This window comes from Oncorhynchus tshawytscha, linkage group LG09, assembly GCF_018296145.1.
Source record: "Oncorhynchus tshawytscha isolate Ot180627B linkage group LG09, Otsh_v2.0, whole genome shotgun sequence".
Lineage (NCBI taxonomy): Eukaryota > Metazoa > Chordata > Actinopteri > Salmoniformes > Salmonidae > Oncorhynchus > Oncorhynchus tshawytscha.
In genome coordinates, this window is record NC_056437.1 from 63,381,185 (window position 1) to 63,452,559 (window position 71,375).

Below are 71,375 nucleotides of genomic sequence, written 5' to 3' on the forward strand. Positions count from 1 at the left end.
AAATGAATATACAATCAGAAACGCCAGGCTTTTGAGCAGTTATTCAAACGACATAGGTTATTCACTGCAGTTTACAGCCCATACTAGAGTGTTGTACTCACTTGAAAACAATAACATTCATTACATTGTTGTTGTAGCCTAGGTGTAGGCTCCATTTCTTGTCCCTAAAAAACTGAAACAATAAGGTTGCTTTTCGAACTGGTACCCAGGGCTTGGTAGGGAGCGCACTCAGGGCAGCCTCAGGAGTGCACAGTGTAGGCTAACTATGATTTTGTTATCTGATAAACTTGTTTTCTTTCATTGTGTAAATTGACTGGAATATCCGCTGCAGTATTAAGCCTAATATTGACCTTATGAATTATGGGCTAATATGTATATGCTTCTAACTTAGGCTGTAGGCTACATCTCGAGCCTGACTGTCTTTGTTCCGTTGCGCAATAATGCACCTGGAGCCTCATTTATTAATCATGCTTAGGCACAAATCTGTACATAAACTAATTGTGAGATTTATCACTATGAACATTGGCTTGAGAGTGTGCATAAATTGACGCACAGCCATGACAATGCGTATGTACACTGCCAAGTGGTGGAATAAGGGAACTGCTTGTGAAGTGTAGAATGGGGAAAATACACAGAACAAAAAACATCAAGAACACCTGCTCTCTGCATGACAGACTGACTAGGTTAATCCAGGTGAACACTATGATCCTTTATTGATGTCAGTTAAATCCACTTCAATCAGTAGATAAAGGGTAGGAGACAGGTTTTTTAAGCCTTGAGACAATTGAGTCATGGATTGTGTATGTGTGCCATTCAGAGGGTGAATGGGCAAGACAAAAGATTTAAATGCCTTGGAACATGGTATGGTAGTAGGTGCCAGGCGCACCGGTTTGTGTCAGGAACCGCAACACTGCTGGAATTTTCATGCTCAACAGTTTCATCTATCGCCACCCAAAGGACATTCAGCCAATTTGACACAACTGTGGGAAGCATTAGAGTGAAAATAGGCCAGCATTCCCATGGAACACTTTCCACACCTTGTAGAATCCATGCCCCGAGGAATATTGGGAATACTCCGTATATGTTGAAAATATATGAAATTGTTGGAGTAATCATTTTTAAATTTCATTATCTCCATTGTGAATTCATGCAATTGACCACATTGGTGCATTTCTTACGATAACAATCCATATAAAGTATAGGTAATTTGTTAAATTTGAGGTAGGCCTAAGTGTGAAGGTGAAACCATTGTTGAAATACTATAAAAGCCTGAGATAATGGGAATGTTAATGAGTGATGGCTGATCTTGCTCTGTTGGAAGATTTGGCATGCGCTGCATTATACAGAGAGTGAGATTTTAGAGAAAGGTGGGACTTTGTCTGCAGAAAGTACAGATTGGCTCATCAGATAACATTTCCCAAAACCAATCGTATAGTATTTTTGTGAGGATTTAAGACCTAGTTTAAAAAGGCAAATGCATGCCATTACAGTGCACGTCTTAGTGCTATCCACTCTCAGGTTTTTGTCAATGGACACTTTTCAGCAGGAGCTTGCCGATCTGCATCTCACAGCACTTGATAAGACAATATTTTGGATGCAGTCATCAGCAAAATGAACAGTAACACAATTTCCATACACCATCACGCAACAGGTTGAACTTGAGGGGTTTTTCCTTTGCCATGATGCCATCAATTGGTTCCCAAATACGAACGGAGCAAAAGACAGCACCAACCACATTGCCATAAAATAACCATCCCAAAACGATTTCAACTATGTGAACAGAAAAGGCTTCACTCCATATGTGCAGGTGATACTGTAGTTTGTGATTTGTAAAATATGCTGCTGAATGTGGTTTCAAGGTGGCCTGGTGGAATGCAGAACAGCAATGTTGACCTATACAGGCCGGAGCTGTTGAGGATGAATGGCTTATTGGTCAGTGTTGTCTACTCATCTGTAGTATATTTTCCATTGCTAAAGCAATTTGAATTGTCCTAATGGTCCTCTCTTTGTAGCTATGTTTATTTTTTATTTTTACTGGGCAAGCCAAAACAGAGCGAGCCAAAAAAAATGTTTTGGTTGTACTCAATCTCTGACACTAGCACCTATTTCAGTTTCGGAAAAGTATTTTTTTTCGTAGCTTTTTTTGGTTGATCCGTTGTATTTTATGGTACGGCGTTATATATTCCCCACAGGTTAAAGGGATAATATATGGTTATTTAGGGGTGTTTCGAAATGCAAACAGCTAAGGTTGTGCACGAGCTCTGAGGCTGAGCACAATTGGTTGGATATTTATCAGTGGTTGTCTCCCAACGGGCACACAACGTCCTTTTGACGTCTTATTAAGCAATAAGGCCAGGGGAGGTGCGCAGAGTGCCTGGACACAGCCCTTAGCTGTGGTATATTGGCCATATATCACAAACCCCTGAGGAGCCTTATTGCTATTATAAACTGGTTACCAACAGGCCGGAGCCAACAGGCCGGAGACTGCATGTATTGTAGCTGGGGATTTTAACAAAGCTAACATGAGAACAAGACTTCCTAAATTCTATCAGCATATCGAATGCGTGACACGAGCTGGTAGCATTCTGAATCATTGCTACTCTAAGTTCCGTGATGCATACAAAGCCCTCCCCCGTCCTGCCTTTGGCAAATATGACCATGACTTAATTTTGTTGCTCCCAGCCTATAGACAGAAACTAAAACAGGAAACGCTCGTGCTCAGGTCTATCCAATGCTGATCTGACCAATCGGATTCCACGCTTCAAGATTGATTCGATCACGTAGACTGGGATATGTTCCGGATAGCCCCAGACAATAACATTGATGTATATGCTGACTTGGTGAGCGAGTTCATTAGCAAGTGCATCAGAGATGTCGTACCTGTGACTATTAAAACCTTTCCTAACCAGAAACTGTGGATTGATGGCAGCATTCGCACAAAACTGAAAGTGCGAACCACCGCTTTTAATCATGGCAAGGCGACTGGAAACATTACAGATTACAAACCGTGCAGCTATTCCCTCCACAAGGCAATCAAACAAGCAAAGCGTAAAAAGTAAAAGCCGGTTTTCGCTTTGTCATTATGGGGTATTGTGTGTAGATTGCTGAGGATTATTTTTTATGTAATCCATTTTAAAATAAGGCTGTGAAGTAACAAAATGTGACCCGATTCAGAAAAAATCTAGGCATATGTTGCAAGTCATGACTTACCAGCTAGTACAAGAGAGCCATTTGAACGTTAACTATTTTTAAAATTTTTATCAAAATGCGTTTTCTTTTTGGCAGAAATGCCTTCTCAATCATGTGAACTTTCATGTGCCTTAATATCAAATTTGTATGTCATCTGTAAATACGAATAAAATTGTTAAATTATGTTCCTAGTTGGTTTAGCCAGAGAAAAGGACAGCAACCTTCCCGCTAGCCATGATTGGCTAAGACAATGAGTGGGCTGGACATGCCTAGAAAAAAGTTTGGATTGGTCTGCCATATAGCACGCGTCTGTGTATTGGAGCTGGTCAGTATGTCGAATGCAGCTTTTTTATGTATCGTGTAGTCAAACTGCATAAACCTAATGTCAAGTTAAAGTGTACTGTTAGCTAGCTAACATTATGTGTATGCTCTCCACTTTCTGGAGAACTGAGTTTTTAAATCAGTGGAATTTGAGTATGATAGCTAAGGAGATGGAGAAAACACCTGTCTGGATTACATCTACAAACTAAGGGCAACCATGCATGGCATCCGACAGGAGACGTGTTCAATGTTGTATATGGGTAAGAGTCTAGCTAGCTATATTTTCAGATATTACACGTTTCTGATTTTGACAAAGTGGTTTCATTTCAAGTGTACTGTTAGCTGGCTGGGTTGAAAGCTAACGTAATGTGTATCATCTTAATCTTCATATCTCAGACACATTTATTTGACTAGTTATAGCCATTGAATCTGGTTGGCTAGCTACCTGCAGGGTAGTAACATCATGAGTTGGGATTATGGTCCATTTTTTAGCTAGCTAGCTATATGTCTTAACAAAAGAGTCCACTATGCAAGTGTAACCGATATGAAATGGCTAGCTAGTTAGCGGGGTGTGCTCTAATAGCGTTTCAATCGGTGACGTCACTCGCTCTGAGACCTTGAAGTAGTTGTTCACCTTGCAGAGGGCTGTGGCTTTGTGGCGCAATGGGTAACGATGCTTTGTGGTTGTTGATGTGTGCAGAGGGTCCCTGGCTCAAGCCCAGGTAGGGGTGAGGAGAGGGACATAAGCTACACAAGTATCCATTTCAATGGAATGTCACTGCAATTGTTGAGAAGTACTAGCAAGTAAATTCGCTCTGGCTATCTACTCCGATTTCAGACCACGGGTAAGATAGTGTAGCTAGCTACATATTCAGATATTACGTGTTTCTAATTTCAAGTTAGTGTACTGTGAGCGAGCTAGCTGGCTATGCGTTGGAATTCATTGTTTACCTAGCTAGCTATTTAGCTACATTTCTTAACAAGACTCATCTTAGTGTGCCAGAGCGCAGAATAACTGTTGAATTTTTAAACGTTCAACACCTGTTGAATACGTCCGGTGTCAGCAAATGTCAGCTACAAAGCGTAATTAAATTGTTGCCAGCAGCACAATTAGTCACCAACGCTCTGGATAACATGAACACAGCATGAACCAGCTCTGCTAGGGTGAGTAAAATGGTCAGAGTGGGGTGTTCCCTCATTTGTCTGGAAGTAGCTAGCCAATGTTAGCTTGGGTGCTTGACTGTCGTTGTGAGGTCAGAGCTTTCGGATCAACCCTTCTTATTGGCCAGAGCGTCCAGTGTGCGGACAATCAGACAGCACAGATGCAGTCAGCAACGCTCTGGATAACATAACAGCCTAACCAGCTCTGCTAGGGCGAGTAATGTTCAGTGTGCTGTTCTGTCTCTCAGATGTCTGGACGTAGCTGGCAAATTAGTACAGAACGCTCGGATCAACCATTAAAGAGATGGGTGGGGCTAAGGCTTAAGAGGGTGTGAACAATGTTGAATGGGTGTGGACTGAGAGCAAAATTGCAAGTTTGTTATAATACTTTTACTATCGAATAGAGGGTTCTTATAACTCTATTGTGTCTGTGTGAACTGAAAGTGGGCCTCTGTGAGAACACTGACAGGAGATTTACAATGTCTTTGGGGATACCGCATTCCAGAGCATGAATTAATGTTTCTGTTCTATATGGTACCAGGGAGAGATGACTCCAGGGCCAGACTCTGGTCTTTACACAATGAGATACTGTCCGCTGTGAATTATAAGTATCTTTCATACAAATCTTAACCTTGTGACCCATTCCATGCATCTGTTGGTTGTCATGAACATCCAGAAGGATGGACCTTGCTATAAAGTGCTGTGGCTCAAATCCGCTCGCTGAGTTCTCAGTGATCACCTCCAGGGGTGATTACCGACCAGCTCCATTACTGCAGTAATTAAATAATAAATTTTGATTGTTTTGAAGAAATCTAAAAGTCTCTCCTTTTTGATTACAATAATTCCACCAGAAGACAAAGGGCTCTCCAAAAGTTGTACCAAAAAATTGAAAGACTGTTTTCTCAGAAGTTTACAAGTTGATCAACTTTCAAAGAATAATTACTTTCCCATTGTTCTCTCAAACGCAGTGTATGATATACAATTTTGAAAAGTGTAGGGTAAAAACAAACTAAATGACCAGGCCTTACTTAATTTGGGAGCTCCCTTAACAGCTGGATCTGGGTACCTTTTTAGCTGCTCTCCCAAGGCACTTGGCTTAAAAAGCCTTTCAAAGGGAGAGATACATACATCATTGATAAACATGAAAAAAAACTTGGTAGCAGACATTCCATCAGTCGTATATAGAATTATACTTCAGACACATCAGATGATAGTGTCCCGTCAAGCTGAATAGGCACCTTCTAAAGTAAACAATCCCAGAGACCCTCTTGTAGTCATTGTCATTTTGACCTGTTGCATTGACATACAATTCTGAACAAACTGTCCGAGGGACATGAACTTCAAAATATAAAACCTGTTGTTGAGCAAATCTACTACGACCTTCAAAGTCAGTGCTGACTTATCAGCTCAATAATCGGTATTAAAAACATTTACTTGGATCTACTTCAATTCTGGACACAGTTCCATATAATGGAAACAGACTATTTTCGATGACATTACCTTCTTAATTAAATCCCTGGTGTTATCCAAAGTATGGAATTGAGTAATACATTAAGTCTTATTGAATTATTCATACTGTTATATAAATAATTCTAATATCGAGCACTACTAGCAGACCAACACTCTGGTTAAACCGGATGCCCTCAGATAACTCTGGGCCCAGTGTCCTCAGTCAAGTTTAGAGCCTACGTGCAATAACATGATTATCTGAAGGACACACAGCTGCCATCACGCAAATATACTCCCCTGTAAAACTACAAAGAGCAGCCTGCAACACTAACGAGCTTAGAAGTGCCAAGCTATCTCACTGACATTGAACCCTACATGCACTCCTGCATAAACAGGAAACACCTGAGCCTAAAGCAGACATTACCAATATCCACGGTTCCTGGACACACATACATCTCATGAAGCACTGTACACTCACACTCTACCCCCCCTACTGGTCGGGTGCCAAGAGCAAAGGACTTTACTGTGCACCAATGGGGCCCGCTCTGGCTAGAGCAAGGCCCGCCTCCAACTCTTCAGGACCAGTCAGAAGACCAACACGACGAGACTCCACCTACATTATTCTGTGTATACATTCTGCTGTAAACTCTGGCTGAGCAGCCTAATTATTCTGACTCCTCACAGAGTCACATTCCTTAGGTCCGTGCACGATAAACGGCAGGACAAGATAACTTTGACCAATAAACTGCCTTTTTGATACACCTGATTCCACTCTGTCCAGCGTCGTTGTTTTGCATTCCCTCTCCAGTATGAAACACCAACAATACCTCTGTCCCAAATTTCCCTACTGATTGAGTTCAGTGTGTACTGGCGTTTATCTATTGTTCCACAGGAAGCTTATCTATGACAAACACGAGAGCAGTGGACCAGGCATTGAAGAGCCTCTAATTTAACATTAATCTTCTTCCAATTACTAAGATATTGCATTATTTGAATGCTATGTGAAAGCCAATTACTATTCACTTGGTTAATTTCACTAGTCTCCATATCTGTTTCCTTCAACCGGGACTCCCTTCTTTCCAATAGCAAGACCTTCTCAATCTACCACTACTAATACACACGGATTACTCTCAAACCACATTCTGCTTTTCCCCCATTGCAAGGTGTAAAACAAAACAAATATGATAACTTTCTCCATATTGGAAGGCATTGTTTTCATTTTTGTATACCTTCAAAGGGTTAATCTATATTCATATTACCAATCTCTGTTGGATTCTCACTTTCTACTTCAATACTCATTAAATGTCTATTATCCTGCTTTGGAGGGATATATATGTATTCACTGGGCTGGCACTGTCCATCAGTCCCCTGTAGATGTCATGGTCCATAATAAGTCTATCTAGCAAGTTAACCTCTCTGCGCACGGAACCCGCTAGCGGGCTGAAATTCCACAACATACGGTGATCGCTACATAAATAGTCATATTAAACATTCATGAAAATACAAGTGTCTGACATGTATTGAAAGCCTAGAATCTTGCTAATCCAACTGCGTTGTCAGATTTAAAAAAGGATTTACTGCGAAAGAATACGATGCAATTACATAGAGAACATAGAGCCCCATAAAAATACATTTTTTATTTAACCAGCACAGGCGTAACATAATCACAAACTGCATTCAAATAAATCGTTTACCTTTGACGATCTTCGTCTGTTTGCAATTCCAATGCTCATTGTTACACAATGAATGATCTTTTGTTTGATAAAATCTGTTTTTATAGCCTAACACGAAACATTTTGTGAACCGCTTGTGTCGTGAATTCCGTCTCATTCCATTTTCGACGACACATTCCAGGTAAATAACCCACACAGAACGTGACTTTTCCAGTCATGTTTGGTTTCACTGCAATCAACTGGTTTGTTTGTAACACAATCAAACCTGATGGGCCATTACGCGGGACGTATTGACTGAAAGAAACCGATTTGAAGACAACAAGTTATGACATCATTGTGCACCAATGATTTGCCCGCCTTTTTGTTGATTGACTGTCTTTTAACCCAATGACCACTGATCGTCTTGAAATCTAGCTGGGTAGATAGCCAATGAGCTGAGGTAAACGGCAATACGCCATGTTTATGTGTTGCAAGACCAACCCATGTAGTAAGCTCCAGCGTAAAGTGAGTCATTCCTTATTGAAGTTTCATACCGGAAGGAGAAACACATATTACGCACTGCATTGTTTGGTAAACGCGCAGATTCCGCTGTTTATATATCAATCATTATGGCGACTAATTCAGGGAAAGCTAAATCTAAGTCTAGATATACAGATGTACACACAATTTTAGAATAAATTGATTGGGAAAGTGAGACAGAGATTGTTGTAGGACGATTCATTTAGCGATTGTGGAGGAATATTTTTTTGAACAGGAGAGGACATCGTTTTGGACCGGTAAGTTATCATGCTAATGCCCTTGTTTGAAATTAATAATATAAAATATTATTAGTGATTTTTGATTTTTTTTTAGAAGCAATATATAAACATGTAATGTCATGAAATGTGAGATGCGTGTGTCTGCCACCCCACCCCAACCCACATGAAATAGCCTATTTGAGGCTGTTGAGGAGAGGGCAGGACCACATCAATGGCCAAAGTGAAATGGAGACAGTAGATACAGCTGGTCTGTTGTAATATAATAAAGACAGTAGATCTAGCTGAAATGTCATAATATAAGAGACAGTAGATCTAGCAGAAAATAATAATATATTCAACCTAATATATTCAACCTTCAACTCTCTCTCTCTCTCTCTCTCTCTCTATATATATATATCTGTTTATTATACCTGTTGATCCAGGGCTCATATGTGAAACTATTCTAACTGAACATTTTCTTTCACAGTGACACTGACTCCGAATGGGAGTCTTATCCGGTGTCCTGTGAATTTAAGTATGCTCTCTCTAATTCTCTCTTTCTCTCTTTCTCGGAGGACCTGAGCTCTAGGACCATGCGTCAGGACTACCTGGCATGATGACTCCTTGCTGTCCCCAGTCCACCTGACCTTGCCGCTGTTCCAGTTTCAACTGTTCTGCCTGCGGCTATGGAACCCTAAACTGTTCATTTTTACTCTTGAGGTGCTGTCCTGTTGCACCCTCTACAACCACTGTGATCTCCACCCGGCACAGCCAGAAGAGGACTGGCCACCCCTCATAGCCTGATTCCTCTCTAGGTTATTGCCTTTCTAGGGAGTTTTTCCTAGCCACCGTGCTTCTACACCTGCTTTGCTTGCTGTTTGTGGTTTTAGGCTGGGGCTATATAAATTGATTTGATTTGAGAGAGGACTGAGGGTCTTCCAAATATTGAAAGTGTGTAAATAGTTACCCATGTTATTTTGTAAATGTATATACATATATTTTTTCATGTTTTTTAATCAATATTATTTTATTTTTTTGGGGGGGGGTGTGTTAGAATACCATTTTGGTATTTTGTATATAGTTATTTGTTTCAAAATGTATACCTTCACCAATTTGGCCACTTGGATACATTTGTGCTACTTGTGTGGGACACCTGGGTCACTTCATGATAAATGTCATGTAAGCACACTCATTTTGGAACTTTGCACAAGTACTGTTGCCCTCTTATATTTTTCACTGAAATTGTCCCCATCATCCTATCTGAATGTTTGTTTTATCTTGTTCATTTTAAGGATGATGATTACAAAAATAAAAAAATGTATGTTTTTTTTTCATTGTTTAATCTAAACCAGATCTATTGTGTTATATTCTCCTACATTCAATTCACATGTACACTAACTTCAGAGTGTTTTCTTTCAAATGGTACCAAGAATATGCATATCCTTGGTTCTGTGCCTGAGATACAGGCTGTTATATTTGGGTATGTATTCAGGCGGACATTGCACAAAGTAGGGTTGGAGCTGTAAGAGGTTAAACAGTTGAGTAGATGAATAAATAGAACCAATGATTTTCTTTATTCAACAGGGTATGGGGGTTATTTAATGTATTAACAGGGTGGAAGAAATCTCATAAGTGTTTTATTGTTTAGGGGTAAGTCAAGTCCCATACAATGCTTTAACCTTATCTTTTTCAAATTATCCATAAAGAGGACAACTCTGACCATTCCTCAGAATACTTTTTACACCATTTACATACATCTATGTGTGGGTGTGCAAGTTGTATATTATTATTTTTTAATTGTTACTTCATCAGATCATCATATTAACCCATTATAGTCAATATTATCTTTATCTTACTATCTCTAGTAACCCATTATACATTTGTGTTCAGCCCTTTCCCATCTCAGCTGTTATCCTCAATGGCTTCTCCTGTCAGTGCTCACTACCTGTAGATCGATGGGCGGCGGTGGACAGAAACCCTAGATAACGTTATAGATCTAAAAACTAAGCTCATAGAACTCGCTGGGGTATCAATTCTTTCACCCACTCAGTAATCCTCTTTCACACTGGAGCTAGTCTCCTGACAGCTCTCATTCACTCAGTAATTTATAGCTAAATTTCAATCTTATAACATTTTCAATCAACCATATTTCAATGTTATTCAAATTTCAATCAGATTAATATCCACATTTCAATCTTAATAGTACTAATTTCAATCCATTTATTGTCCAAATTTCAATCAGATTATTATCCATATTTCCATCTTGTTATCCAAATTTCAATCAGTTTAATATGTCATCTGACAATCACAACTTTCACATCCACATTCACTTAGATTACCAAGTGTGTTTGGGAATAGTACTAACATATTACCCATATGCATCTTCAACGATTCTCTTGTTACTTGCTATGCACCATATGTATCTCCTATACATATTTAATAACACCACATATTCAAAAACCCTTATTTGTAGTGGCTGCAGACCACGTAGACATTTCTTATGAATGCCTACAGACAGTGGTCAGCGGGGCTTTCCATGGTACCGTTACGCCCTCGCTCTAGTCTTCTCATAAAATTAGTGAATAGCCTTCTCTCTATAAGATTATGGGTACATATTTAGGCATTACTCACCTTGATTTAATTGATCATTTATTTTTTATTTTTTATACAGATTCAAACAAAATTGACTTACTGAAATCAGTTGCTGTCCCTCAATTGTTCGCGGATGATGTCTCCTTCTGGGCAGCTCACAGTAAGGGTCTGGTCTGGGTGGGTCTTGTCGTCTTTTGGTCAGACAGGAATTTGCCTCACGCTTCATAAAATGCGCCACCAGTTTTTCTCGCAGACCCCCACTGACCCCCAATCAATCATCCTGTTCGTTGACACCAAATTGTTGTGGAAATTCTTCCACAGGGACACTCAGTCAATCTTGTATGAATCATTGTTTATTGTCAGTGCACTGGAGAGGTTCCAACCAACTCAATGCACCATATGTACACATGTCGATCAGGAGCTCTAACGGGGCAGTCCTGTTAGTCCCCTTATATACTAACAAGTTATATTTGCATGATTCATATTATTCTTCATTCATAATTAATGTTTGCTTCGCGCATGTGACAGACCAATACCTCACAAGGCTTCTCTCTAAGCTGAGACCTTGAAACTGAGATATCCCTTTTTCTAAATAAGGTTTTGGGCGTACTGCCAAATTGCAGATACTGATAGTGAGGATTCGTTCAGTCACTTGCAGGAACAGAGAAATGGGTTTTTAGAAAAGCACGAAGATAACATTTTCCATCACACTACTCAAACTGTCTCCTGCAGAGAGGAACTATGACGTCGGCAACTGGGAGCACTTGGCTGTGAAGTTGGCATTAGAGGAGTGGAGACACTGGCTGGAGGGCGCCAAGGACATTTCTCATCCTCACTAACCATCGGAACCTGGAGTACATACTGACAGTGAGGCGGCTAAACCTGCTCCAAGCAAGGTGGGCCCTATTCTTCACTAGATTTGAGTTCACCTTGTAATATCACCCAGGTTCAAAGAACATCAAAGCCATGTCACATCTCTATGATTTGGGAAAGGTTCCTGTCCTGAGTGCACCCATCATTCCGCCCTCCCGAGTTGTTGCCACCATGCTTTGGGACAAAGATGTGGACATAAGCCAGGCTCTGGAGAGAGAACCCACACCTGCTACCTGTCCTCCAGAGCACACCTACGTTCCCATTGGGATAAGGGATCGGCTGTTGACCTGGGCGCACACATCTCTCATTGCTGGACACCCAGGTATCACCTGCACTATTCAATCTGGTACTGGTGGCCCGACTTGGCACAGGACATCACTCGCTATGTCAACTCCTGCTCCGAATGGGCCCAAACTAAATCTCCCTGGCATGCTCCAGCAGGGACACTCCTTCCCCTCCCCATGCCTCAGCGTCCTTGGTCTGTCCATTCATTTCGTCACTGATCTCCCCTCTTCTGATACTTTCACTACTATTAAGGTTGTTGTGGACAGATTCTCTAAATCCTGCCATTTTATCCTTCTCTCTGGTCATCCTATCGCTCTCCGGGTCACTGAGGCACTGTTCCAGGTCTTCCGGAGGAAGGTCATAGTGTCCCCCAATTCATGTCACGGGTATGAAAAGCCTTCATAGAGAAGCTCGGGGTCACGGTCAGCCTCACTTCAACGGGCAGGTGGATAGGATGAACCAGGAGCCTGGGAGGTTCCTTAGGTCCTGGCAGTGACTCGTGCAGAAGGAGTGGGCCCGGTTCCTTCCTTGGGCGGAGTACGACCAGAATTCACTGCGTCACACCTCCACCGGGCTGACCCCCTTCCAGCCTGCCCTGGGTCTGTGGACCCCGAGCCAGACCAACGCTCCTGCGGTGGACGAGTGGTCCTGGCATGCAGAGGTGGTTTGGAACTATGCCCATGTAAGGCTCCAGCTGGCCATCCACAGGAAACTGAGTCCCCGATTTGTGGGGCCCTTCAAGGTCCTCCGGAGAGTCAACGAGGTAACCTATAGATTACAACTCCCCAGTAAGTACTGACTCTCACCCTCTTTTCATGTTTCCCGTCTCAGGCCGGTGGTTCCTGGTCCCCTGCCTGGGGCCGTCCCCTGAACACCCCTCCACCTGCCCTAGACATTGATGGGAGCCCTGCCTATGCTGTCAGGTCCTGTCTGGACTCCCAACGTCGTGGGGGTCGGCTCCAGTACCTGGTGGACTGGGAGGGGTATGTCCAGAGGAGCACTGTTGGGTCCCAGTGGATGAGATCCTGGATCCCATCATCCAGAATACCTTCCGGACCAAGCCGCACGTCAGGAGGGGGTACCATCATGCCTGCTCTGGCGCTCAGCAGTCTACCAACCACCGGTCCTGGCAACCCACATTGCGCACACACCTGCTCCACATTATGTAAACCTGGACTTCATCATCACCCTGATTACTCTCCCTGTTTTCCCTCCCCTATTGGTAGTTACAGTCAGGACTCGTGAGAGGTGAAGGTCGAGAGCCATGCTTCATCCGAAACACGACCCTGCCAAGCCGCACTGCTTCTTGACACACTGCTCGCTTAACCCGGAAGCCAGCCGCACCAATGTGTCGGAGGAAACACCGTACAACTAGCGACCGTGTCAGCGTGCATGCGCCCAGGTCTGTAGTGGCGCCACTAGCACTGTGATGCAGTGCCTTAGACCGCTGTGCCACTCGGGAGGCCCCAGTCTTCAGGCAGTATTGGTTTTGTTTACGTTCAGTACGCTACTCCTGTTTTGATTATCTTCATGTTTCTTATTATTAAACACCTCCTGCACCTGCTTCCTGACTCCCTGCGTATACGTTACAAATATCCTCTTTGATATCTCTTGTAGTGGAGATGAATGACGATGACAACTTTGATGAGCAAGCCCTCCCTCTTGGTGAGTATTTCATTTATAACCCTTAAAGCAGGGGTTCCCAAATGTTTTTACTCATGGCCCCCCCTTCCAGCATTGGGGAACAAACAAGATTAGCTTAGAATTCAGTAGCATTATTTTATTGTATGAAGAATACAAAAGTATATTTTCTCCAAATTAATTCCAAAGGATTGCGCACATGCGGCTATAAGAAACAGTTATTTATGCAATTTTAGTTGTGATACAAACATTGAGCTATATATTGATATATTCTAAGGCTGAATGTTGTACCTCTAATGATTTGAAAAAAAAATATGCATGAAAGGAATGAGCTCTGCATTGTTTCTTGTGCAGGCTGCACACACTTCATCAGTCTCTCATTCACAATTTGACAAGCACTTGATAATATTCTCAACAGGCCTTGAATTCCCTGGCGGCTTCCCCCTTGTGTGGCCATAATGCCCCCTAAAAAACCCATGGCTTTTGCAGCCAAAGTGGCTGTGTGCCCATGGGCTGAAATATAATAATTAGAATTCCCTTCTCCCAGCAGCCTTGCTCCGAAGCACCTCTCACTCACATGGCTCTCTCAGATATCTCAATTCTTATTAGCCAATGCACTTCATGTGATCGGGTCCTTCTCACAGGCATCTCAACTCTGAAGTAGGCTACAAGTGAATACAGACACATTGGGGATGCAACAGCGTGCGTCCTTCATCGAATTCCGAGGAGTGTTTTGAAGATGTTAGAACGGTCCACATAAGATGAGTAGGCCTAACAAACAGCAAAAGCACTAGCCTATGTCAATCTACTATCGCCCATAGTACAAAGGTTGACCTATTCTGTGCAAGAACATACTCTGGGACAGTTGCGGGATGTGATAGATCCCAAATTAATACCACTCGCATCAAACCTAAAAGCAATTAGGCTGATGCAACCTATCAGAACGTTTGGCTTAAAATGTTGATAAACTATTATGCTATTTCTTCACATAAGCGCAGCAATGCGCTATAAGAGCAAATGTTCCAAAATGCAATCAATTAGCTGTTCTCAAAAGTGACCGCAAATGTGACTATAATAAAGCATTACATGCATAAAGGTGCATATTTTTTCTTTCTTCCCCAAACTTGAAACTCATGTGCCGCCTATGTTTGCCAGTTAAGCTCAACATCGATTGTAAAGCGGCTTAATTTAAGTTATTTGGACACTTTTTAGTTGTGATCCAAACCTTATCAGAACATATAGGCCTATGGGCCTACATGTGTGCAACTATGATTTCAAAAAGCCGCAAAAAAGGCATGTGCTGTTTCTTGCGTGAGGTGTGCAACTATGATTTCAAAAAGCCGCAAAAAAGGCATGTGCTGTTTCTTGCGTGAGGTGTGCAACTATGATTTCAAAAAGCAGCAAAAAAGGCATGTGCTGCTTCTTGCGTTACTGCACACGCTGGGCATCATTCACAAGTGATATTCTCACCCATCATTTAATCTTGTCTTTACATATAATAAATAATTAGTGAAATTAGTTTTGATTTAGAATGGCCCATTATCATGCACCTGTCTCGGGGCAGTGAAAAAAAAAATACATGTCATCTATGCACTTAATTAGCGAATGGAGGATGCTTTTCAGGTCGCCCCAAAAACATACATATTGCAGCTTTAATGTAAAATAGAACTTCTAGAAACGTTACACTGCAAGAACATTCTGAGAAAATCGCTGGACTGACACTCGTCATATGCTCCAGAAATGTTTACATTTCCTGTTGGATTTTTTTGAAGATGGTTTTGATCAATGTTCACTCAAATTGTTCTGTATTAATGTAAATTGAAATTCTCAGTCAGCACGTGTTACCACGTAGTATATTGTATTAGGCTTCTGTACATGTTTTCACCCTGTCCTGTTTATAATTGTAATGTGCTTATATACCTGAGGCCACAAATAAATATCATTTGAGAGAAATAAGGTTATTAGAAACAATCCCTGGATGTCTATACTATATCTGCACCATCAACAGTTTTGTTCAAAAACAATAACCATCACATAATACAGTATTCACTCATGAAGAACTCAGATGACAGAGCAACTGAGTTTTCTAACAGGTCTATGAGCTAAGCCAGTAATGGTAGTATAGCTCAGGGGCACACAACGACATCAAATTGATCTGTATTTTTGTTTAATTCACAAATTATCATGAACAAACTCCAAAGCTAATCATTTCAACAAATGAAATGTACTCAATGTTCAGGTCGCTATGAAATGTTATTACACGTCAATATCATAATTGTTAATGTGATCTACCCTGAACACTTCGCAAGATGTTAACCTTGAAGTTGAAGCAGTTTAAGATTTTCAGTTATTTCATCTAATGAAACACTACACATCACACTGTGGCTTTAGAACAAAACAACTTTTCCATTTGCAAGTCAGTGTGCATTAATCAATTTATCCATTCCCATAGTTTTGTCACATCCTCTCCAACTTCTCACTCATCTTTGGATTTCTGCTCCTTGCGGGCCCGAGAGGCCATGACTTTGAAGAAGAGGGCGGGCCACAGGGTGCGAATGTAGATGGCCAGAGTGGGCAGGGGCCCAGCCAAAAGGACCTCTTTACTCCTGTGATGGACAGCCTTCAGGACCACTTGGGCCACATCTTTCGGTTCCCGCCCTAAAGCTGTTGTCTCATCCAGGACTTCACCAGAGTAGAGAGGAGAGAAATAAATAGATGACTAATGTAATTACAGAGGGGGAGGGGAAAGGCAGAGAAAGAGTGGCCAGTTAATTCCTCTCCATTACCTCCATATTTGGAGCCATCACACGTGACAGCGTTAAGAGACAGGTTGGTTCTGATGTAGCCAGGGCTGACCACTGTCACCTGGATATTGTAGCGCTCCATCTCAGCCCTCAGACAGTCAAAGTAGGCCTGGGTGGCGTGTTTGGAGGCAGCATCTGCTCAAAACACATTGTTTTTATTCCTTTACTAGTACAGATATCACTGACAGAGCTATTTGCAGGTGGAAATAATACCTGTTTCACCTTCCTTTGGAAATGTTTGTAGATTTTTGTTATGTTACACATTTTCCAAAAGATCAAAATGTCAAAATGTGATTTCATGGATAATTATTTAACCTCAGTTATAGGGTTGGCATCACTATCTCTACATTACTCACAAGCTGATCTGTAGGGGATAGCAATCTTCCCCTGGACACTGCTGATGACCACTACGTGTCCACTGTGCCGGCGAACCATGGAGGGCAGGAGGGCTACAGTTGGAGAGAGAGAGGGATGGAGAAAACAAAAAAAGTGGAGAGTGGAGAGAAAAATCAAGAGACTACATGAGCTCAAGACATGAATGGCATTTGTCATTTGACCACAGAGAGAGTACATTTGGAAATCGAGTGATCATAACCTTTACCTTGAGTTAGAGCTATGGGCCCAAAGTAGTTGGTGTCCATGACGTCCCTCTGTACGGAGATGTGCGTCTCCAGGATGTTGCCGCGGTGACTGATGCCGGCGTTGTTGATGAGGATGTCCACGTGGCCGTAGCAACTCAGGATCTCCTTTGCGGCCATGGCAACCACCTCCGCTGTGTCGGACAGGTCAAAGATCACCATACAGGGGGTGTACGTCTGCCGGTGATGACATCACAGACATGTCATAAGAATTCAAGGGGTGCATCTCAATAGTCAAATGTTCCTCTCTCATGTCAGCCCAGTGGAGGAAGAGGAGATGAGAAGTGAGTAAGTGTGTGTCTCCATACCTGCTGCTGGCTGTCTGCTGCAGTGGCTATGAGCTCCTGAACGACGTCCTGTAGCCTGGCTCCGTCCCGGCCACACAGAACCAGCCTTGCTTTGGCAGCATGGAACACCCGAGCACACTCTGCAACACAACACACACACTATTTTAAAAGGTATAGTTCACTTTAAACTAGTACCTAGAACCTTTCAGTATGTTTTTTATTTTATTTTTGTGATTCTGTCTATGTAGCCTACATTGTGTATGCTGCGAAATTGCCTCATTGAGGACATTAAGTTTTCTAATCCAAAATAACACTCACCTCTTCCCAGGCCAGAGCTGGCTCCAGTGATGACCACTACAGTGTCCTGGATGGTAGCCCCCTGTTGGAGCCTCTGGAGCAGCCGGTAGAGCAGCACCAGCCCCAGTCCACCCAGGACCAGCGGCACCACTCCGCCCATTACACGCTCCATGGCTGGGATGATAGGGTCGGGTGGTCCGGTCCAAATCAGTTTACCCTGCCTGGACAACACACAACCACTTCTCTTTAGGATTTCCAAGCTGCTTCCCAAATGGCACCCTATTTTCTATATAGTGCACTACTTTTGATAGGAATCTGGTCAGAAGTAGTGAACTGTGTAGAAAATAGCATCATTTCAGAGGCAAGTTAGAGGCTGCCAACCTGTGAGGATCAGCAGAAATCATTGCCCACCAAATTAAAATACCGTAAAACTTTTCTTTAATAGCGCAGGCGTTTATTTGCTTAAATCACTGAACACAACAGGTGCTAATTAGAGACCGACTTCTATTTGAGCCAGGCGTCTATTTCCTTAATGAACGCATTTTTTTGCATTGTTTAATTCCAGCATTTTAATCAATTTCTAAATGTCCTGCACTAATGTGTTATGTACACACTGTGTCATGTTTCCTTTGTCTTAGTACGCTTCAGTAAAAAATACAACAAAAACAGAATAAGGCCAATAATAGTACATTATGAAACGCGATAAGGCAGTGACCTTAGAGATTTCCCTTCAAAATAAAAGTCCCACAATGAAGGTGGTAAAGAATTATACAAATGGTCGAAATTCGTAACATTTTATGAGGAAATGTAAGCGGACTTAGAATTTTGTTTAACAATATGAAAAAAGGAATGAAGTTAATCGCCTTTATAGCGCAAATAATAATATTGCATTGACATTTAACAGCATTAAAAGTAATGATTACTAGATAGTTATGGTAACAGTAAATGTTATTTTTTATAATACTTCTATTAATAGTAATAACAATATTAATAATAATATGATAATCAAATTTAGAAAACACTTGTTAATTAGCCCATTGGTATTGCATGATGTTCAGCACATTTTTCATATTGTGTGGGGGGGGGGTCCCATTGTACTCAGGAGCTTTTTACTAAGAATTTTGATCTATATTTTTCATTGTGTATTTACCATTGCAAACAAATGCTGGCACTAAGACCACACTCAACAAGCTGTATAGGGCCATAAGCAAACAAGAAAATGCTCATCCAGGGGTGGTTCTCCTAGTGGCCGGTAATTTTAATTCAGAAAAATTGAAATCCGTTTTACCTCATTTCTACCAGCATGTCACCTGTGCAACTAGAGGGATAAAAACCTCTAGATCACCTTTACTACACACACAGACTCCATACAAAGCTCTCCATTTGGCAAATTAGACCATAACTCTATCCTACTGATTCCTGCTTACAAGCAAAAACTCAAAACAAGAAATATCAGTAACGCACTGGGTGCATGCCACTTGGGTGCATGCTCAGTTCCCTCCTGCACTCCCTGTTAACCCATGAGTTTGCGACACGACGGTGGTAGGTCTGATCATCAACGACGATGAGACAGCCTATAGGGGGAGGTCAGAGACTTGGCATTGTGGTGCCAGGACAACAACCTCAACGTGGGCAAGACAAAGGAGATTTTTGAGGACTACAGGAAATGGAGGGCTGAACACACCCCCATTCACATTGACGGGGGGGTCGAGAGCGTCAAGTTCCTTGACGTCCACATCACTCAGGACCTATCATGGTCCATACACACAAACACAGTCGTGAAGAGGGAACAATAATGCCTCTTCCCCTCAGCAGGCTGAAAAGATTTGGCATTGACCCTCAGATAATTTAAATGTTATACAGCTGCACCATTGAGAGCATCGTGACAGGCTCCATCACCGCCTGGTATGGCAACTGCTCGGCATCCATATGCAAGGTGCTACAGAGGGTAGTGCGTACGGCCCAGTACATCACTGGGGCCAAACGCCCTGCCATCCATGGCCTCTATACCAGGCGGTGTCAGAGGAAGGCCCTGAAAATTGTCAGACTCCAGCCACCCAAGTTATAGACTTTTCTCTCTGCTACTGCACGGCAAGCGGTGCCGGAGCACCAAATCTGTGACCAAAAGGCACCTGAACAGCTTCTACCCCCAAGCCATAAGACTGCTGAACAGTTAATCAAATGGCTACCCAGACAATTTACACTGACCCCCCTTTATTATTTATGTATCTTAATTGTTTTGGACTGACTTCCTTGCACTGGCTCTTCACACCCACTAGATTCTACCCTCACATACACTACACTGTCACTCCAACAGACACGCATGCATATTGACACCACACACACTTTACATACGCTGCTGCTACCCTCTTTATTATCCTGATTGCCTTGTCACTTTTACCCCTACCCACATGTACATACCTCAAATACCTCGTGCTCCTGCACATTGACTCGGTACCGGTACTCGATATGGTTTTTATTGTGTTACCATTTCCTTTTTATTTAGAAAATATTTGTCCTACTTTTTAACTGTGCACTGTTAGGAATGAGCTTGTAAATAAGCATTTCACTGTAAAGTCTACACCCTTTGTATTTGGCACAATACAATTTGATTGATTTCCAAATACACAGAGTTTACTCCCCAAGTAGCATCATTGCTCATCTGCAGCCCTTAAAGAGGGGCCAATCAGCTTAAGTCCAATAGTTTTTTCATATTGGGGATGCCATTTTCTGTAAATTGTGTCACAGTAAAAAGGGGGTCTATTCTATTCAGATGGGCTAATGGGACAATTTGGAGCAGTGGCAGTCGGTGCAGTTTAAGATGAGTTTGAGTTTATTTTTAGTGCGCACATTAATCAACATTTCGGTAAAAAAGTGCCGGTTTTAGCCAGCAGGCAAATTTTCAACCGCAGTCCCTGGGTAAGACCCAAAAAACGACTCAGAAAAAGAGGGAAACGAAGCGGTCTTCTGGTCAGACTCCGGAGACGGGCACACCGTGCACCACTCCCTAGCATTCTTCTTGCCAATGTCCAGTCTCTTGACAACAAGGTTGATGAAATCCGAGCAAGGGTAGCATTCCAGAGGGACATCAGAGACTGTAACGTTCTCTGCTTCACGGAAACATGGCTAACTGGAGACGCTATCCGAAGCGGTGCAGCCAGCGGGTTTCTCCACGCATCGCGCCGACAGAAACAAACATCTTTCTGGTAAGAAGAGGGGCGGGGCGTATGCCTTATGACATGGTGTGATGAAAGAAACATACAGGAACTCAAATCCTTCTGTTCACCTGATTTAGAATTCCTCACAATCAAATGTAGACCGCATTATCTACCAAGAGAATTCTCTTCGATTATAATCACAGCCGTATATATCCCCCCCCAAGCAGACACATCGATGGCTCTGAACGAACTTTATTTAACTCTCTGCAAACTGGAAACGATTTATCCGGAGGCTGCATTCATTGTAGCTGGGGATTTTAACAAGGCTAATCTGAAAACAAGACTCCCTAAATTTTATCAGCATATCGATTGCGCAACCAGGGGTGGAAAGACCCTGGATCATTGTTACTCTAACTTCCGCGACGCATATAAGGCCCTGCCCCGCCCCCTTTCCGGAAAAGCTGACCACGACTCCATTTTGTTGATCCCTGCCTACAGACAGAAACTAAAACAAGAAGCTCCCACGCTGAGGTCTGTCCAACACTGGTCTGACCAAGCTGACTCCACACTCCAAGACTGCTTCCATCACGTGGACTGGGAGATGTTTCGTATTGCGTCAGACAACAACATTGACGAATACGCTGATTCGGTGTGCGAGTTCATTAGAACGTGCGTTGAAGATGTCGTTCCCATAGCAACGATTAAAACATTCCCTAACCAGAAACCGTGGATTGATGGCAGCATTCGTGTGAAACTGAAGGCGCGAACCACTGCTTTTAATCAGGGCAAGGTGTCTGGTAACATGACTGAATACAAACAGTGCAGCTATTCCCTCCGCAAGGCTATCAAACAAGCTAAGCGCCAGTACAGAGACAAAGTAGAAACTCAATTCAACGGCTCAGACACAAGAGGCATGTGGCAGGGTCTACAGTCAATCACGGACTACAGGAAGAAACCCAGCCCAGTCACGGACCAGGATGTCTTGCTCCCAGGCAGACTAAATAACTTTTTTGCCCGCTTTGAGGACAATACAGTGCCACTGACACGGCCTGCAACGAAAACATGCGGTCTCTCCTTCACTGCAGCCGAAGTGAGTAAGACATTTAAACGTGTTAACCCTCGCAAGGCTGCAGGCCCAGACGGCATCCCCAGCCGCGCCCTCAGAGCATGCGCAGACCAGCTGGCCGGTGTGTTTACGGACATATTCAATCAATCCCTATACCAGTCTGCTGTTCCCACATGCTTCAAGAGGGCCACCATTGTTCCTGTTCCCAAGAAAGCTAAGGTAACTGAGCTAAACGACTACCGCCCCGTAGCGCTCACATCCGTCATCATGAAGTGCTTTGAGAGACTAGTCAAGGACCATATCACCTCCACCCTACCTGACACCCTAGACCCACTCCAATTTGCTTACCGCCCAAATAGGTCCACAGACGATGCAATCTCAACCACACTGCACACTGCCCTAACCCATCTGGACAAGAGGAATACCTATGTGAGAATGCTGTTCATCGACTACAGCTCGGCATTCAACACCATAGTACCCTCCAAGCTCGTCATCAAGCTCGAGACCCTGGGTCTCGACCCCGCCCTGTGCAACTGGGTACTGGACTTCCTGACGGGCCGCCCCCAGGTGGTGAGGGTAGGCAACAACATCTCCTCCCCGCTGATCCTCAACACTGGGGCCCCACAAGGGTGCGTTCTGAGTCCTCTCCTGTACTCCCTGTTCACCCACGACTGCGTGGCCACGCACGCCTCCAACTCAATCATCAAGTTTGCGGACGACACAACAGTGGTAGGCTTGATTACCAACAACGACGAGACGGCCTACAGGGGGAGGTGAGGGCCCTCGGAGTGTGGTGTCAGGAAAATAACCTCCCACTCAACGTCAACAAAACTAAGGAGATGATTGTGGACTTCAGGAAACAGCAGAGGGAACACCCCCCCATCCACATCGATGGAACAGTAGTGGAGAGGGTAGCAAGTTTTAAGTTCCTCGGCATACACATCACAGACAAACTGAATTGGTCCACTCACACAGACAGCATCGTGAGGAAGGCGCAGCAGCGCCTCTTCAACCTCAGGAGGCTGAAGAAATTCGTCTTGTCACCAAAAGCACTCACAAACTTCTACAGATGCACAATCGAGAGCATCCTGGCGGGCTGTATCACCGCCTGGTATGGCAACTGCACCGCCCTCAACCGCCCTCCATGTCATCTACAAGACCCTGCTAGGTAAAGTCCCCCCTTATCTCAGCTCGCTGGTCACCATAGCATCTCCCACCTGTAGCACACGCTCCAGCAGGTATATCTCTCTAGTCACCCCCAAAACCAATTCTTTCTTTGGCCGCCTCTCCTTCCAGTTCTCTGCTGCCAATGACTGGAACGAACTACAAAAATCTCTGAAACTGGAAACACTTATCTCCCTCACTAGCTTTAAGCACCAACTGTCAGAGCAGCTCACAGATTACTGCACCTGTACATAGCCCACCTATAATTTAGCCCAAACAACTACCTCTTTCCCAACTGTATTTAATTTTAATTAATTTAATTTATTTTGCTCCTTTGCACCCCATTATTTTTATTTCTACTTTGCACATTCTTCCATTGCAAAACTACCATTCCAGTGTTTTACTTGCTATATTGTATTTACTTTGCCACCATGGCCTTTTTTGCCTTTACCTCCCTTCTCACCTCATTTGCTCACATTGTATATAGACTTGTTTATACTGTATTATTGACTGTATGTTTGTTTTACTCCATGTGTAACTCTGTGTCGTTGTATCTGTCGAACTGCTTTGCTTTATCTTGGCCAGGTCGCAATTGTAAATGAGAACTTGTTCTCAACTTGCCTACCTGGTTAAATAATGGTAAAATAAAATTAAAATAAATAAAAAACCATAAGGCTCTCCAGAGGGTAGTGAGGTCTGCACAACGCATCACCGGGGGCAAACTACCTGCCCTCCAGGACACCTACACCACCCGATGCTACAGGAAGGCCATAAAGATCATCAAGGACATCAACCACCCGAGCCACTGCCTGTTCACCCCGCTGTCATCCAGAAGGCGAGGTCAGTACAGGTGCATCAAAGCTGGGACTGAGAGACTGAAAAACAGCTTCTATCTCAAGGCCATCAGACTGTTAAACAGCCAGCACTAACATTGAGTGGCTACTGCCAACACACTGTCAATGACACTGACTCTACTCCAGCCACTTTAATAATGGGAATTGATGGGAAATGATGTAAATATATCACTAGCCACTTTAAACCATGCTACCTTATATAATGTTACTTACCCTACATTATTCATCTCATATGCATACGTAGATACTGTACTCTATATCGACTGCATCCTTATGTAATACATGTATCACTAGCCACTTTAACTATGCCACTTGGTTTACATACTCATCTCATATGTATATACTGTACTCGATATCATCTACTGTATCTTGCCTATGCTGCTCTGTACCATCACTCATTCATATATCCTTATGTACATATTCTTTAACCCCTTACACTGTGTATAAGACAGTAGTTTTTTGGAATTGTTAGTAAGATTACTTGTTCGTTATTACTGCATTGTCGGAACTAGAAGCACAAGCATTTCGCTACACTCGCATTAACATCTGCTAACCATGTGTATGTGACAAATAAAATTTGATTTGATATTAAAAACAATAAACAATTAATGAGCAGTGAGCACAAGCAGAGCAACATAGGACAGGGAAGACGTTGCATGCACACCGAGCAATGTAGCACAAAAAGCAACAAGACAAAATCCATAAAAGCAACAAAGTGTTTCCACACCTAACAAGCTACAGACAACATGGAAAGTAGCAATACACAACTAGTGATTATGTTCAAAAGTCTGATTGTCCTTTAGCCATGTCTTCATGTTGTTTGTGAATGTGTGATAGGTGGTGCAGTTGTGTGTCTTGGTGCAGTTGTGTTGTCTGATGGCAGGGTATTCCAAACATGAGAAGCTCTCACAGAGAAAGCAGATTGACTAAAGGTGCTTTTCCTTAAGGGAACTATACAGTCACCTCTCATGGCAGACCTTGTGGATCTGCTGCCATGTTTGGGTTCTCTGTTTAACAAAAGTACTGAGTGGAGGGGGAGCCAGGCCATTTAGGATCTTGAATACAAGATATGCGTTGGTGTATTGCACAAGATTTTTCCAACTCAGGAGCTCCTGCTTTCTGAGGATGTAACAGTGATGATGGCTATTGGGCTTCCTATCAAGACTTTGAGAGCCTGTTTGCAGACAGCCTGAATGTGTTTTAATGTTGTACAGCAAGCTTGGGCCCAACTAGTCAAAGCAGTATGTTAAGAGTGGGGAGTATCATAGATTTGAAGTACAGTTTTGCTACTTCTGTAGTCAAACAATTTCATATAAATCGGAAATTAGCTAGGTTGAATTTGGTTATTTGAGGGAGAACACTTTTTTTTTTTTTACAAGCATGGCCTTATTTCTATTACAGCACATTGGATGACTGTCATTCATATTCCATTCCCTCAGCTCAATGTAACATCGATATGTTTAGGCTACTACATGATTGTAAAATTTTCCCTATACCCATCATGGGGTTGCTACAACCTAGCCTATGAACGAAAGTTTATAACGTAGGTTCACAGGTCGAGAGAAATTTAAGTAATCAAGGTGACAGACAGTGACACATTCGATTCCGCCTTGCACACTCTTGCCTGCATCTAGCTGATCTAGGGTGTAATCATTAGTCCCAACAGTTGCAAACAAAAGTTTATTGGACAAATTCAGGTATGTTTATCCCCGTTTAAGAAACATTTCAACAACAGAATTGTCAGAATGAATACCCCCGATCACATGCTAACACAGTTCACTTTCATAGCAGCCACATGCAAACAGCATGATCACATCTACGCGCTCTCATAACACCTTTTCCCTTCGCCTGTGGACTTCAGTGCACAACACATCAGCTGTCTGACCAGGCAAAAAAATTATAATTTCCAAGCCAAACCTTCATAAGCACTACACACAGCCTACATCGTTGTCCCCATATTAGCAAACGTCATAGTCAACATAGCTACTAGAACTAACGCGTTAGTAAACCCGCTACAATCATGCAGTACAGTGTACAGTTAGCAAGCAGTTGCAGTTACGCCCCCTGTGGCAATAAATTAATAAAACCAAAAGATTACCTTGACATTGAAGAGTTCCAGTGTTGGATAGCCATAGCCAGCTAGCTAACATAGCATCCCTCTCTGTTTGAGTTAGCTAAACTAGGTAGCTGCACAAGTGAAAGTGCAAAAAATACAACAAATAGCTAGTTCTCTATTTGCTTCTTCATTTTTAAGAAATGAATTTGTTCAAAACTGTTCAACTATTGTCTTTCTCTCTCTTTGAGTCAACTACTCACCACATTGTATGCACTGTAGTGCTAGCTAGCTGTAGCTTATGCGTTCAGTACTAGATTAATTATCTCATCCTTTGATTGGGTGGACAAAATGCCAGTTATGCTGCAAGAGCTCTGATAGTTTGGAGGACGTCCTCTAGAAGTTGTTTTAATTCATGTGTATGTCCATGGAAGGGGGTAAGAACCATTAGCCTCCTAGGTTTTGCATTTAAGTCAATGTACCCAGAGGAGGACAGAAACGAGCTGTCCTCCGGCTACACCATGGTGCTACTGTACTGTGCACTAGAGTGCTGTTGAGGCTACTGTAGAACTTAATTGCAAACAGTGCATTTTAACCAATTATTTGGTTAAATATATTTATTATAGTTTTATCTGAAGAGGATAACTTTATTGTTTCACTATTTTTATGAAATTCACTGAGGAGGATGGTCCTCCCCTTCCTCCTATGAGGAGCCTCCACTGATTCGGAGTACAATGCATTTCTCATCCCAGGGTTGAGGTTCGTTTCCCGCCGGCTCCGCTATGTCTTAGGGCGTTTTCACATATTACATGTTTTACCCTGGTTCGGTTTCCTGGAGTATTTGTTTGAATTCTACACAAAACGTTTTGCTTTCACAACACCTAAAAAAGTTTATGGGTGTGATTATTAAAAACATACACACTATATCATGTTAGGGAGCAAGCTTGTTTACACGGGCAAAAAAGTTCCACGTGACTCACAATACCTGGTATAATCTTTATCTTTTTTTCTTCATTTTACCAGGAAAATTGACTGAGAATACATTCTCATTTACAGCAACGACCCGTGGAATAGTTATCGGGGATGAATGAGCCAATTGTAAATTGGGGACCTTGCACCCCCTACTCACGCAGGTCCAAGATTCGTTCCAGCATGCGTTACACACATGCTTTAGAGCGCGGATCGACACAAATGCAGCTATAAATAAGCGGATCTGCTGGCTAAATAAAAAGAAGCACACAACAGTAACAGCTGCTGTTATGTTCCGACCGTATACAATGACACACAGTTTGGTCCTCTAGCTAGTTTACTTTGCTACAAGGCAGAAACCCTCAAAAAAGAAGAAAAAAGAAGAATCAGTCACTAGCTACACCAGTTGCTAAATAATTTTAAATATTCCACAAGCAAGTCTTCTTACTAAAATATGAGCCTGCAGCTACTGACAGATGGCTAATAAACTCAACATGACTAACCAAAGTGCCGCAAATATCTTATGCCGAAAACTTTACACACCTGACACCTGTCCGTTTGAATCGTCGTCAACATAAAGGTTTGATGATAATATTTGATAGTAATCTTTGTTCAAATCTGAACACCGACAATAGAAAGTAACCCGGAAGCAGCTAGGAAAGTTTAATTCCAGCCAATCAGTTGTATGTGACGTTGGAAGGATTTCTGCCAATCACGTGTAGGCTGTCAATCAGTGCGCATTATTGCTAACCCGGGTTATTCCGTTTTTTAACCAGTGGAAACAGGTTATATTTCTTTAGTTTACAATAGTTTCAACTCAACACATATTTATATCTGTCACTGCCACGCGTCACCAAAGATTATGGATATACTGACAAGATTACATGTCTCTCCGCCTTAACAATGGTAGTCGTTGTCCACGATGCAGAACAGCTAAAAAACAGCGGGCTGTCTAGCAACCTTCTATCCTTTCTTTGGATTGGTGGATACAGCTCATTATTGTAATCCTGTTTTGAATATTCGATTAGTGTTGTTGACGTCAACTGCCTGTATGCTATAGCCTCATGTCATGAATATGCGTAGACAACTCTTGAGAAAAAACACTTTATATCGGAGTTGTCGGGAAGTCACGTGTCCTACTTATATCAGTACACTCGTAACAATTTAAGCATTACGAAACTTATATTTCATCAAATAAACGTCACGTAGGAAATAAGCCATTCATTTTTTGTTGACCAAATTCGACATTCATTGCTCTCCATATAAAAACTCCTTGCTTGGTGTGCAAAACGACGACAATACGCCACCTGCTGGAGAGAAAGAGATTTTCCTCCGACTTGGGACTTTTCCGCTGGTATCACACCATTAACTGATGACTCTCAAATGCATATCAAGATGATCCAAAGTTAGAGCTGGAGGTAATAAGCTAGCACAATTACTAGAAAAAAAAACATTGTACATGTTCTAAGTATTTTAACTGCAGTCCCAAGAAAGACTTTCCAGGTTGTTCATTGTTAATTGTGTATAATATACTGCAAAGCAGCAATGTGAAAGAAAACACAGGCAAACAGGGTAAGTTGCCCTGTATTGATGATTGCCAAACAGGTATTTGGCTAATCAGGCCCCCATCAAGCTGCAAAGCCTTACAATTAATATTCAAAATAAAATTAAATACAGGTAAACCATAATGGTTAGACACACTAAATTTAATGTTGCTCTCTTTAGTGCAATTTTTAATTTATTTAAAATATAAAACTATGAATGATAATTTTCTTGTAACCTGGCTAAGTCGTGTGTACACAAGGTTGTCATGTTCTATTTTACATAGCAAACAACCTGATTTAAGATTAAAAAACACCACAAGAAGACTACTTGCAACATTTGGGACTCCATAAACACTGTGTACTCAACATTAGGAACACCTTCCTAATACATGCTGACTCCAATGCTTCCCACAGTTGGCTGGATGTCCTTTAGGTGGTGGACCATTCTTGATACACATGGGAAACCCCACCAGCATTGCAGTTCTTGACACAAACAGGTGTGCCAGGGTCCTACTACCATACCCTATTCAAAGGCACTTAAATATTCTGTCTTGCCCATTCACCAATCAATGGCTCACAATCCATGTCTCAATTGTCACAAGGCTTAAACAACATCCTTTAACCTGTCGCCTCCCTTTCATCTACACTGATTGAAGTGGATTTAACAAGTGACAACAATAAGGGATTATAGCTTTCACCTGGTTAGTTTGTCATGGAACGAGCAGGAGTTCTTAATTTTTGGTACACTCGGTGTATGTCCCTTACATACACAACCCACTCCTACACTCAGAAAGTCCCCATTAAGTGTCTAACAATCCCACAAAGAGCTCCATCTGGACAGTATTTTGCCCATAACTGCATGTGTTTAAAGGACAAGACAGACCAACACAATGTTGGGAAAGGAACAGAAAGGAAATCAGCCATGCACAGCAAGTCCTGTTCGTGTTGATCTGTTTTGTCCTTAACAACTTTGACTGGTGAGGGATGGCCAAACAAGTATGTTTAAAGGTCTTGACTTTGTTCCAAAAACTGAGTAAACCTAGAAAGACAAGTCTGAAAACAAAGGTAATGCTATTGCCTTTGTGATTCAAGACATGGTGTAAAATTTGTTTAATGAAAAAGAAAATACAGAAATGAGAGTTTGAAATATCCTAATGTTTAATGAAAGGGTGACATACTGATCAGCAAGAAAGGGGTACAGTAAAACTACAAGGAATAGACATGTTGGTAATTACTTAAGCCTGTCCGTTTCAACTGCAACACAATTCAGTCTAAATCTTTTTACTTAGCTACCCTTGTGCCCTAACTTAGTGTATTGAGAGGGGTACAGGGATTGGGAAGAGGCGCAAGGGTACCATATGGATAAGTGCACTGGTGATGTCACTTACAAGTAAAGAAAATAAGGGAAAAATAATTCCTTCTAGTTTGAACTATATCCCTCTGATCCATCAAACAGCCCAAAAGTAAGCGCCCACGCAAGTGAGGTGGGGTGGGGTGGAGGGGGTTAGGGGCAAACCCTCGACTCAGCACATGGCTTCCACTTGGCTTACTACTGGGTGGATTCTTTCTTTTCCCGCTATATTTATTTTATTTTTTATTTTATTTGTTTAACCCTCTTCAGAGTATGCTCATACCACATAGAGTTCGTAGATCTTCTTGGCGCAGTAGGCCAGGGCGGCCAGCGCTATCGTGTTGTGGAGTCTCTTTCTGTGGATGTCGTCCCTGCGCACCAGAACCACTGGCGTGGAGGAGGTGAGTGTGTGCAGGGGCAGCCTCGAGAGTTTTTGGCTATCGTACTCCACCTGGTACTTGCAGCAGGGATCGAACTGCCAGGAGATTCCGTAGAGGGCGGAGCAGGCCACGCTGAGGGCACCAGCGGGCAGTGCCACGTAGCGCGAGTACTCAGGCGGCAGCGAGAGCGGCGTCAGGAGGCAGGTGGTGCCCGACAGGACGGCCGTCTTGTGCAGGCAGTTGCCCACGGCGATCCAGCGGGCCGTCTCGTCGCCAATGCGTGTGGGCTCGATCACAATGTACTTGTACTGGGCCTCCAGTGCCTGCTCCAGCTCATACTCAAACTGGTCCTGTGCATTCTCCCCGTTGTAGATCTCGTGAACGATGTAGCAGTCCGTTGCCGCCATCACTCCCCTGTATACAGAGAGAGATTAGATAATGAGGGAGAGAGAGGGGATTAGAAAGTAGATGGAAAAGGAAGAGAATCACAATATTAAATTCCCAATTATTTTCCAAGCTTCATAGCAATTGTGCAGCTTCGGGGCCTAAGGCAAGTGGTTGCACCAGTTTTTAATGATGATGTACAGATGAGTACCACTTGTGAAGAAATAAGGGGAACAACTACTTTTTACATTACAGTCCATGACCTTGATATCAGATTAGTGCACAACACCTGTTTTTTCAGCCCACTGTGGTAAAAACAAGACACTTTTGTGGAACTTTGACATGTGTTGCCTGTGCATGTTTGACATAAGAGCTGTTGAATCAAAGGGAAAGTAGGGTATTTTCTCATGTTTAGAATTCAAGAGTTCACTAACTAGTCGTCAGTCACTCAAGTTGCCTGTTAGTAATAAGCTATGGTGATAACTTTATTTAACTCGGCAATTCAGTTAAAAACTCTTATTTACAAAGATGGCCTACCCTGGCCAATTGTGCGCCGCCCTATGGGACTCTCAATCACGGCCGGATGTGATATAGCCTGGATACGAACCAAAGACTGTGCCTGGGAACGTTAACGTAGCTATGGACAATATAAACAATATGCAGGAGAAAACTAAATGTAGCTATATCAAGTGGAAATAACTCACGTGTAAAACTCGAATCTCTCACTTTGCAAACATTTTGCCACGCGCAAGAGCGCTAGCTAGCTCCCCAACAAGATTAACACGGCATGCTAAATAAGGCTGCGTTCGTAAATTCACCCTGGCTGAGTCAGACACTCCAGAGCGAATTTACGAACGCACCCGTCAAGTAGCTGTTAGCTAGCTAACGTAAATAAAACTCTGGGTTAGCGAGCATGTTGATCATTCACAACTTTCAAAATTCCAGTAACATCTATATTAGCTACGTATAACATGGGAGCTGCTGCTGTGCTGTATTGGACGCAGCTTTGCATAACGGCAGTTCATAACGTTACATTGATCAGCTCTACCGCTGTTTGGGAGCTAGCTGATCTGAAAAGTAGCTAGTACATAAATTGCAAGCGGCGAATAAAACGTTAGTATTGTGTTATACGACCGATATGTTTGATATGTGCTAGTATATCTACTTTGTAACGTTACGGCATGTTTTCACACTATTTTAGTTGGGATGGCTAACCTATCCAGAACTTGACTTTGAAGCTTTGATGAACAGGCTATCGAGGTTAGCGACGATAGCAAACATGCTAATCAAAACATCACATGAGCAATTATGGAGGAAGGAATTCGGGAGTGACAGCTGCATTTTGCTTTTAAAGGCCATATGTTGGAATAGTGAACGTGTAGGTATCATAAAACAGACCTTGTACACAAAAAAATAGTCGTGATATGGCAATGATTGAGTCAAACTGACCTCTCCCTGTTGACTGGGACACCGCGCCTCCTTCCCAACGACGCCATCTTGGAGAACTAATATACGACTGCTGTGGACGCAGTGCAAGCTAGGATGTGTAGTGTATGTTATACTTGCAATACACTGCGAGGACGACGTAATGTACTTTGTCGTACTACATTTACCACAATTAATTGAATGCATGTAGGACGTACCACTCATTATTTATACCATGTAAATGTAGAGGTCAGTTTAATTTACTACACTAGTACATTTTGACGTAAACTGTAATACAAAATGTATAACACAAATGCGGAAAATGCTGCCTACACATCATGTTTATGTTTTGTAACAGTTGAGAAATGACCAATCACAAGCAAGGACAACACTATGGGACTCAAGAGTATGATAAACCATTCTATAGCCAGGTTGTGCAGCAGGTAAATTGTTCCACTAGCTATTATGGGCTACACTCACACTTCAATGCAACGGACTGCCACACTGAAGTGGGGGTGATATTTACCTGCCTCAGGTTTCTATACTTGCCCATATTGTGTCCTGTCCTATCCAAGCTTCTCTAGTGAGTTGATATCTGGCTTATCGCACACACGGTGTAGAACACTAGACTGGGAAGTGTGTTGTAACCCTGTGCCAAGCCAGTGCAAACCACAGTAACATGTGCAATCCATTAGTATGCTCCCTGCCTCCCTTGTCAATTGATTAATTGCATAAAGTGCACCTTTAAAATGTTATCACCTTGGTATTCTGCAGCTCAGAGGTGAAGTATACTAGGAAACTACTTTAAAATGTATAAGGCACTTCTAAATGATTGTAAATCAATGTTTCAATGGTTAGTCAAATAAGGTATTTAATTTAAAACAAGAGAGACATGGAAAATAATCAAACTGTCTGCAGACTTTATACCCATCTCTGTCAGACAGTGGGCCTACAGAGCCATCCCCTGAAGACTGTGTCATCAGTTTTACTGCCTTCCTGACCAGTATGCATTCAGTCACCTAGTAAATAGTACATCTCACCTAGGTCAAAGCCAGAGAGAATCCCTACTGTAGTTTAAGATACTCAGCAAATGGAAAATACAACCTGTTACTTGATATTGGAATTTTGTTTTCTGTTTTCTTAAGCCATGCTTGTAAACTGTATAGAGAAAATGCCACACAAGATTTAAACTGTAGTAGAACAGCCCTGAATTAGTGCTTTTACAGACAGTAGAAGATTACCCCCACGGTCAATGAAGGTTCTATGGCAATGTCTCATGTCAGATAGCACAGCAGCTTTCTGTACAGTAACATTTAAGGTGAAGGGTAGGCCTACTGAAGAGTGGTTGTCCTGATGAACATGGGGACAGATAGTCTTGGGCAGCATAGCAGGAATAGAGGGAAGTGCCTCACTAGCCCACGACAGGCTGACTGCATGTAGGGGATATAGCCCGCAAGTTGATGGTCTAAAGTAAACAAGGTGTGGTCCACCCTACTGGAGAGCTATTGTATGTGCACACTATTGTGCCAATGCTGCTCTAACACACCCGATTCAGCTAATCAAGGTCCTGATGAACAGCTGTTTGTCTTGATGGTTTTGAATAGAGGACAAACATCTTGAATGATCAGGATTGCATTCCACTCCAGAAAGCTGTTCCTTTCCTCCTGCCGTTGTTCACTCCTCTTCAAATGACCAGCCAAGACAGGATAAGTGAAAGCAATACGGCCAAAGTGTGATGAGACATTGCTTCTTACAGTACAAAAACAGGAATCCTGCATAGTCTTGCCACTGTATATACAACAAGACAGCAAGACTCTACAACATTCCTTTTTCTTTACACACACACACACACACTGATGTCCATTCCCATTGAGGACAGGCCATGAGTAATGTCAATGGCACTCGGACAGTTCCTCTACCACTGCTCTCCAACAGGGAGTCTTTATGTCTGTAGAGATAGCTATAGTATGGTCCCCCCCCCCCAAAAAAAACCCTTTACACAAAGTCCTCCAAACAGAAAGCATGAGGCCATGCTTTCTACCTCAGTCTCTCTCCCTCTCCGTCATGGGGTCACACGGGGTGGATGTGCTCCAGGTATTGAGGTTGGGGATTCTCTTTGACGTATTTCTGGATGTACCAGCAGGTAAGGTGAGCCTTCAGATCCTCTTCCACCACAAAATCCATGGCCGCCTGCAATCAACAGAACATTGCAATTTAAATTAGGAGTTGTTTTGTAGCTTGAGTTTACAAAGTAACTGTCTGTGTCACTCTGGTTTTATTTTAATACATGCAGTAATCAGGGACTGCAGATAAAAGGTGAGACACTTGCTGTATTATATTTGATATAAAGATTTAAAAATATTAACGTTCCAGTCTACACAGATCTTCAAACAAACCATGTTTTAATTTCCTTCTTCCTCTTATCTCTACCATAACTGTTCCCTTGATATTACCCACCAGTGCTCTGAGCTGAACTCATCTGGCAAAGCACTGCCTAGACTGAATAAACAGGCCAATGCTTGGATTTTCAGAATTACAAGCAACATTCATATTGCCATGCAGCTGTTATAAAGAGAACTAGATGGGAGACTCCAAAATGTCCAATGAAAGCAGTTTATCAGCTGACAGCTTAGGAAACTGTATTTTCTGTCTCTTACTGGGTTAAAGAGGTACAAAGACTTCTCTCCATACACAGAGTGAGCTGCACAGGTCCAGATTGCAAGAAGGTCCTCCTGCAGAATTGTGTTATAGCAAATGATGGGTAGCATTATGAGTTGTTTCTGGACAAGGCCATGGGCTCAAATGCCTAACCAGTAATATTGAGACCTATGGACTCCCATTGCTTATCTGAAAGGCACAGATAAATGTTAAAAAGATCTAGGGACATAATAAGAGTGAGGGTGTATTTTGCATTGGGCTATGGTTCCATTCCATATTGTCAGACAGTCGAACCTTGGCCAGGTGCTTGGCAATGCCTCTCCCTCTGTAGGCGTCTGGAACCTCCGTATGCTGCAGGTCCACAGTCTTCTTCCCGACATACTCGTACAAGAGGACCGCACGGTCATGAGAGCCTAGAACCAAAGAGAAAAGGGTTACATTTAAAAAAAAAGTTTAAATGTAACCTTTATTTAACTAGGCAAGTCAGTTAAGAACAAATTCTTATTCACAATGACAGCCTACCAGGGAACAGTGGGTTCATAACAACTGCCTTGTTCAGGGGCAGAACGACAGCTTGGGGATTCGATCCAGCAACCTTTCGGTTACTGGCCCAACGCTCTAGGCTACCTGCCGCTCCGAATTTAAAAGGGTGCAATTATATGCTAACTAAGTAGGGCTTACACCTTGCGCGACTATTAAAAGGTCTGTACACATCAGTCTGATTCTCCATCAGACCTCAAATAAAGATCTATCAAAGATAAGGATGCGGGCAGATAAATGAGGAATTGGGTTTTTAGAGAAAGTTAAGCAGATTCTCTCAAATCAGAAGTTTTTTTTTGAGCGAATGTGCATGCACAAACTAGCAAACTAACTGAGAAGAACAACATGTTAGATGCGTGACAGCAAGAGCATTCAATTCAACCGCTCAATGCCAGGAAGCTAAGAATTTTCCCAGTTGGCTAATGCTACAAATCCTTGGCTATGCCACTTGAGTTCTAGCTATTAGCTTTTTGTCCGTTTGTTTACAACGACCATTAGGAAAAAGTACGTTCCTTATCTAAATCACAGTACGACTGCAATCAGGTAAGACTCTTTTACGCTATGAAAAAGTTGGTTAGCTAACTAGTTTAACCACACTCTTTGGTAAACAATTGATAAAAGGGAAAACACGTACGACTTCGCGTAGCTAACGTAACATTACCATTTAGTCGTATGGTAAACTGTCGCTTCTTTTTATCGTGTTCTACTGTTATCGGAGTGTTGATTTCGGGGACATTCATCTGTGTAGCCTGGGCCATGATCTTTCGTCTTCCTTTCGCCAAAACGTATTTGATTGAGGTGAAATGGATCTCAAAGCGATTAAATCATAGCCACCTCAAACTCAGAAGAATCAATATCCAGCAAAACACTCCATCATCCTCCAAGGAAGTCTACTGTAGATCACATGGTCTGAGCGGACCAATGATTGCGGCGATTCTTCATTTGAGAATGGCCGTGTTCCAGGCCGCCTACATTGTAGTTGAGATGCGCATAATCCGTTTATCTTGTCATCAATAATCAGTTAAGGTATCACATATTCATGGGATTCATTCGATCAAGGTTAAACACTTGGCTTAATTCAACATTTGCAGATATCTGACAAACACACACATGAGAAGCGCTTACCAAGAAAAACTTTAACTTAACAATTTCGCAACAACTACCTTCTACACACGTGTAAATTAATGAATAAGAATATGTACATAAAAAAATAAATGAATGAGTGATGGTATAGAACGGCATAGGCAAGATGCAGTGGATGGTATAGAGTATACTATATACATATGAGATGAGTAATGTTTATTTATTTATTTTTATTTGATTTCACCTTTATTTAACCAGGTAGGCAAGTTGAGAACAAGTTCTCATTTACAATTGCGACCTGGCCAAGATAAAGCAAAGCAGTTCGACACATACAACGACACAGAGTTACACATGGAGTAAAACAAACATACAGTCAATAATACAGTATAAACAAGTCTATATACGATGTGAGCAAATGAGGTGAGATAAGGGAGGTAAAGGCAAAAAAAAGGCCATGGTGGCAAAGTAAATACAACATAGCAAGTAAAACACTGGAATGGTAGATTTGCAATGGAAGAATGTGCAAAGTAGAAATAAAAATAATGGGGTGCAAAGGAGCAAAATAAATCAATAAATTAAATACAGTAGGGAAAGAGGTAGTTGTTTGGGCTAAATTATAGGTGGGCTATGTACAGGTGCAGTAATCTGTGAGCTGCTCTGACAGTTGGTACTTAAAGCTAGTGAGGGAGATAAGTGTTTCTAGTTTCAGAGAATTTTGTAGTTCGTTCCAGTCATTGGCAGCAGAGAACTGGAAGGAGAGGCGGCCAAAGAAAGAATTGGTTTTGGGGGTGACTAGAGAGATATACCTGCTGGAGCGTGTAGGGTATGTAAACATATAAAAGTGGCATTGTTTAAAGTGGCTAGTGATACATTACATCAAGATGGCAAGATGCAGTAGATGGTATCGAATACAGTAAAAACATATGAGATGAGTAATGTAGGGTATGTAAACATTATATAAAGTGGCATTGTTTAAAGTGGCTAGTGATACATTTATTACATACATTTTTCCATTATTAAAGTGGCTGGAGTTGAGTCAGTATGTTGGTGTAGCCGATGTGAAATGGCTAGCTAGTTAGCGGTGGTGCGCTCTAGTGGCGTTTCAATTGGTGACGTCACTTGGTCTGAGACCTTGCAGTAGTGGTTCCCCTTGCTCTGCAAGGGCCGCGGCTTTTGTGGAGCGATGGGTAACGATGCTTCGAGGGTTACTGTTGACGTGTGCAGAGTGTCCCTGGTTCGCGCCCAGGTCGGGGCGAGGGGACGGATGTAAAGTCTATACTGTTACATTGGTGCCGTGACCCGGATCACTGGTTGCTGCGGAAAAAGGAGGAGGTCAAAAGGGGGGTGAGTGTAGCCGATGTGAAATGGCTAGCTAGTTAGCGGTGGTGCGTGCTAGTGGCGTTTCAATCGGTGACGTCACTTGCTCTGAGACCTTGAAGTAGTGGTTCCCCTTGCTCTGCAAGGGCCGCGGCTTTTGTGGAGCAATGGGTAACGATGCTTCGAGGGTAACTGTGTGTGCAGAGCGTCCCTGGTTCGCGCCCAGGTTGGGGCGAGGGGACGGACGTAAAGTCTATACTGTTACATTGGCAGCAGCCACTCAATGTATGTGTTGGCTGTTTAACAGTCTGATGGCCTTGAGATAGAAGCTGTTTTTCAGTCTCTCGGTCCCTGCTTTGATGCACCTGTACTGACCTCGCCTTCTGGATGAACAGGCAGTCGCTCGGGTGGTTGTTGTCCTTGATGATCTTTTTGGCCTTCCTGGGACATTGGGTGGTGTAGGTGTCCTAGAGGGCAGGTAGTTTTCCCCCGGTGATGCGTTGTGCAGACCTCACTACCCTCTGGAGAGCCTTACGGTTGTGGGTGGAGCAGTTGCTGTACCCGGAGGTGATACAGCCTGACAGGATGCTCTGGATTGTGAATCTGTAAAAGTGTGTGCGTGTTTTTGGTGACAAGACAAATTTCTTCAGCCTCCTGTGGTTGAAGAGGCGCTGCTGCGCCTTCTTCACCACTCTGTCTGTGTGGGTGGACCATTTCAGTTTGTCCGTGATGTGTACGCCGAGGAACTTAAAACTTTCTACACTCTCCACTACTGTCCCGTCAATGTGGATAGGGGGGTGCTCCCTCTGCTGTTTCCTGAAGTCCACGATCATCTGCTTTGTTTTGTTGACGTTGAGTGTGAGGTTATCTTCCTGACACCACACTCCGAGGGCCCTCACCTCCTCCCTGTAGGCCGTCTCGTCGTTGTTGGTAATCAAGCCTACTACTACTGTAGTGTCGTCTGCAAACTTGATGATTGAGTTGGAGGCGTGCATGGCCACGCAGTCGTGGGTGAACAGGGAGTACAGGAGAAGGCTCAGAACGCACCCTTGTGTGGCCCCAGTGTTGAGGATCAGCGGGTTGGAGATGTTGTTACCTACCCTCACCACCTGGGGGCGGCCTGTCAGGAAGTCCAGGACCCAGTTGCACAGGGCGGGGTCGAGACCCAGGGTCTCGAGCTTGATGACGAGCTTGGAGGGCACTATGGTGTTAAATGCCGAGCTGTAGTCGATGAACAGCATTCTCACATAGGTATTCCTCTTGTCCAGATGGGTTAGGGCAGTGTGGTTGAGATTGAGTTGTCTGTGGCCCTGTTGGGACGGTAAGCAAATTGGAGTGGGTCTAGGGTGTCAGGTAGGGTGGAGGTGATATGGTCCTTGACTAGTCTCTCAAAGCACTTCATGATGACGGAAGTGAGTGCTACGGGTAGTCATTTAGCTCAGTTACCTTGGCTTTCTTGGGAACAGGAACAATGGTGGCCCTCTTGAAGCATGTGGGGACAGCAGACTGGGATAAGGATTGATTGATTATGTCCGTAATCACACCAGCCAGCTGGTCTGTGCATGCTCTGAGGACGCGGCTGGGGATGCCGGCTGGGCCTGAAGCCTTGCGAGGGTTGACACGTTTAAATGTTTGCTCACGTCGGCTGCAGTGAAGGAGAGCCCACAGGTTTTTGAAAGCGGGCCGTGTCAGAAACAGACAATCATAATATAAGTCATAAATATCAGATTCCCTGTTTGTTTCAAAACCAACTTTAGAAGAGTTTTTATAAATAGGTTATATTTGACTCAAAATTCCATGATGTACAGTAAGGTGTTGTTGGCAGCATAGATGGATGCAGTTCAATGCATTTCTTGCTAGTCCCAAAATATTTCTATCAGGTTGTAAATCACAGCTGGCCTGGAACATTGTTTCCTGCCGCCACCCATTCGTGATGCACTGTTTCAGTTTCAAATGACTCAATATTTTGAACAAAAACTGACAACTGTAACTAAGGCTGGGAGTGTCAATACAATCAAACTAGCAAGGGAAATGATCACAAGTCAGTCATAATGTGGCTAATAGGCTAGCATACGTGTCAAACACAAGGCCCGCCGTCCGAATTAGACACACATAAGCGAGTATAAATGAGTCAACAGTTGAGTCATCTACTTTATGAAATCACAGCCTGATGCACTTGTATAGTTAATTCAACTTCAACTGCGCCGCTTTCGTGTGTCCTGTTTACAGAGCTGCAGTGGAGGGAAAGTGTACAGACACATGCCACAGTCCTGGCTAGGCTACTAAAATGTTGCAGCCTGGCTTCGGTTTTTAAAGCTTGACAATGAATATCCAAAAAACAAAACCTGCAACAAAACACCATTCAAAAGAGAAACATGTAGGCCTGTTACAGCAACATTTGAGCAGTAGCCTAGGTTGGCTACTCAACTACAATACATTTTGAGTGCACCATACAGCAATGATGCATTCAACCGCACCAATGATCCATGCAGTGCAAAAAAATGAAAAACATGTTTTAAGTTGAAATGTTACAACAACCTATAGCTACTTTTTAGTTATTTGGAGTTATTAAATACTTTTTAATTTGGGTCACAGCACATCATGCACATTTGCAAGCATAGCAGCAAAGGCTGGGCAAATATTATTGATCTATTTTGTTTTAATATGTTAAATTGCTACATACAGCTGACTTAACTGTAGTACAGACAGAGTTTGGAACTCTATTCCACATCAAGTGGAATGCAAACTGTAAAATCAGATATAAAAACAGATAAAAATACACCTTATGGAACAATTTGGACTGTGAAGAAAAGACACACACAAATGCATGCGCACGCTCACTCTACATACACGTAGGTATGGTGGTATTATAAATGTATTGTAGCTATGTAGTGGTGTAATAATGTTATGTACGGTTTTATTACATTTGAGTTTTTGTCTTAATTTGTTTGGACCCCAGGAAGAGTAGCAGCTAATGGGGATCTTTAACCTTAAGAGTCTATTAACTCACCTGTGCTTCAATCTAGGTAACAAAATACAAAAAGCTCCATCAAAATCTGTCAATTTAAGCTATATATATATATATATCAGTAGTTTTGCATGGGCCGATTCTCAATCCACCGCATCCGCCTATGTCGGCCTTCCGCATCTGCGGTGGAAGGTGACGGAGCTACAGCAGTGTTTGTCAGACCATGAGACATCCCGAAAATCGGTCATCTCACAAACACGTTTGTAGCGTCCTAATGGGCCCCACTGTGGAAAGGGGAGACTCTCACTAACTCAATGGTCTTCTCTGTTTTGCACGTCTTAAGGTAACCCATACAAATGAATGGCTCACCTTCCTCCCTGCGCTTTGTGGGCCATAAAATATATTCAAATTTCGCCAAGATGTGGCATCATATGTAAACTAAAACAAAGACAGGCTTTCTGGCAGTAGTCCTTAGACACTGTGGATCCTCAGGGCTAAACTATGATTTTTCACTGTCCTCGTCTCTATAATGTTGCCTTGATTTTTTGGGTCTCTGTCTCCGGATTCACAGACACCCAAATATCACCTATGTATATTTTGACACGGCCTATTGATTAATGAGACACATTATCTTATTATTAGGTGCAACAATTGTTAATTTACCTTGAAACATATTGTCATTATTTTCTTACATTGTTGTGTCTCAATGGGCCACTAGGCTATAAATAGGAGCTAAGTGCAATGGTCAGGTCACTGTGAAGAAGATGTCCGCTTGAAGTCGTAACGTCAGTTGACTGTTCGACACCTGTACAGCAGTGGAGGCTGCTGAGGGGAGGAAGGCTCATAATAATGGCTGAAATGGAGTGTAATGGCGTGAATGGAACGATATCAAACACAAGCCCTTCTCATGATTTTTGTCATTGTTATTGAGCACCCCTCCTTTCCTTTGTTTGCTGAAGCGCGAAGGCCCACCTGAACTCTTGCATATATACATATGTAGATCTGATCATATTAAGTATGTAGACATTGAGTGGATTTGAATGTCAAAACCTCTTTTGCATGGAAGCATTGGCTTCATCTGAACAGAAAGTGTGTAGACTTTCCAACTTGTATCACATAGTTTGCTGTTGGGTTGAGGAACATGTCATTACCTAGAATAGAGTGAAAACAGTCTGGTTAAAACTCAAATCATGTTTTAATTATTGATGTACTTGGTGGCAGTATCAAAATGTAAACAGTTACAGTATTTATTGTTTAGCACAATAAGGCACATTCTACAGTCTAAAATGATTTATTACCTGCATACTCACCCATTGAGCATGTTTGGGATGTTCTGGATCGATGTGTACAACAGAGTGTTCCAGTTCCTGACAATATCCAGCAACTTCGCACAGCCATTGAAGAGGAGTGGGACAACATTCCACAGGCCACAATCAACAGCCTGATCAACTCTATGCGAAGGAGATGTGTCGCGCTGCATGAGGCAGATGGTAGTCGCACCAGATACTGGTTTTCTGATCCATCCCCCTACTTTGTTTTTAAAGGTATCTGTGACCAACAGATGCATATCTGTATTCCCAGTCATGTGAAATCCATAGATTCAGGCCTAATGAATTTATTTAAATTGACTGATTTCCATATGAACTTTAACTCAATCAAATCTTTGAAATTGTTGCATGTTGCGTTTATATTTTTATTCAATATACATGCAAACCCACTTTAAATTCATAACATACTCATTCAAACTGCAATAACATTTGTTGGCTATAAACTGAAGCTTAGTGCCTACACCGAGGCAGAAACCAAACCATGACAAATCAAAAAACAATATACAGTACATGTGATGCAAATATGTCAGAATTTCACAAATTGGTGTATCAAATCCATTTTTCCTGCATAGACTATAGAGTAGACAATCACTGAATGAAATTAAGATCTATATCGCTCTTTTAAAACAAAATGACTTCATAGGACTTCATTGTTATCCAAACTAACGGGTTGAAGTTTTCTGTTGTTGTAGATGATCAGATATTCAGGTAGGGCCTAGTGACCATTTACCATTCACGCTGTCATACAGGGTGAGGGGGTCACCACCGATGGTCTCCGGTGGCCCAATAAGACCTGGTGAGGCAACAATAGACTTCCCTGTCAGCACATGCGCCTCAATGAAGTACAGGTACTCTTCATCAGCCAAGCCCCTCCACAGCTTCTCTGTCCCATGCACGCTGGACTTTTCACATTTCGTTACATCACAGCCTTATTGTAAAATGGATTTAAAAAAATGCTCAATACCCCATAACGACAAAGCAAAAATAGGTATTTAGACATTTTAGAAAATGTATATAAAAAAAAACCTGAAATATCACATTTACATAAGTATTCAGAACCTTTACTCAGCACTTTGTTGAAGCACCTTTCCCAGTGATTAAAGCATCGAGTCTTCTTGGGTATGACGCTACATGCTTGGCACATCTGTATTTAGGGAGTTTTGCCCATTGTTCTCTGCAGATTGAACTACCAACGGGACATTAAAAACGGTAATATCTTATGCTTCACGGAGACGTGGCTGAACGACTACACTATTAACATACAGCTGGCTGGTTATAACTAGTAAATAGTAGCCTACAGCAAAGTGTATTTAAATCATTTCTAATTTGTTAACTTCTGCTAGTTAGCTTTTGCTACCATGTGGGTTTTAGCTTGCTTGAGCCTGCTACCATACATGTTTCATTTTAAAACATTTATCTTACAAAGGAGTTGTTTAATCTAACTGCTTAACTATTTATCTGTACATGGAATTGTATTTGGGTTTTTTTGCTAATTTTTTTCTCATCTTTACAGGAAAATGCCACGGGCACTATCTGATGTGTAGAGACATTGCACTGCAGCTAATGTAGAAGGAAATGATGTGTACATTTGCAAATACTATGCCAAATCATATGTGAAGAATGCAACAAAGATGCAGAATCATCTGGCAATGTCCATAAAGTTCCCCCAGCGCTCGCTCACAACAAGCAACCTCTGACAAAAGTCCCTCTACTTCTATTCCAGGTGAAAATGATGAATCAGACACCTTAACGATAGCAACAGCTCGCTCCAGCAATCATACGTTTTTTGACTCAATGGAGGAATGTAGTCAGAGAAACACTGATGGATGTCTTGCTCGAGCTGTGTATGCAACTGGTTCACCTCTGATGCTCACAGGCAATGTGTATTGGAAGAGATGTCTTCTTTTTTTTCTTCTTTTTTTAAATTGTACCCCTTTTTGTCCCCAATTTCATGGTATCCAATTGTTTTTAGTAGCTACTATCTTGTCTCATCGCTACAACTCCCGTACAGGCTCGGGAGAGACGAAGGTTGAAAGTCATGCATCCTCCGATACATAACCCAACCAAGCCGCACTGCTTCTTAACACAGCGCCATCCAACCCGGAAGCCAGCCGCATCAACGTGTCGGAGGAAACACCGTGCACCTGGCAACCTTGGTTAGTGCGCACTGCGCCCAGCCCGCCACAGGAGTCGCTGGTGCGCGATGAGACAAGGATTTCCCTACCGGCCAAACCCTCCCTAACCCGGGCGACGCTAGGCCAATTGTGCATTGCCCCACGGACCTCCCGGTCGCAGCCGGTTACGACAGAGCCTGGGCACGAACCCAGAGTCTCTGGTGGCACAGCTGGCGCTGCAGTACAGCACCCTTAACCACTGCTTCACCCGGGAGGCCTTGGAAGAGATTTCTGAATGTTCTTCGCCCAAGGTATTTATTTGCACTGGTGACAGACAATGCTGTGAAAATGAAGGATGCTTGGTCTAAAGTGGAGGAGTCCTACCCTTACATCACACCCATTGTCTGTGCTGCTCATGCATTGAATCTGCACCTCAAGGACATCATGGGACTGAAAACAATGAATACACGCTACAAGAGAGCCAAGCGTTAGGTATGTGAAGGGTCATCAAGTTATAGCAACAATCTATCTCACCAAGCAAAGTGAGAAGAATAAGAGCACCACATTGAAGCTGCCCAGCAACACCCATTGGGGTGGTGTTGTCATCATGTTTGACATTCTCCTGGAGGGGAAGGAGTCTCTGTTATATGGCCATTTCTTGGAGTCTGCCGATATGGACAGCTCCATCAAGAGGATCCTCCTGGATTATGTATTTTGGGAGAGAGTGGTAAGCAGCATGAAACCCTTGAAACGTATAGCAGTAGCCATTGCACGGATTGAGGTAGACAATGCCATCCTGTCTGATGTTCAGACTCTGCTCTCGGATGTAAGAGAATAAATCCGTACTGCCCTGCCCACTTCACTGTTGCTCCAAGCAGAGGAAACTGCAGTTCTGAAATACATCAAAAAGCATGAAGACTTCTGCCTGAATCCCATACATGCCGCAGCGTACATGTTGGACCCCAAGTATGCTGGCAAGAGCATTCTGTCTGGTTCAGAGATCAACAAGGCTTAAGGTGTCATCACTGCCGTGTCTCGCCACCTTGGCCTGGATGAGGGTAAGGTCCTTGGCAGTCTGGCGAAGTACACTTCCAAGCAAGGGCTTTGGGATGGAGATGCAATATTGCAGTCGTGCCAACATATCTTATCAGCCACCTGGTGGAAGGGACTTTGTGGATCTGAGGCTCTTTCCCCTGTTGCCTCCATCCTCCAAATCCCACCAATATCAGCCGCCTAAGAGCGCAACTGGTCCTTGTTTGGGAACACATACACCAAAGCACGCAACAGGCTGACCAGTACAAGGGTTGAAAAATTGGTGGCCATCGGGGCAAATTTGAGATGAACTGATCAGAGATAAGATAGTGCTTTCATAACTGATGAGGGCACATGCAGACGTTTGCTGAGAGAACGTGACCTGACGCTGGTCTTGGCAGTGGAGACATGCCGATTACTGATATACAGATAAGGTCCATGGAGCTAGAAAGGACAATGTCAATGCTACATTCAGGCAGCCAGTAAAGAAGCTCCCCTTTGCCACAGCTAATGCTAATACTACAGCCAACTCTGCAGTAGACAACCCCAATAAGTGCCGATATTGTTGCATTTCTCATGGACGGGGAAAAGAACACTGCCCAGCCTATGGAAAAATATGCAAATCCTGTGGTACAGCAAATCACTTTGCCCGGGTCTGCATGAAAAGCAAGAGAAAGGAGGGTAAAGTGCACTCAATGGAAACAAACACAGATGAAGGGAACAACAGCACAGAGGAGGTATATGCTAGCGAGTGCATAGGGGCAGTAGGGGCAGTGAGGGCACAAGGAAAAAAGTGGTTTGTCACTCTGCTACTTAATAAAAAACCACAGCAAATGCCAGCTAGATTCAGGGGCCACATGTAACATTATGAGCCTTAAAGACAAAAGGAGGCTCGTGCCCAGAGACAAACTCACACAGAGTAGCCCCAAGCTGAAACTGTATTCAGGCCAGTTCATGACCTCTTTAGGCCTGTTTGTTACAGAGTGTGTTTTACGTGGCCAGAAACACACCCTTGAGTTTGAAATAGTTGAGGCTAGTCAACAGTCATTACTGCCAGGTTTTTACATGTGAGCGCCTTGGGCTTATTAACTTCACCATCCCAGCTGATCTTAAGATTATATACTAAGTCCATGCTGGGCCCCTGAGCAAGGAGTCACTCCTAAGCAAGTACCATGATGTCTTCAACGCACCAGTCGAGTCAGTTCCCGGCGAAGCCCACTTTGAGTTGGACGCAGCAATCCAGCCTGTCCAGTGTGCACCCCGCAATGTACCAGTGGCCATGAAAGCAGCTATGAAGGCTCAGCTTGACAAATACGAAGCAGATGGCCACATCATATCCATCACCGAGCCTACAGACTGGATAAGTAATATGGTTATTGTCAAGAAACCAGACAAGCTACGGATATGCATTGATCCTAAACATCTCAACAGGGCTCTGCGACGTTCACATTACATTATGACCACGTTGGAGGATGTTCTTTACAAGCTCCCGAAGGCCAGAGTCTTCACGCTCATGGACGCCAGAGATGCCTTCCTGCAGTGCAAGCTCAACGAGCCCAGCAGCTACATGACTACCTTTTGGACACCCTGGGGCAGGAAGAGATGGTTGAAGCTCCGTGGAAGAGATGGTTGGTGTCTCTGTGGCTCCAGATGTGTATCAGCGGAAACGGCACGAGCTGTTGATGGGACTCAGTGGCGTGGAACCCATAGCAGATGACATCCTTGTAGTGGGCTGTGGGGACAGTGATGAGGCAGAATGTGACCATGACGCCAAGCTGCTGGCCCTGATGGTCAGATGCAGACAGGTCAAGCTAAGGCTAAGTATAAAAAAGCTTCAGTTGAAAGTGCCAGATGTCCGCTTACATGGGCACATCTTGTCCTCCACCAGATTGAATGCGGATCCTGAAAAAGTGAAGGCTGTCTTTGAAATGCCCCCCTCCATCTGTCATGAAGGCAGTGCAGCACTCCTGTCATGATTCAGAGTGACTCAAGCCAGTATAGACTTGGCTGTTGCCTCGTGCAGGAGGGCCAGCCTGTGGCATTCGCCTCTCGGGCACTCACTCCAACAGAGTAGAACTATGCCCAGATAGAGAAGGAGTGCCTCAGCATTGTTGCATGCCAACGCTTCCACCACTACCTGTACGGGCGCGACAATATTACCGCAGATCACAAGCCCCTTATTGCTATATTCAGCAAGCCTCTCCTGAATGCCCCTAAACGACTGCAGAGCATGCTACTGGCCCAACAAAACTACAACCTCAAGGTGGTGTATAAGCCAGGGCCAGAGATGTATGTGAGTGACACGCTCAGCAGGGCTACTGCATCAGGCACACGCTCCATGCATGAACAACACGCAGTGTGCAGCTTACAAACAGAGCAAGTGGATGTTGAACACATCAACCAAGCTGACTACCTCAATGTTACGGATCAGCACCTTATACAAATCAGACAGCACATAGACAGGGACGAGCAACTCCAGGAATTGAGGTCTGTGATTCTGATGGGCTGGCCCGACTGCAAGGAAGAAACTGCTTTAGCCGTCAGAGAATATTGGCCAGTCAAAGAGGAGCTCAGTGTTCAAAATTGAATAATATTCAAGGGTCAGAGAGTCGTTATTCCCTGGTCTCTGCGCCCTGAGATATTGGCGCGCGTGCACTCAAGTCACATAGGAGGTGAGGCCTGTTACAGACAAGCATGTGACACACTGTATTGGCCAGGAATGCAGAGTGAAATCAAACACTATGTCATAAAATGCACAATCTGAAATGAATATGCCATTGAGCAACAGAGAGATGATGATGTCCCACAAGCTACCGATGCGCCCCTGGCAGATAGTAAGTCTAGATCTCTTCCAGCACAGTGGCAAAGACTTTCTGCTGGTAGTCGATCATTACTCAGACTTCTGGGAGATTGACCTCCTCCCCAACCTCTCAGCAGAGACAACGATCAAACGCTGCAAGGCTCAGTTTGCCCGCTATGGCCAGCCAGATAAGATAATTTCAGATAATGCACCCCAATTCTCTGGATTTGGGTTCTGAAAATTTGCTGCAGAATGGGAATTCGAGCACGTCACCTCATCACCACGACACCCAAAAGCTAATGGGAAGGCGGAGTCGGCAGTCAAAATCGCAAAGAACCTCTGCAAAAAAGCTCTACGAGAGGGCAAAGATGCCTGGAAAGCAATCCTGCAGTGGCGCAATACCCCGACAGAATGCATGGAAAGCAGCCCGGCCCAGCGCCTCATGGCACGGCGCTTAAGCCAGCACTCTCCTGGAGCCATGTGTGGTGACAGACGTGCTGGTAAAGTTACGTCACAGAAGACAGGTTTCCAAGTTCATCTACGACAATTCAGCAAAAGACTTACCTGAGCTCAGGGTGGGTGAAACGGTGCCAATGAAGCCACTACCAGGGGACCGGACGGGCCTCTGGAGACTCGGACCCTGTGTACAGAAAGTGGCACCACGCTCCTACTTGGTCGAAGTGAATGAATCACTGTACCGTCGTAACAGGGTTTTACCTTCGGATTGCTGAGCCAGCGTCTACTCAGAACCCTGATGGTCATAGGGGTCGCATGACAAAAGATGGAACCCCAGCAAGTCACATGGGGCCTGAAGCACAGGGGGAAGAGCCAGGGGATCACAGGTCTGCCGCTCCCTCGCCCATCAATACTCCCCTTAGACAGTCAGGTGACACGCCTGTGCGGGAACCTGCAGTCCTCGCAGACAAGCCCCCTGTCTTTTCACGCTGTGGGCGTCTGTCCCAGCCACCAAAAATAATTCAATCGGTAGGATTCCCATTAGGGATTGTTGACAGACAGAGATAAAAGTGAAGAGAGTATCAAAATGTGTTAAATTCTTACTTGAGCAGTTTAGTTTTCTTTTCATGTTGGAAATTATTACTAGGTTTGTTTTGTTAGGGAATTGACAGCTCCTGTCCTATTTTATAAAAAGGAGATGTTATGGGTGTAAGATGGCACAGTGATGCCATCTGTTGGTAAATGTTAATTACTGCAACTCCAGTGTTTTGCAATGTACTGAACAAGAATGTTACTCTCAATGCTTCTGTCTTGTCATTTAATAACATTCAAACGAAGATGGGCTACACATACTGAGAAATAGGGGCACTGTTTCTCTCGCTCGGATGCTTTCTCTAGTGAAATTACATCCAGCCTCTTGCGAATTGAAGAACAGTTATGAAACACAGAGACAGGAAAGATTTTTTTTAAATTGTAATGTTTTGCTTGGTATTTTTTGGGGGGAAGCCTGGTTTCCCTTGGCCTCGTGAATACACGCCACTGTTGAAAGCAAGTCTAAAAAGCGGTATATCTGTTCTATGTGTGGTATTTATATGCTTCCCGTTCTTAAGTTTTGTTTTTGCGTCTTTTACGTTTAAACAGCTGAAAGTACAATATTTTTGGTTAAGAAAAATATATTTCACAGCGGTTTAGATGGTACAATGATTCTATACTTGCTTGTTTTGTCACAAACTGAAAATGAGGCAAACTATTCGAATTTTAGCAACCAGGAAATGACGTAGCGATTTCTGCATAGTGCAACTTTGAAGGAAACCAGTGAAAGTTATCAGAAAGAAGAAACTTAAAAACGCCCCCTTTTGTATGCAAAGAAATACGCACATAAATAGGCTTACAAAACAATACTAATAGTTTGAAGTATGCACACTGTAAGAAAGTGTTCATACACGTTGCAAGTGTAGGCCTATTCCTTTCAATAATAAAGCTATTTTCAGACGACAATGCACAGGATAAAATAGGGTGATGCGCGATACCGATCAAGTTGCAATGTCATATACATGGTTTCACCAGAATCAAAAGCGAAACTAAACTGATAGGCTACTCGCTACCGCACCTACAGTGAATAGATAGTGTTGTTCGTCATTTGAAGTTGTTCGGGCAGGATGGCAGAAGCCTACGCATTTGCCCTGCTTGTTGAGTTGGAGAGGAATCCCAATATTCCCAAACTGAAAAACAAGTTGGTAAAATATTTCCAAAGTAAAAAGTCTAACGGTGGTGATTGTCTTGTGGAATACGAAAATGGACAAGAAGCAGTAGTGCGGTTCAAAACTGAGGAGGGTAAGTTATAGCAATTGTAAATGCTTGTTTTAAACGGCCTGTATCACCTATTGGTTAGAGATGACATTCAACCAATGTTGTTAAGGAAGTTCGAAATGTACTTGTGCCTACCCTGCCCATCATATGATTAACTCAAAATAATGTTTACAACCACAAATAATAACGGTAGCGACCCAGTGTTTATAAACGTGGATATCGAATTTTACACAGCATTATTTTGTGGCACTGATGACACGCAGGGCTACGGGCCAGAAGGTTGAGGGATCAAATCACATTTCTGTGTTTCTGTGCCAATGCACCACACATCCAATAAACAAAGCATACCGACTTCCGGCACTTCAATATCACAGGAGGTTGGTGGCACCTTAATTGGGGAGATGGGTTCATGGTAATGGCCGCCGTGGAATCGATGGAATGGTATCAAACACATTAACTCCGTTCCAGCCATTATTATGTGCTGTCCTCCCCTCAGCAGCCTCCACTGTTCAATATCATGGTTAGCGTTTTCATTTTCAACACCACAATGAAATAGACCAGGGTCCCCCAACTGGCCCCGGTGGTTTTATGGCCCCCCGCCCCCCCATGTATCGCCTCCCCCCCATGTTTTCTAAGCCCCCAAAAATAATAGATTTTTATTTTTAACATTTTCATTGTTAGTCATAAAAAAAAATGTAACACCAGGAAATCAGCTACAATAGAATTTAATTTGGGGAATATTAAATGAGTGCAGGAAATGCAGAATAAATTATTTTAGGGTGAAGTTGAATTGAACAGTATAAAACAATCCAAGTGGAGAAAGACCCATTTAAATAATTTAGAATATATGTGTTGCCACCTGAGGGTCACGCACTACTCATAAAGCAAATGTAGAACTTTTTATTAATCAAAAACATAAAATACTGTCAAATTTGAAAAATACCATATGATGTGATATTTTGGCCATATTGCCCAGCCCTATAAGGGAAGTACCAAAACACTTTGATATAAGGGAGGGGTATGCAAGCAGATGAGGAAATCTGGCTAGGATGGAAGAAATTACAGTTGAAGTCGGAAGTTTCCATACACCATAGCCAAGTACATTTAAACTCAGTTTTTCACAATTCCTGATATTTAATCCTTGTAAAAAAATCCCTAATTTAGGTCAGTTAGGATCACCACTTTATTTTAAGAATGTGAAATGTCAGAAAAATAGAGAGTGATTTATTTCAGCTTTTATTTCTTTCCTCACATTCCCAGTGGGTCAGAAGTTTACATACACTCAATTAGTATTTGGTAGCATTGCCTTTAAATTGTTTAACTTGGGTCAAACGTTTTGGGTAGCCTTCCACAAGCTTCCCACAATAAGTTGGGTGAATTTTGGCCCATTCCTCCTGACAGAGCTGGTGTAACTGAGTAGGTTTGTAGGCCTCCTTGCTCGCACACGCTTTTTCAGTTCTGCCCACAAATGTTCTATAGGATTTAGATTAGGGCTTTGTGATGGCCACTCCAATACCTTGACTTTGTTGTCCTTAAGCCATTTTGCCACAACTTTGGAAGTATGCTTGGGGCCATTGTCCATTTGGAAGACCCATTTGCGACCAAGTTTTAACTTCCTGACTGATGTCTTGAGATGTTGCTTCAATATATCCACATATTTTTCCTCCCTCATGATGCCATACTATTTTGTCGAAGTGCACCAGTCCCTCCTGCAGCAAAGCATCCCACAACATGATGCTGCCACCCCCGTGCTTCACGGTTGGGATGGTGTTCTTCGGCTTGCAAGCCTCCCCCTTTTCCTCCAAACATAACGATAGTCATTATTGCCAAACAGTTCTATTTTTGATTCATCAGACCAGAGGACATTGCTCCAAAAAGTATGATCTTTGTCCCCATGTGCAGTTGAAAACCGTACATACAGGACTTGTTTTACTGTGGATATAGATAATTTTGTACCCGTTTCCTCCAGCATCTCCACAAGGTCCTTTGCTAATGTTCTGGGATTGATTTGCACCAAAGTACGTTCATCTCTAGGTGACAGAAAGCGTCTCCATCCTGAGCGGTATGACTGCTGTGTGGTCCCATGGTGTCTATACTTGCGTATTATTGTTTATACAGATGAACGTGGCACCTTCAGGCCTTTTGAAATTGCTCCCAAGGATGAACCAGACTTGTGGAGGTCTACAATTTATTTTCTGAGGTCTTGGCTGATTTCTTTTGATTTTCCCATGATGTCAAGCAAAGAGGCACTGAGTTAGAAGGTAGCCTTGAAATGCATCCACAAGTACACCTCCAATTGACTGAAATGATGTCAATTAGCCTATCAGAAGCTTCTAAAGCCATGACATCATTTTCTGGAATTTTCCAAGCTGTTTGAATGCACAGTCAACGTATTGTATGTAAACTTCTGACCCACTGGAATTGTGATACAGTGAATTATAAGTTAAATAATCTGTCTGTAAACAAATGTTGGAAATATTACTTGTGTCATGCACACAGTAGATGTCCTAACCGACTTGCCAAAACTAGTTTGTTAACAAGAAATTTGTGGAGTGGTTGAAAAACGAGTTTTAATGACTCTGACCTATTGTATGTAGACTTCCGACTTCAACTGTATGTAGTAAAACCTGCAAAAGGGCAAATGTAAACCAGGCAAAAAACACGCTACCCTCCCCTGTGCCCAATAAAAAATAAACACACAACCCTCCCCAAAGCAAAGTAAAAAGTTTGACAACCTTCCCCTATTTTGGACCCCCTCCCCAGTAAATTATGAACTATCCCTTACATTGTTATTACATTGTTATTCATGGCTGAATGTGTTTTGAACATTGCATCATTAGTAGCGGTTCTTTTCTGTCCCATGCACAGTCAGGCATAGAGTTCTTGAGAAGCAGGAGCACGAGATCAGGTTGGATCGAGGGGTGCTGAAACTGACCATTGGTCTGCCATCAGATGATGTCCCAAAGAATGTAAAGGTCAGTAGTGTCCTGATTGTGAACCATAGGCTATTCTTCTCTCTTACAGCCAGATTGTGCAGATGCACTACCAGTTCCCTATTTTTACCAATTGAGTCTTTGTTCTGAATTTTCAAAGTTTTAAGTGACAATTTTATAGCCAATCATGTGACTATGTTGACCAATCTCAATGCTGTATTAAATACATAACACAATATTTTTTTATATTTAGGAAACACAGTCTCCTGTCACCTCAGGCAAGTATCAAACATTTCATTTTTTGATAAACATCTATAGTTGTTTGGCAGCTAACAAGGCAGGCAATATTAAACACTCATATTGGGCTCCCGAGTGGCGCAACGGTCTAAGGCACTGCATCTTAGTGCTAAAGGCGTCACTACAGACACCCTTGTTCGAATCCAGGCTGTATCACAACCGGCCGTGATTGGGAGTAACATAGGGCGGCGCACAATTGGCCCAGCGTCGTCCGGGTTTGGCCGGTGTAGGCCGTCATTGTAAATAAGAATTTGTTCTTAACTGACTGGCCTAGTTAAATAAAGGTTAAATAAAAATATATATATGTTAAACTATTCAACATGCCGTACTATGCAAACATTTGTGTTATTACAAGAAATTGTGGTATTATAAGACATGACATATACATGTCTTTGAACAGGGTATGGTAGTAGGTGCCAGGGGTACCGGTCTGTGTCAAGAACCTCTTGGTTTTTCATGCTCAACAGTTTCCCATGTGTATCAAGAATGGTCCACAACCTTAAGGACATCAGCCAACTTGACACAACTGTGGGAAGCATTGGAGTCAACATGGGCCAGCATCTCTTTGGAACGCTTTCGACACCTTGTATAGTCCATGCCCTGACGAATTGAGGCTGTTCTAAGAGCAGGGGGGGTGTATTCTTTACATGTTTTATACACTCAGTGTATGTTCTTACATGCTTACATGTTATAAAGCATAACACCTGCAGGCTTTAAGTAAAGTGTTACCCACAATTCAGCAGGTTATAGGGAGCCAATTGACAGCTAGCTCATGGCGTCAGCTAAGAGGAAGGCAGAGGCTGATGCTCAGCAGGAATTACTAGGCTTCAAAAAGCAAGCTGTTGGTTAGTAGGCTAAAATAATATCTCAGCATTTCTCAAGTGGTGCAGGGTTGTGGGGGATTCCTATTGGTTTGTGTCTGACCTGATTTTATTTTTTTAAAGTAAAGATTTTTTATTGGGCTGTTCGCAATAACATTTGAAAGGGTTAAATGGGTCGCAGTACAACGTTTTGGGAACCACTAGTGTATGTGAAAGGAATGTTTTCTAGAATTATACATAAATATATAATGTTTAACTATACGACACAAAAGTTTGCATTCTATATCATGGTTAAGCTAACATACTATAACTGATTTGGCTCAGCAGTGGTTAATAATGCATTGATAAAGTTGTATTACAGTTGTTGTTGAAGAAATCAACAAAAGTAGTCGTAAACCTCCAAAAATACATGGTCTTATCATTCTCAGATGCTACTGACTCAAAAGACTTACCAACGAGTGGGGTTGGAGATGGACACACTTCCCTTACTGAGCCACAGACAGAGATGGAGATTGAACCGATGGAAGTCGAGGAAAAGTTGGTGTCCACCTCAGCCGTGTTGGGGAACATTGAGGAGAGCATGAACAAGGAGTTCCTGGAGATGCTGATAGAGAACATCCTGAGTGCGTATAACACCTCTGGTTCTGACTCTCCTACTGCAACTCAAACCTTCAGTCTGGAGATCCTGACACCTGTCCTAGACACCGGCTTGGCTGTGGTGACTTTCCAAAATGGAAAAGGTAAACAATAAGAATGATTTGTTGTTTTTCCACCTTAAAGATAGAATCAGCATTATGACATTGCCATGAGCATTACTGCAGATATTGCGATGAGGGCGATGCAAGACTTTGCTCGCATACATTCACACAGATTATGTGCGCATGCGCACAGGTTCACATCACACTGCTACAAGGTGGAAGCTACGGGACTAAAACAGCTGAGAAGTTTTGCCTTGCTCTTCCACCCAATATGTTTACTTTGTGCATTTACGTAATCTCGCGGAGTCTACCTGTAATATAATTTACTGCTTGTAAATCTCCTAAATGACTAAAATGTAAATACCATTTTGAGAGGTATATAATTTTATCCTTTACATACAACACATCATCAAAGACACCAACTATTTACTGAATGTTATGACTTAGTATCTCTTGAAAACAAGGCCATATCTCATCAGCATACTCTACTACTTATCTTATTTGTCAGAGACTGAGAACTTCATCACCAGCTGTACCAGCAACAGGATGTTCAGACAGAAACAACTATCTGTTAAACTCCTGGAACTCACCACAAAAGTGAAAGTTGAAAACATAAATCCAAATGTTAGTTCAGACCACCTCCAACTGTTATTTGGAAAAGGGGGTGAGGAGGTGGAAGACGCTGAAATGAATGAAGAGGACCAATCAGCAATCCTCACCTTTCAAGATCCTAAAGGTAAAAACAGTACTAAGAGAAAGCAGAATGATTTTTCCATAGGGTGCAGGGGCAAAAAACCGTATGCCTTATTTAGGTATGCATCAATACTCTAGTTGACATCGGTAAAGTAGTTGTCTCTCTTCCGTTTTTGCTTCTCGCAGAGCGATTACTTTTAAGGATGAAAATCGAACACGGGAAGGATTCATCCTGTGCAAATGTTCACCTCTTAAGGAAATTAAGGCTGTGAATGATCTAACGTGTTTCTCATAAGTTTGTCTTGGATGCATCATTTTATTTGATTAAATATTGTCAGATTTTATATAAGTCAAAATCGCTTAAAATAGCATGTTTACAGGCACATGTGCATTCAGATGGTGGAAAAAATAGCTCATATTTCTCCCTCCTGTTCCTAAGACAAAATTAACAATTGGTGTATAATTCTACTGCAATAAATGCTTAATTCTCTATTAGGTAATTTTATATTTGGTTATATGTGAGAAGTTAGGTCTACAGTCAGTGTCCAGAGTTCAATGACTATTCCTTTAACACATCAAAGGTGCGGTAGAGCAGGGGGGCTGCCTCTCCTGCCGCCCCCTACTTCTACCGTCCTTGGTACTACATAGTTATGTTATGACAAAATTATATTTCATAATGTATGAGGAATAATCCAATATTATGTGTTTTTTATTAGCTGTTCACAGAGTCCTAGAGAAACCACATTACATCGAGAAGCAGCCTCTCAAGGCTTTCCCCTTCTATGATTCTCTGGGAACAGCCTTGTACGGCAAAGACAGACCCACATTGAAACTCCCTTCTGCCTTCACCGAAAACATCAACCAGGCAATTTGGAGATACCTCTGTGACAACCAGGAAGCTGCAGAGACCATCCACAAGGAAATGAGCAAACACTTCTGCAATGTAGACTTCCAACAACCTACCATCAAGTTAAGCCCACTGCCATCTCTACTCAAACAGAAGGGTGTGAAACCCAAGCACTTACAACAATGGAAGGACACCACCAAAGTTGCCTTAATCCAAGCCTTGTCTAACTTTAAATCATTGGAGCTCCAGGTTCAGGACACTGCATGGGAAGAGTCTGAAGGGGAGATCCTCAAGGCAGTGTCTGGGGAGGCCGTGATGGTAGTCCATGAGGAGACCAGAGGTGTTCTGGCAGTGGTAGGATTGGTAGAAGATGTGGACCGGCTCAGGCAGACACTGGATGGGATCATGGACAGGATTTATAGAAGAATCAAGAGGGAGAAGATGAGCATAACAGAGGAGTTCCCTCTGGTTCCATCAATCTACCAGGTACTGTTGCATGGCGGCCTGCTGGACAAGATTGTTGGTGAATTCCCAGAGTTGAAGCTGACGTATAATCAAGAGAGCCAGAGTGTGACCATCTATGGGTTGATGCAAGAGGTGTTGTGTGCTAACAGAAAGCTTGCAGGTGAAGTAGTAGCCCTGAAACAAAAGCTGGTGGAATTGGATGACTACGTCCTTGAGTTCCTACAGGAAGAAAACCAGGAAAAGGTAACCAGTTCCCTTCTGACCTTACAGCGCATCAATGCAGCACTAAAAATAGAGAGAAAAGGAGTGCAGATTCTGGCTGTCTCTGAGGAGGCCCTGTGCGAAGCAGAACATCAACTGCATACGCTTTTGATTTCTCAATACATAGATGTAGAAGACTCCGATCTCCTGAGGATGTCCGAGTGGAAGGATATTGCCAAACGTTTGGAGGAAGCTTCAAACACTCCTTTCAGGAAAGTTATGGTTCAGACTGGTGACTATTCAGGACAACAAGTGGTAGTGTCTGGCTACAAGGAAACTGTTCTCTTAGTTTGTAATGAATTGAATGATTTCTTACACCAAAATGCTCATGTTGATGAAACTATCGAAGTTAAGCCTGAGGCTATTGTTAAATTCATCCAGGAACAACACAGGGATGCTTGGTCTGATAAAGTCAGAGATAGTGGAGTTAAAGTTTCTTTCAAGGATGAGGCTATTTACCTGAGTGGCACCAGAGTTCACGTAACAGATTGCAAGGCATTATTCGAAAACTTGTTATCCTCCACATTCTTTGACGCCTTGAGAATCTCCAAGCCTGGAGCAAAAAAGTTCTTCCAGGACAATGAGCCCATGTATGTTGACACAGTCATGAATCAGACAGGCTGTGTGGTCCAGCTGATTGAAGAAGAGTATGATGGCAATGGCGGACAAGGCATAAAGCTAGCAGGAGGAGGAATGAAACCTACCTACCAGCTTCAAACACCAGATGGGGTGGAGATAGCCGTTTGCAAAGCAGACATGTGCAAATATTCTGTACACGCTGTTGTCAATGCCGCTGCACTGGACCTGAAGCACAGTGGAGGTCTTGCAGGAGCTCTTCTGGATACTGCTGGCCCTCAACTGCAGGATGAGTGCAACCAGATCATCAAGAACAAGGGTCAGCTCAAGCCAGGGGACTGTGTCATCACTGGTGCAGGAGGGAAGCTCCGCTGCAAGCACATCATTCATGCAGTGGGACCCAGGTTTGACCAGGCAAACCCCCAGAAGGCCATAGGACAGTTGAGGAGGGCGGTGAAAGGGAGTCTGGATCTAGCAGAGACCCACAACTGCCTGTATGTGGCGCTTCCTGCTATTAGCTCCGGGAATCTAGGCTTTCCTCTGACCCTGTGTGCAGACACCATCGTCAAAGCTGTTAAAGAACACTGTGATGACAAGTTTGGGGAGAACACTCTGAAAAAGATCCATCTGGTGAACAATGATGACAAGACAGTCCAGGCTATGGAGGCAGCAGTGCAGAAGGTGTTTGGGAGCCATGGGACTAGTCATCCACGAGAGAATCGACCCACCATAGCTACACACAGCCAGCCTGGTAATCGGGTTCAACGCACAAGTGGTTCAAGTGTGCAGACAAAAGAGGGGCTGGCTATTACCCTGACGAAAGGGAATATCCAAGATGCTGTGGTAAATTGTTTCCAATGTTACTTGTTCGTATACATTTCAATAATCTTAGTTAAAAATGTCTTAGATTTCATGACGATAAAATCAGAAGATCCAATATTTTTGTGTAGTGAACCCTTTTGGTGTTGAGGTACCATATACAAGTTGTCATTGAATGACAATCCAGTTTATAATCAGTTACATGCAACTTGAAGATTTTCATAGATCTGTTTCAAGTTTATTTGCCATGTGTAAACAAATACATTGGACGTTTAACTCTTAAATTATCTTACTGTTACAGACAGAAGTTGTGGTCAATACCGTGGGTGATGATCTAGCACTTAACCATGGTGCAGTCTCCAAGGCCATCCTCGCCGCTGCTGGCCCCCAACTTCAGACTCTGGTAAACCAACAGGGCACAGCCGGAAGGCCTGGGGAAGTCATTGTCACCACTGGCTGCAACCTGAAGAGCAAGCAGGTGTTTCATACCATCGCCCCTCACTGGGACAATGGACAAGGAGCACCACAGAAGGTAAATTATGTTGTTCCTTATCTAAGGATATATAGTTTCATTTTTTGTGTATTTGTACTGTATTTGTTGTGTACATTGCATTCAGAAAGTATTCAGACCACTTCCCTTTTCCACATTTTGTTACGTTAGTCTCATTCTAAAATTGCTAAAAATATATTTTTTCCCTCATCAACCTACACACGATACCCTATAAAGACAAAGGGAAAACAGGTTTTTATAATTTTTTACAAATGTATGAAAAAATAGAAACAGAAGTACCTTATTTACATAAGTATTCAGACCCCAGGTGCATCCTGTTTCCATTGATCATCCTTGATGTTTCTACAACATGATTGGAGTTCACCTGTGTTCAATTGAATTAATTGGACATGATTTGGAAAGGCACACATCTGTCTATGTTAGGTCCCACAGTTGACAGTACATGTCAAAGCAAAAAGCAAGCCATGAGGTTGAAGGAATTGCCTGTAGAGCTCCGAAACAGGATTGTGTCGAGGCACATATCTGGGGAAGGTTACCAAAACATTTCTGCAGCATTGGAGGTCCCCAAGAACACAGTGGCCTCAATCATTCTTAAATGAAAAAAGTTTGGAACCACCAAGACTCGTTCTAGAGCTGGCCGCCCGGCCAAACTGAGCAATCGGGGGAGAAGGACCTTGGTCAGGGAGATGACCAAGAACCCGATGGTCACTCTGATAGAGCTCCAAAATTCCTCTGTGGAGATGGGAGAACCTTAAAGAAGGACAACCATCTCTGCGGACACTCCACCACTCAGGCCTTTATGGTCGACTGGCCAGACGGAAGCCACTCCTCAGTAAAAGGCACATGACAGCCCGCTTGGAGTTTGCACCTAAAGGGCTTTCAGACCATGGGAAACAAGATTCTCTGGTCTGATGAAATCAAGATTGAACTCTTTGGCCTGAATGCCAAGCGTCACATCTGGAGGAAACCTGGTACCATCCCTATGGTGAAGCATGGTGGTGGTAGCATCATGCTGTGGGGATGTTTTTCAGTGGCAGGGACGGGTAGACTAGTCAGGATCGAGGGAAAGATGAACGGAGCAAAGTACAGAGAGATCATTGATGAAAACCTGCTCCAGAGCACTCAGGACCTCAGACTGGGGCGAAGGTTCACCTTCCAATAGGACAACGACCCTAAGCTCACAGCCAAGACAATGCAGGAGTGGCTTGGGGACAAGTTTCTGAATGTCCTTGAGTGGCCCAGCAAGAGCCCCGTCTTGAACCCGATCGAACATCTCTGGAGAGACCTGAAAATAGCTGTGCAGCAACGCTCCCCATCCAACCTAACAGAGCTTGAGAGGATCTGCAGAGAAGAATGGGAGAACCTCCCTCAATGAAGGTGTGCCAAGTTTGTAGTGTCATACCCCAAAAGACTTGAGGCTGTAATCACTACCAAAGGTGCTTCAACAAAGTACTGAGTAAAGGGTCTGAATACTCATGTAAATGTGATTTGTTTTTTTATTTTCAATACATTTTCAAACATTTACATAAACCTGTTTTTGCTTTGTCATTATGGTGTATTGTGTGTAGATTGACGAGTGAAAGAATAAGGCTGTAATCTAACACTGTGGAAAAGTTAGTGGGTCTGAATACTTTCCAAATGCACTATATATAAAATATCTATAAAATGTAAGTAATGTAATGTCCGACACTTGAAATGACTTATCCCTAGGTAGGATGTCTAGGTCAGGGCTCTCCAACCCTGTTCCTGGAGAGCTACTGTCCTGTAGGTTTTCACTCTAACCCCAGTTGTAACTAACCTGATTCAGCTCCTCAACCAGGTAATTTTAACAGGTGCGCTAGATAACCTACAGGTTGGTAGCTGTTCAGGAACAGGAGTTGGAGAGCCCTGTACTACATAGTATAAAACCATGTCTTACTGATGTCTAACTGAAATGTACCTAGATATTGAGTGGGATCATGAAAAAGTGCTTGGGTGAGGCAGAGCATCAGGGACTCATCTCGATCACCTTCCCTGCCATCGGCACGGGAAACCTGGGCTTCCCCAAAGACCTGGTGGCCTCTCTGATGCTGGATGAAGTCCTCAAGTTTAGCAGTAAGAGGAACCCCAAGCACCTGAAGGAGGTTGTCTTCATCCTCCACCCAGGTGATGCACCGACGATCCAGGTAAGGAAAATGATCCGGCGCCGACAGAGATGGCCGCCTCGCTTCGCGTTCCTAGGAAACTATGCATTTTTTTTTTTTTTTACGTGTTATTTCTTACATTGGTACCCCAGGTCATCTTAGGTTTCATTACATACAGTCGAGAAGAACTACTGAACATAAGAGCAGCGTCAACTCACCATCAGTACGACCAAGAATATGACTTTCGCGAAGCGGATCCTGTGTTCTGCCTTTCACCCAGGACAACGGAATGGATCCCAGCCGGCGACCCCAAAAAACGACTTCGAAAAAGGGGAAAATGAAGCGGTCTTCTGGTCAGACTCCGGAGACGGGCACATCGTGCACCACTCCCTAGCATCCTCCTCGCCAATGTCCAGTCTCTTGACAACAAGGTTGATGAAATCCGAGCAAGGGTAGCATTCCAGAGGGACATCAGAGACTGTAACGGTCTTTGCTTCACGGAAACATGGCTCACTGGAGAGACGCTATCGGAGACGGTGCAGCCAGCTGGTTTCTCCACGCATCGCGCCGACAGAAACAAACATCTTTCTGGTAAGAAGAGGGGCGGGGGCGTATGCTTTATGGTTAACGTGACGTGGTGTGGCCACAACAACATACAGGAACTCAAGTCCTTCTGTTCACCTGATTTAGAATTCCTCACAATCAAATGTAGACCGCATTATCTACCAAGGGAATTCTCTTCGATTATAATCACAGCCGTATATATCCCCCCCCCAAGCAGACACATCGATGGCTCTGAACAAACTTTATTTGACTCTTTGCAAACTGGAATCCACATATCCGGAGGCTGCATTCATTGTAGCTGGGGATTTTAACAAGGCTAATCTGAAAACAAGACTCCCTAAATTTATCAGCATATCGATTGCGCAACCAGGGCTGGAAAAACCTTGGACCATTGCTATTCCAACTTCCGCGACGCATATAAGGCCCTGCCCCGCCCTCCTTTCGGAAAAGCTGACCACGACTCCATTTTGTTGATCCCTGCCTACAGACAGAAACTAAAACAAGAAGCTCCCGCTTTGAGGTCTGTTCAACGCTGGTCCGACCAATCTGATTCCACACTACAAGACTGCTTCCATCACGTGGACTGGGATATGTTCCGTATTGCATCAGACAACAACATTGACGAATACGCTGATTCGGTGAGCGAGTTCATTAGAACGTGCGTTGAAGATGTCGTTCCCATAGCAACGATTAAAACATTCCCCAACCAGGAACCGTGGATTGATGGCAGCATTCGCGTGAAACTGAAAGCGCGAACCACTGCTTTTAATCAGGGCAAGGTGACTGGAAACATGACCGAATACAAACAGTGTAACTATTCCCTCCGCAAGGCAATCAAACAAGCTAAGCGTCAGTATAGAGACAAAGTAGAATCTCAATTCAACGGCTCAGACACAAGAGGTATGTGGCAGGGTCTACAGTCAATCACGGATTACAAAAAGAAAACCAGCACCGTCACGGACCAGGATGTCTTGCTCCCAGGCAGACTAAATAACTTTTTAGCCCGCTTTGAGGACAATACAGTGCCACTGACACTGCCCGCAACTAAAACATGCGGACTCTCCTTCACTGCAGCCGACGTGAGGAAAACATTTAAACGTGTCAACCCTCGCAAGGCTGCAGACCCAGACGGCATCCCCAGCCGGGCCCTCAGAGCATGCGCAGACCAGCTTGCTGGTGTGTTTACGGACATATTCAATCAATCCCTATCCCAGTCTGTTGTTCCCACATGCTTCAAGAGGGCCACCATTGTTCCTGTTCCCAAGAAAGCTAAGGTAACTGAGCTAAACAACTACCGCACCTCGTAGCACTCACTTCCGTCATCATGAAGTGCTTTGAGGGACTAGTCAAGGACCATATCACCTCCACCCTACCTGACACCCTAGACCCACTCCAATTTGCTTACCACCCAAATAGGTCCACAGACGATGCAATCTCAACCACACTGCACACTGCCCTAACCCATCTGGACAAGAGGAATACCTATGTGAGAATGCTGTTCATCGACTACAGCTTGGCATTTAACACCATAGTGCCCTCCAAGCTCGTCATCAAGCTCGAGACCCTGGGTCTCGACCCCGCCCTGTGCAACTGGGTACTGGACTTCCTGACGGGCCACCCCCAGGTGGTGAGGGTAGGCAACAACTGATCCTCAATGCTGATCCTCAACACTGGGGCCCCACAAGGGTGCGTTCTGAGCCCTCTCCTGTACTCCCTGTTCACCCACGACTGCGTGGCCACGCACGCCTCCAACTCAATCATCAAGTTTGCGGACGACACAACAGTGGTAGGCTTGATTACCAACAACGACGAGACTGCCTACAGGGAGGAGGGTGAGGGCCCTCGGAGTGTGGTGTCAGGAAAATAACCTCACACTCAACATCAACAAAACTAAGGAGATGATTGTGGACTTCAGGAAACAGCAGAGGGAACACCCCCCTATCCACATCGATGGAACAGTAGTGGAGAGGGTAGTAAGTTTTAAGTTCCTCGGCGTACACATCACAGACAAACTGAATTGGTCCACTCACACAGACAGCATCGTGAAGAAGGCGCAGCAGCGCCTCTTCAACCTCAGGAGGCTGAAGAAATTCGGCTTGTCACCAAAAGCACTCACAAACTTCTACAGATGCACAATCGAGAGCATCCTCTCGGGCTGTATCACTGCCTGGTACGGCAACTGCTCCGCCCACAACCGTAAGGCTCTCCAGAGGGTAGTGAGGTCTGCACAACGCATCACCGGGGGCAAACTACCTGCCCTCCAGGACACCTACACCACCCGATGTCACAGGAAGGCCATAAAGATCATCAAGGACAACAACCACCCGAGCCACTGCCTGTTCACCCCGCTATCATCCAGAAGGCGAGGTCAGTACAGGTGCATCAAAGCTGGGACCGAGAGACTGAAAAACAGCTTCTATCTCAAGGCCATCAGACTGTTAAACAGCCACCACTAACATTGAGTGGCTGCTGCCAACACACTGACTCAACTCCAGCCACTTTAATAATGGGAATTGATGGGAAATTATGTAAAATATATCACTAGCCACTTTAAACAATGCTACCTAATATAATGTTTACATACCCTACATTATTCATCTCATATGTATACGTATATACTGTACTCCAGATCATCTACTGCATCCTTATGTAATACATGTATCACTAGCCACTTTAACTATGCCACTTTGTTTACATACTCATCTCATATGTATATACTGCACTCAATACCATCTACTGGATCTTGCCTATGCCGCTCTGTACCATCACTCATTCATATATCTTTATGTACATATTCTTTATCCCCTTACACTTGTGTCTATAAGGTAGTAGTTTTGGAATTGTTAGTTAGATTACTTGTTGGTTATTACTGCATTGTCGGAACTAGAAGCACAAGCATTTCGCTACACTCGCACTAACATCTGCTAACCATGTGTATGTGACAAATAAAATTTGATTTGAGTGATATAGTCGATAAAACTACTGTCAAATGTAAAACCATTTTCTGCTTCAAGGTGCAATTTGTTTTCCTCTTTTAATTGCTTCTACCTTTGCTCACAGGCATTCACTGATGAATTTAACAAAAGGTTCACAACCCAGTCGGGAATGTCAAGGGGCTCAGCAGCATCCAGTCAACAGAGTAAAGGTATGTTAATAATATGTTCCATTTTAATATGTTCATAATATATGTCATTTAAATATATGCCATTTAGCAGACACTTTTATCCAAAGCGACATGTGTTTTACGAATGGGTAGTCCTGGAAATTGAACCCACTATCTTACCGTTGCAAACGCCATGCTCTACCAACTGAGTTATAGAGGACTACGAGATTCATATATGTATATTTTGACAAATTATTGTTTCTTAAGGTAAGATATAAACCTGTAAACCTTTTGGGTTCGAACCGGTTCATAACTTTATTTTGCTGGTCGGAACAGAGGAATGAAACAAAAAAATGGTGTTTCTGTTCAGAACAAAACGATTGGAAATAATTTTGGTTCCAACCCCTGGGAAAGGAAACAAGCACTCATTAAGATCACATTAAGAACACACATAACAAGATAGAAGATAGAGTTCTGTTGATGCTGAAAACAGAGTATATGTATATTCTTAGAACGTTCTTTGAACTTTACTAATGTTTTCTTTTTTTTTATGGTAAGTTTTCTTAATGTTCTGAGAACATGACTAAAAAGAACCATGAGGAAACCTGCAGAAAACGTCATGTTAAATGACTGAAATTCCCACAGAAGAATGTTGTTTCTTAGCGTTCTCTGATCAATTTGAGAACATTACTTTAAATAGAATGAGGAAACCTATATGAAACGTTATGGGACTCTTGTATGCTAAATAACCATAGGACAACCTGATCTTCACCCTGTTATTGTCAAGCCTGTTAGAGGCCCAAGGGTAACTTTATCAGTTTGATATTATATGTCAGTTTATCTGTACAAGGAATATTTGATCAATGAGACAATCTTGGATTTATCTCAAACATGTTTTTAAATAATAGTTAGGCAGTTAAATAAGTGTCCATAACAGGGTTGACACATGCAGATTAAATGCTCTTAGGTCATAGGATTTGAATGCCTGAAATGGGGGGGGTTCCATAGGTTAAACATATCCTCCATGCAAATGAATGTTGAAAGAAGAGATATTTAAAAGTTCATTGCTTAAAAATGTGCATGTCTAAAAGGCATCCATTTTGTGGATTGACCGAGGTCCCTTATGTAATTGGCTTGACTTTTCTTCCCTCTTTACTAGGCCCTTTCTCTAAAATCACTTCAAGCTCAGGGATGCACGAGACGAAGATGGGAGGGGTGCTTATACAGGTAATCACAGGGGACATCACCAAGGAGACCACTGATGTCATCGTCAACTCCTCCAATAACACCTTCAATCTCCAGTCAGGTAAATCTAACCTTACTTCTGTCTCATTTCACTGGAGTTGACCTGTTTTTCTGTACATTACACAATTGTTAACATAGCAAATAATAGGTACTAACTTTACATTACAGAACATTATGGCTACACTGTATTTGATAACTATAAAGCTCCTCGTACACAATTTTTATAAACCTTCTGTTCATCTTATACTTCCTTCTCCAGGGGTATCTAAGGCCATTCTGGATGTGGCTGGTCAGACTGTGGTAGCTGAATGCCAACAACTCGGTAAGAACCTCTATATCTGAAAAGAGTATGTGATCAAAAAAGAAGACTATTTGAACAAGCCTCTGCTCGGCAAACTGTCTGTGCTCTTCCTCTCTGTCTCCGAACCTTTCACTCTGTCACCCTCTACAGTGCCTTGCAAAAGGCTTGTTGGTTAGGACATCTACTGTGTGCATGACACAAGGAATTTGTTTACAGACATGATTATTTCACCTATAATTCACTATCACAATTCCAGTAGGTCAGAAGTTTATATACACTAAGTTGACTGTACCTTTAAACAGCTTGGAATATTCCAGAAAATTATGGCTTTCGAAGCTTCTGATAGGTTAATTGACATAATTTGAGTCAATTGGAGGTGGTCTGTGGAGTTGTACCAGTGCCTCTTTGCTTGACATCATGGGAAAATCAAAAGAAATCAGCAAAGACCTCAGAAAAAAATGTAGACCTCTGGTCTAGAAGTCTGGTTCATCCTTGGGAGCAATTCCCAAACGCCTGAAGGCACCACGTTCATCTGTACAAATAATAGTACGCAAGTATAAACACCATGGAACAGCGCAGCCGTCATATCGCTCAGGAAGGAGACGCGTTCTGTCTCCTAGAGATGGCTTGCAAGCCGAAGAACACCATCCCAACCGTGAAGCACGGGGGTGGCAGCATCATGTCGTGGGGGTGCTTTTACTGCAGGAGGCACTTCACAAAATAGATGACATCATGAGAGAGGAAAATGATGTGGATATATTGAAGCAACATCTCAAGACATCAAGACATCTCAAGACATGTTAAAGCCTGGTTGCAAATGGGTCTTCCAAATGGACAATGACCCCAAGCATACTTCCAAAGTTATGGCAAAATGGCTTTAGGACAACAAGGTAAATGTATTGGAGTCGCCATCACAAAGCCCTGACCTCAAACTGAAAAAGTTTGTGCGAGCAAGGAGACCTACAAGCCTGACTCAGTTACACCAGTTCTGTCAGGAGAATGGGACAGAATTCACCCAACTTATTGTGGAAGGCTACCCAAAACATTTGACCCAAGTTAAACAATTTAAAGACAATGCTACCAAATACTCATTGAGTGTATGTAAACTTCTGACCCACAGGGAATGTGATGAAAGAAATAGAAGCTGAAAGAAATTATTCTCTCTACTATTATTCTGTCATTTCACATTCTAAAATAAAGTGGTGATCCTAACTGACCTAAAACAGTGCATTTTTACTAGGATTATATGTCAGGGGTTGTGAACATCTGAGTTTAAATGTATTTGGCTAAGGTGTATGTAAACTTCCGACTTCAACTGTACATACCTGTCTCCCTAGCCTCTGCTTCCTTACTGTCCTGTCATGAAAATGTAAAAAATATGTTAGGATTTTAAAAATAAAATTTTACCTACAAACTTGCCTCAAGATATGTTCCTTGTCCTGGTATACAATCAGGAAAGTCTCCCTTAGATATGTTCTGAATCTTTACATTCCAAGTACATATGGTCACTGCTCTGCCTACTGAAATCAATGTACAGTAAAACAAATAATGTATACAATGTATATTTCCAGGAGCCCAGCCTAACAATGGAGTGATACTTACCCAGCCGGGCAACATGCAGTGTAAGAAGATCATCCACCTGGTTGGTCAGACGGACCCAAAGAAGATCCAGGAGTTGGTCAAAGGAGCACTGCAAATGTGTGCACAGAATAACCTCACATCCATCTCCTTCCCTGCTCTCGGCACAGGTGAGTTACAAAACAGAACAGGAATGAATACTCAGGTACAAGGTTTAGATAGCTGGCACTACCAAATTTCTAAATTGCACCTTGCGTAGTCTACATTTCTAACTCTCAACACTAAGTTGAGACCACGACAGAGTTCCTCTCTGATTATGGGAATTGTTTAACTGGGATTTTGGGGAAAGTTACTGGGATTTTGGGGAAAACCTGGGAATTTGGGGAAAGTTACTGGAATTTTGCAACCCTAGTGAGAATCCATAGGATTGAAGGAACATGACTTGACCCACTTGAATACTAGCTGTTTGCTAAGTGCTTTGTTTTTTAAACTTTGCCCTCCATTAGACAGTAAAGGTTAACAGTCATATTCATATTCAGAAAATCTTTGTTTCATTGCTGGGCAATGTCTTGCAGCAATATAATATACATGTTGCACGTTGTTGAACTTCATATCCATACTTGCTAGGTGTGGCAACTAGCCTGTTCTCTCATTGAAGGTCAGGGCAATGTACAGGCGGGCCAGGTGGCTGACGCAATGTTGGATGCTGTTGTGGAGGTGGTGGGTCAGAAGTCCCAAAACACACTGCAGCTGGTCAGGATGGTCATCTTCCAGCCTGCCATGCTCACAGAGTTCCACAAATCCATGGTGAAGAAAGAGGGCAGAGATGTTGACACTCAAAAGAAGGGGAGCATGTGGGGAAAAATTAAATGTAAGGACTACCTTATTATGTTGATAAAGAAATGAAAGGCCAGCACATGGTATAATGCTGCTCCCCAGTGCTTTCTTCCTGCACCGGGAGAAAGCATTGTGGAGCACCATTATATGTTACCGTGCGTGGGCCTTTCTTTACCCCCTAATATTTACTGCCACATAGACCTAAACAAAGTTAACTGTAGCACTAGCTCCCATTGACTAATACCCTAAGATTGCATCTAAATAATGCAGTGTCCAATATTGGTACAGCATTTTTAACCTGGAGTAAAGCTGACATGCCACGAAAGGACGAGGATTTTGTCATCGAGGGCCAGCAAGTAGATCCAGCTTTCTTCCATATCTGCGGTGGCTCTCAGGCCAGAGTGGACCATGCCAAGCGTTGGATCAAGGACCTGATCCTGAAGGAGCAAGTCAGCAACAGCATCACCGATGACGCCATCTTCAACTTGTCTGACTCTGACCGTAAGTGCATCCACGACATGCAGACCACCATGGGAGTGAGTGTGAGGATAGAATACAATTCTTCCAGGGAGGAAGCTATGCTCACGATCGAGGGCCTTAGCAAGGATGTCCTCAATGCAGTCAACGAGATCCAGGAGATGCTGAGGAAGGCCAGGGACAAAGAGACCTTCAACAGGAACGTGGAAGTGGCCAGCAACATGGTGGAGTGGCAGTATCAGCAGCAGCCAGGGGGGCAGTACCAGAGCTTTGACCCCATCCCCAACTTCCATCTGGAGCAGGCGCTGGGGAGGAAGTTGCCCCACGTAGAGGTCTCTTTCCAGAGGCAGATGTACAAGGTCACCCTTCCTGACGGGCCTGCTACAGATACCCATGGCAACAGCCTCAAAATTAGACGCATCGACAAGTCTGCAGGTACTCTTCCCTTTGGTATTTACAATGCATACAGTGGGGCAAAAAGTATTTAGTCAGCCACCAATTGTGCAAGTTCTCCCACTTAAAAAGATGAGAGAGGCCTGTAACTTTCATCATAGGTACACTTTAACTATGACAGACAAAAATAGGAAAATAATTCCAGAAAATCATATTGTAGGATTTTTTATGAATTTATTTGCAAATTATGGTGGAAAATAAGTATTTGGTGAATAACAAAAGTTTATTTCAATACTTTGTTATATACAACTTTGTTGGCAATGACAGAGGTCAAACGTTTTCTGTTAGTCTTCACAAGGTTTTCACACACTGTTGCTGGTATTTTGGCCCATTCCTCCATGCAGATCTCCTCTAGAGCAGTAATGTTTTGGGGCTGTTGCTGGGCAACACAGACTTTCAACTCCCTCCAAAGATTTTCTATGGGGTTGAGATCTGGAGACTGCCTAGGCCACTCCAGGACCTTGAAGTGCTTCTTACGAAGCCACTCCTTCGTTGCCCGGGCGGTGTGTTTGGGATCATTGTCATGCTGAAAGACCCAGCCACGTTTCATCCTCAATGCCCTTGCTGATGGAAGGAGGTTTTCACTCAAAATTTCACGATACATGGCCCCATTCATTCTTTCCTTTACATGGATCAGTCGTCCTGGTCCCTTTGCAGAAAAACAGCCCCAAAGCATGATGTTTCCACCCCCATGCTTCACAGTAGGTATGGTGTTCTTTGGATGCAACTCAGCATTCTTTGTCCTCCAAACACGATGAGTTGAGTTTTTACCAAAAAGTTATATTTTGGTTTCATCTGACCATATGACATTCTCCCAATCTTCTTCTGGATCATCCAAATGCTCTCTAGCAAACTTCAGTCTGGCCTGGACATGTACTGGCTTAAGCAGGGGGACACGTCTGGCACTGCAGGATTTGAGTCCCTGGTGGCGTTAGTGTGTTACTGATGGTAGGCTTTGTTACTTTGGTCCCAGCTCTCTGCAGGTCATTCACTAGGTCCCCCCGTGTGGTTCTGGGATTTTTGCTCACCGTTCGTGTGATCATTTTGACCCCACGGGGTGAGATCTTGCGTGGAGCCCCAGATCGAGGGAGATTATCAGTGGTCTGTATGTCTTCCATTTCCTAAAAATTGCTCCCACAGTTGATTTCTTCAAACCAAGCTGCTTACCTATTGCAGATTCGGTCTTCCCAGCCTGGTGGAGGTCTACAATTTTGTTTCTGGTGTCCTTTGACAGCTCTTTGGTATTGGCCATAGTGGAGTTTGGAGTGTGACTTTTTGAGGTTGTGGACAGGTGTCTTTTATACTGATAACAAGTTCAAACAGGTGCGATTAATACAGGTAATGAGTGGAGGACAGAGGAGCCTCTTAAAGAA

At 43.2% G+C, this 71,375-nt stretch overlaps 4 protein-coding genes across 10 annotated transcripts in view; 1 reads left to right on the forward strand and 3 right to left on the reverse strand.

Annotated features, from left to right (window-relative positions):
- Positions 1 to 14,045: 14,045 nt before the first annotated feature.
- Positions 14,046 to 28,158, reverse strand: dhrs7b (dehydrogenase/reductase (SDR family) member 7B). Of its 2 annotated transcripts, none has more exons than XM_024414753.2 (7): positions 28,088 to 28,158; positions 17,969 to 18,168; positions 17,672 to 17,790; positions 17,327 to 17,540; positions 17,082 to 17,174; positions 16,708 to 16,860; positions 14,046 to 16,603 (listed from the first exon to the last, which is right to left on the reverse strand). In XM_024414753.2, exons 2-7 carry the CDS (start codon positions 18,117 to 18,119, stop codon positions 16,398 to 16,400), a joined length of 936 nt encoding a protein of 311 aa, XP_024270521.1. In that variant the 5' UTR covers positions 18,120 to 18,168; positions 28,088 to 28,158; the 3' UTR covers positions 14,046 to 16,397. The 2 variants fall into 2 exon arrangements, with proteins under 2 accessions (XP_024270521.1, XP_024270520.1); XM_024414752.2 differs by lacking the exon at positions 28,088 to 28,158 and adding an exon at positions 27,755 to 27,900.
- A 1,731-nt stretch (positions 28,159 to 29,889) lies between these two features.
- Positions 29,890 to 32,424, reverse strand: tmem11 (transmembrane protein 11). Of its 3 annotated transcripts, none has more exons than XM_024414698.2 (2): positions 32,320 to 32,424; positions 29,890 to 30,900 (listed from the first exon to the last, which is right to left on the reverse strand). In XM_024414698.2, exons 1-2 carry the CDS (start codon positions 32,364 to 32,366, stop codon positions 30,384 to 30,386), a joined length of 564 nt encoding a protein of 187 aa, XP_024270466.1. In that variant the 5' UTR covers positions 32,367 to 32,424; the 3' UTR covers positions 29,890 to 30,383. The 3 variants fall into 3 exon arrangements, with proteins under 3 accessions (XP_024270466.1, XP_024270468.1, XP_024270467.1); XM_024414700.2 differs by lacking the exon at positions 32,320 to 32,424 and adding an exon at positions 32,269 to 32,293; XM_024414699.2 differs by lacking the exon at positions 32,320 to 32,424 and adding an exon at positions 31,575 to 31,722.
- Positions 32,425 to 33,148: 724 nt separating this feature from the next.
- natd1 lies at positions 33,149 to 36,406 on the reverse strand. Of its 2 annotated transcripts, XM_024414701.2 has the most exons (4): positions 36,155 to 36,406; positions 35,248 to 35,366; positions 34,953 to 35,027; positions 33,149 to 34,485 (listed from the first exon to the last, which is right to left on the reverse strand). In XM_024414701.2, the coding sequence occupies exons 1-4, from the start codon at positions 36,249 to 36,251 to the stop codon at positions 34,366 to 34,368; spliced, it is 411 nt and encodes a 136-aa protein (XP_024270469.1). In that variant the 5' UTR covers positions 36,252 to 36,406; the 3' UTR covers positions 33,149 to 34,365. The 2 variants fall into 2 exon arrangements, with proteins under 2 accessions (XP_024270469.1, XP_024270470.1); XM_024414702.2 differs by lacking the exon at positions 34,953 to 35,027 and having other exon boundaries at positions 36,155 to 36,398.
- A 13,615-nt stretch (positions 36,407 to 50,021) lies between these two features.
- parp14rs1 (poly(ADP-ribose) polymerase family member 14-related sequence 1) overlaps positions 50,022 to 71,375 on the forward strand; it is a 26,061-nt gene continuing 4,707 nt past the window's right edge. The window contains exons 1-14 of one of the 3 annotated variants that reach the window (XM_024414786.2): positions 50,022 to 50,424; positions 53,269 to 53,375; positions 53,587 to 53,611; positions 54,880 to 55,191; positions 55,658 to 55,885; positions 56,559 to 58,834; positions 59,112 to 59,342; positions 61,265 to 61,486; positions 65,069 to 65,153; positions 66,271 to 66,417; positions 66,616 to 66,678; positions 68,229 to 68,405; positions 68,894 to 69,106; positions 69,361 to 69,984. In XM_024414786.2, the coding sequence (XP_024270554.1) occupies positions 50,250 to 50,424; positions 53,269 to 53,375; positions 53,587 to 53,611; positions 54,880 to 55,191; positions 55,658 to 55,885; positions 56,559 to 58,834; positions 59,112 to 59,342; positions 61,265 to 61,486; positions 65,069 to 65,153; positions 66,271 to 66,417; positions 66,616 to 66,678; positions 68,229 to 68,405; positions 68,894 to 69,106; positions 69,361 to 69,984 (4,885 nt within the window). In that variant the 5' untranslated portion in view covers positions 50,022 to 50,249. Of the gene's footprint in view, positions 50,425 to 53,268; positions 53,376 to 53,586; positions 53,612 to 54,359; positions 54,476 to 54,879; positions 55,192 to 55,657; positions 55,886 to 56,558; positions 58,835 to 59,111; positions 59,343 to 61,264; positions 61,487 to 65,068; positions 65,154 to 66,270; positions 66,418 to 66,615; positions 66,679 to 68,228; positions 68,406 to 68,893; positions 69,107 to 69,360; positions 69,985 to 71,375 lie in introns of those variants that run through there. The other 2 variants (XM_024414787.2, XM_042327194.1) reach the window with 2 other exon arrangements.

Bases quoted from the DNA above. Each gene is read 5' to 3' on its own strand.
- natd1 (XM_024414701.2), bottom strand. From the start codon at position 36,251: ATGGCCCAGGCTACACAGATGAATGTCCCCGAAATCAACACTCCGATA. The intron at 35,367-36,154 runs GTAATGTTACGT...CTTTGGTTCTAG, and splicing joins GTTTACCATACGACTAAATG to GCTCTCATGACCGTGCGGTC. The intron at 34,486-34,952 runs GTAAGAGACAGA...TGTTGATTGCAG, and splicing joins CTTTGTACCTCTTTAACCCA to GCGGCCATGGATTTTGTGGT.
- dhrs7b (XM_024414753.2), bottom strand. From the start codon at position 18,119: ATGGAGCGTGTAATGGGCGGAGTGGTGCCGCTGGTCCTGGGTGGACTG. The intron at 16,861-17,081 runs GTGAGTAATGTA...TGTTTTGAGCAG, and splicing joins TATCCCCTACAGATCAGCTT to ATGCTGCCTCCAAACACGCC. The intron at 16,604-16,707 runs GTAATGGAGAGG...ACTCTGGTGAAG, and splicing joins TGATGGCTCCAAATATGGAG to TCCTGGATGAGACAACAGCT.
- tmem11 (XM_024414698.2), bottom strand. From the start codon at position 32,366: ATGGCGTCGTTGGGAAGGAGGCGCGGTGTCCCAGTCAACAGGGAGAG. The intron at 30,901-32,319 runs GTCAGTTTGACT...CTCTGTATACAG, and splicing joins GTCCCAGTCAACAGGGAGAG to GGGAGTGATGGCGGCAACGG.